The sequence below is a fragment of the Pinus tabuliformis genome, chromosome 5_2, assembly GCF_031772625.1.
Source record: "Pinus tabuliformis cultivar Carrire ecotype Pingquan chromosome 5_2, CPIR1, whole genome shotgun sequence".
Taxonomy (NCBI): domain Eukaryota; kingdom Viridiplantae; phylum Streptophyta; class Pinopsida; order Pinales; family Pinaceae; genus Pinus; species Pinus tabuliformis.
In genome coordinates this window covers 40,586,837-40,658,925 of record NC_142306.1, presented here as the reverse complement: position 1 = coordinate 40,658,925, position 72,089 = coordinate 40,586,837, and the positions used below count along the sequence as shown (strand labels likewise).

Genomic DNA, 72,089 nt, shown 5'->3' with positions numbered 1-72,089 from the left:
GCCTGCATGGCTTTAATGGACATATTAAAGACCAAATTGTTTAATTCCTAGACCAAACGACCAAAAATGACCTTTGTCCGTTGAAGGACCATAACTTGACTGTCATGGACGTTTTGATTATTTGACATAAAGACATAAGCCAGCAGGAGCCAGACATGAGGGGAAATGACTAGCATGGCTTTCTCCGTCAGATCATGGCATGCCCCTAGCGGAATGCAGCTGAATGAGTGGAGCAGGACACGTAAAAATGAAATGCATAAAGAATTTTGATCTCTGACGGAGGACTGACTAGACCGAATCTAACACATACAACGCCTAGAAATAGAGGCGAGCGATCTTCAGGAGTAGTATGATAATGTAAGTCGAATTGTATAGATAGGAATCCTCACGCAATGGCTGACAAAGATGAAGCAAGCAAGGGCACTGAAAGAGCAGGTGGATGGCGCAAGACAGAAAGAGGCACTTCTAAAAGCGCGCATCCAACAATGGTTTAATGAGGCCTTCACCATTACAGCAGATATTGAGGGCAAGCTCACATAGATGCAAGGACTCTATGTGCTAAGGTAGGCAGTTGAACCTCACAAGGAAGCATCAGAAGAGCGCATGTAGTAGGTCCAACAAACTGTAGAACAGTGTGCCGCAAACCTTCGAGCAGTACAAAACTAGTTGGAGGGGCTCTGTGCCAAGATTGCCACACTAACGTAGTGACTCGAGATGAGTCACGATGATTGTGTTGGGGGCTTGTTGGGCATGGAATCCCCCCACAACATGTTTTGGTGCTCAAAGCCCAAGTTTTGGTCAAATGTATTGTAAGAATCCGTGAACTACGGGTGCGAAGCACGAAGTATAAGAAGTGTCATAGGGCTGTCTGCCCTAAAGTATTGTAATGTAATGTAAAGTCATGTTGGCCTACTGGACCATGGGATTGTATAAATAGAGCAAGGCTCTAACTTGTAAAGAGAGCGACGAATGAACAGAGAATAATACGAATGGTTCAAGCATAGAATAAGAGTATAAGTGTATTGGGTCATAGTAGTAGGAAGAGGCTCTGCAGCTAAGTGCGCAGAGGCCTAGTAGAGTCTATAGCTAAGTGTGTGAACCCCTACAGCTGAGTGCGCAAAGCAGTGTTGAGTCTGTAATATTGATCGAATAATAATAAAGAGAAGTTGATTCCTATTTCTATATGTATCTGCTTATGCATTGCCTTTATTACATTTATACTGTTTTATTTATTGCACGCACTAACATGATTGTTAAATATGTTGTAATAATCATTAGTCTAACACCAATAAGTTAAGTAATCGGGTAATAATAGATCAAATAGCAAGGGAGTTGGGTATTATATGGGTTGCGCCTCAGGTAGGGTTGCGCGGAAGCAGCATCACAGGTTGTGAAGGAATAACAAGTGGGTGTAGCAACGTGCATGTAGGGTCAAACCACAGACCTCCAGAAGCTCATCAGACATCTCGAGGGTGCAGAAACCTGGTTCTGGCACCCACCCATACTACTTCAGGTGAGACCTCAGTCAGCGCTCCGTGGACTATTGCCGAAAGGGCCAGTAGTACCAAGATTTTCTTGGCTAAACCTCAGAACTCTTATAACATGGTCATTTTTCAAATACATGCCAATAGAGGATGACATCAAAGCTCTCACATATGATGTTAGTCCTACTGTCAGTGAAGAGGAAGTGAAGCAGGAAGAGGAAGATACAAAAGGAGATGACGATGAGATGGATGAAGAAGGAGATGACAGAAAAGAAAATGATGAAGAAGAAGAAGAAGAGGGGGATGAGAAGGAGGATGTTAAGGAGGAAACTGATAGAGATGATGAAGGTCTACAAGGAGAAGAAGACAAGAAAGACATAGAGATAGAAGGCAATGGAAAATAGGGGATAGAAAACAAGGATGAGTCACTTAGGGTGTCCCCAGAAGCCACTGAGAGAGAGGTAGTAGCTGCCCTCATTGCTCTTAGCACCCCAATCAAGCAAAAAGGAAAAAGGCAGAGGCATACCCCATTATATTTCAGGACAAGAAAAAGCAGAAGAATAAAATAGGGGAAACCCCAAACATCAACGAAAATTCCTATTGTGATTAAAGACTCCCCTACACAAAAAGAGAAAATTCCTTCCCCTAAGTCCCCTATCACCTATGTAAAAAGGCCTACTACTACATCAACTTCCTCCAAGGGAAAGGCAATCCTATAGGATACACAAAAAAATCTACAGGAAGTGAAAATAGTCCTACAGGATACTCTGTTGAATCTACAGGAGGCACAAAAAGAGGAAAGGAAGGTAGGGGAGCAACCAGAAACTAAATAAGAGGACCCAGAGACAAAATCCAGCCACCAACTCAACCTAGACTCCTATTATTGGTTTATTGAAGGAGGCAAGTTCATACCTCAACAATTTTCCATCCCACTGTTCTTCGAGCTTCAGAAGTAGAGGGCCAGAACTCACCGATGGATGTAGATGGCAAAATCAAAGGGGGTGGAAGACATTAGGAACATGGAAGAGAAACTCAAGGAGATGGGCATAGAGCTAAGTGGCTTGATGGATAGAGAAGCTATAATGAGAAATCAACTAGAGACAGAAAATGCATGGTTGAGGGGACAACTACAGGAAAGAGAGAATCAATTAGCATGTATGGTCAGTCTCTCTTTGGAAATAATCCAGTGTAGGATTCCAGCTAAATCCTATGCTCTCTACCTCAGAGAACAATGGCTGCAATTTTAGATCAAGACCCTAGCACAGAGAGGAACCATGACATTTCCGGACTACAGGCAGCTTATTGATCTTTGTGATCAAAGTACACTAGAAGATAGGGCCAAAATGGATGAGTTTTATTTGCACAACATGGCCATCACATAGAAGAATGTATGGGACCCTAATGCCAAGCTATGAGATTTACAATTAATGGCTTTGGCATCATGGATGAACCATGACGAGTCAAAGGTTGCAGAGATGAAAAGGATATTGGCAAGGGAGAAAATTGAACCTCTTGTGATCAAAGCTGAACAGTCAAATCCCATGGCCCTCATCAGTACCCATGATTTGATTGCAAATGATCCTTAGTTGGCACTTAGATATCTTGCTACCCAATAGCAAGCAATTTCACATTTTGAGGACATGTTCAGGTTGCTAGGAGATGATAGTATACATGCTTGCCTAAGGAGATGGAACACACTGGCATACAACTTAAATATAAGAGAGTATCACTCTCCTCAAAGGTTGAGAGAGGCACTCAACAGGACACTTATGTATAAGAAATCTATGAAAATGTTGAAGGTCAATTCGATTGGCCTAAAATTCAGTCCATCAATACTCTTAGGGATTCTAGAAGGGAGAAAAGAAGAAGAAGAAAAGAGGTAGTGTGAGGAGGTAGAAAAGAAAGTAGGCTTCTATGAACAAGAAGAGGAGACCACATGTTGTTGGGAAAAGTATCTATTCAGAATGCCCCTATCCCACTCTAAGGTGTGACAGTGCCTTAGCAACAAGCAAGGAAAAACTACTTGAGTATTCTTCTTTATGAAATGTAGACGAAGAGGAAGGATAAACTAACCTGTGTCTTGCGCTAGTTTGTTGATCCAATCGCTCCTCTCTTCAATAGCTCCCAACTCCCTGCTCCCTTACCGGCCCAGCTTCACTGAATTCCTGCAAGATCACAGAAGAGAGAAACTACACGAAGATATAGATTTACATTCATAAAAAGCTTAGGATCAGATTAAGCTAAACATGCAAACATAACAAAACATCATTGATACACAGCATGTAGGAGAAACTGAAATAGTTTTATTGATATGATAAGAAAGTCCAAGAGGAGATACAACCAAGTGAGTGCCGATCCAGCATCTACCTCCAAGCAAAGGAATCCCTTCCTCACCTCCAACAAAGCATAAGTCACCCAATGCACTAATCTCAATCTCAAACCAACAGCAATTCTCTGCAAAGTACAAAATTCCAGCCTCCGGATCTCTGGGATGAGGGATCCATATATAGATGTAAGCAGAGAGGATGAGTCAGCTTATGTTTTGACTTGTGGCTTCTCTCTGTTAGTTCTTGATTCCACTTGGAGACTGAGAGCCTCTTACTCATCACTGGTCGAATTCAGTGAGGCAAGTGTCATTGGAGAAGATTCTGGAAGCTTCCATTGTCTCTCCACCTCGTTGAATGACTCTTCCACTTGTCATTTCCTCCTCAACGCACTTGGATAGTGCATTCAAGTGCATTGCAATGCACCTAGCCAGTGTATTTGGGTGCTTTGCAACGCAGGCAGCTAGTGGAGCATCTGAATTGATCCTGATTTGACTAGTTCTGAGTGGTTTTTGGTGGAGAAATTCTGGGAGAAGCTGTCATTGGTTGAACTTGTTCATTTATGGGCAGGAATAACACTTTTAGGGACTTTGGATCCCTTGGATTATGGACTTTTCATGCTCAAAGCTGTAAGGCACAAAAATGTCTATAACAGTTGCCCCCTAAAGTATGAGGCCGTTTATCGGGTGAAATGCTTTATTGGGAGGATCCGAAGTTCTTTCAATGCCGGGAGGAGACCTGTAATAAGATACAATACAATACATTATTTTTCATACTGTTTTCATGATCTAGCTGGGGCAGGCATTCCCATGCTCAGCTTTATAAATTCATTTATATGTACATAGGACAGATAATCGTCTGATGGTAGACTGATGACTCTGATGAAATCATCATCCTTTTGGTAGGATGATTATCTGTTCTGCAATGCTGTACATGTCAATTTATTTATTTTTCCTGAATATGTATCGCAGCCCGGATGGATGAAAGTAGATCTGGGGTCTTCAATCTCGTCTGATCTTCACTCTAAGTACAAGTCGATCCATGTGAAAAATGTTTTGAAGTCGAACATGGAAAGACATCGCTTGATTACCAGTCAATGATGTAAAATGTTAACAAGCGCAAGAGGAATCACCGATAAGTATGATGACCCTCAAGGTACTGCAGTACAATTCACGTGGTGTGAATAAAGGACTTGGCGTCGAACACCACGCAAAATCTTTCGGTCGAAGGTCATTGATGTATACCTGTCGCCAGAAGTGAGAAACTTGCCATTGAGGCATGCAAGCTTCAAAGTATTGAAGGGGGTGTTCCTAGATCAACTTCTTGGATAATGAGCTGATGTCGACAAGAAGTGATCCGTCAAAGGAGGGCCTTGATGTATCCCACATCAATCACACGGAATGGAGCAAATGATTTTGATGGAGGTGAAAACGATCTGATGATATATGGTTCAGGGTGGCGGTCATGAAAGAATGAAGTATAATGTATGGCAGTGGATGGGACACGGGTGACTTCTCTGGATGACTTCTCTTGAACATATCGGCGACACTTATATGATGGACTGGTAGCATTTACCCCAAAGGTGGATGGTATGGCGAGACCATGGTGATGTGACCGGTGAATGAAACAACCCAACCCGACTCAGGCACGGAGTGGAAGTGTCATGTTCAAGAGCGACTTGCTACCAATAAAGGTTCTTTGAGTTTCTTCCCAATTTTTCCCCAGTCATTGCTGACCAGTACCTCTTTATTTTTGTCAAGCTTGAGGAGGATAACATATGCTTGTTCTATAATTTGCCCTTCGGGAAAACCCATCACTATGTTTTAACGAGCCTAGCGATAGTGAAACTCGTCCTCGTCTAAAGACAAGTTTGTAGCTATTAATATTTTTAACGAGTCTAACGACAAAGATAACTCGATCCTTTTCATTTTTAGAGAGTCTGAAAAGGTACGTAAAGTTAACTCCGGAATTCCTTTTTCGTCATCTAATCCCTTAAGTCCGAAAAAGTATAAAACAATATAGAAGGGATGAATTTTCGATAGTTTTAACGAGCCGAACAAAACAAGCGCTCGATCGTTTTGTGCAATAATCCCTCAGGTCCAAAAAGATTAAAATCTAGAGGAGGGATAGCTCTTCCTGTCGCTTTAACGAGCTGGAAGGCCAAAACTCGGCAATCTTTTCATATTTTACGAGTCAGATGAAAAGAGCTTAAAGAAGACTCGTCTTTTGAGGAACGAGTGATAAAATGGGTAGCAGCTGATTCCAGGTAAGGGTTGGAATTTTCCAATCACGGTAGTGTCACAAGGATGGCTAGTGAAATCACTCTTGGCAGATGTTCCCCAAAATGGGTAAACAATCATATGGAGGTGAATGATCAGCCAATGGAAAAGTGGAGGTGACGGTGCAAACACGACCAAGGCTTTAATGGCTGATAATGTTACATTCACGGTGGTTATTTACCGGAAGATAGTTCATTTTTTAATGAGCTTAAACGCGGATTGAAACACTTGCTCGATCTTGTGTTTATTTTTTAACGAGCATGAACTATGTGCTAAAACTGCTCGATAATCCAGTCATATGATAAGAATGTCTCATATAAAACGGCAACATTTAGATTTTTTCCCCACTTCCTTTCTTTATGCAAGTTAGGAAACGGCTAATCCAAAAAAAAGATAAATAATCGCTCTTTGCTTGCACTCCAAAAGGTTTGCATGCCCCCAGGTATAAAACAGAGTTTCGAGGTCTCCCTCTATTCGAGCTGACAAAACATTCGTTTTATCAGGAAGGGTCACCCTTTATTCAAGCTGACAAAACATTTTTTTTATCAGGAAGGGTACTACCTCTTACAGGCTACCCAAAGATTGTTCTATTTACAGTGTAAACAAAACACTTCTCTGGCGGTGTCTACCGAGATAAACAAAGGTGAGCGACAACGAGCGCCACACACGTAACTTTGACAAGAGAATCTTATTCTAGAATAACCCCTCTTCCAATCACGGACGGGGTACAGATTAGTCATATTCTCCCACGGAAACCTACCCTATACCTGAAGTTTTCCTGCCAAAGCAGACCAGGACGCATGCCCCCTGGGTTCCAATCATATCCCTCCAAATTACTCGCGCTCATCGGGAGGACGGACCATGGGTTGAGACATTTCTTGCGTGAAGAGACCATTTAGGGATGGTATATGACTATTTGCGATGCATGATCCAGGAAATGAAAGCTAGTCCACGAGCTTGACCACTCTTCCTTTTTGTGGAAAACACATTACTCTAAAGAGTGAGGAGACGATGGCTCCCATGCAATAAATATAGTCTCGTCCAAGGAGTAGGTTATAATCCAAGGGTCCTTGAACGACCATCACATTCATTTGAACGATCTTCCCTTTCAATGTTATGGGCACATTGGGGAGGATCCCTAAAGGTCGACTGGTTCCTTTATAAAAGCCTGTCAGATTTCTCATCTCAGGCAAAAGCGATGGCGAACTAAGCGCTTTCCAAGCAGTAGAGGAAAGGATACTCACAGAAGCCCCCTCATCTATGATGGTACCAGCCATGACCATTCTATATATTTGGACGATAATTCTGAATGGTATGCTTGCTGGTAAACGGGGTCTGCCTAGTTGATTCCAGTCGAAGGAGACAACTAGGTTGCTTGGAGGTGGGACCGAGTAGACGGCCGGGTACGGCTCTGATGAAATTCCTTCCTACGATAAAGGAATGGGTAGGTTGCCCCCATGTTCGTCGGAGTCTGTGTTGATGAAGAGAATTTGGATGGTGTCATCCTTATTCTCCTCAGTGACTGTATCATTCAAAGATAAAACCTCTGAAGGTAAGACCGGGTCAACTGCCGCCTCGACCTTTTGACTTTCGTCGGGTATGGATTCAGCTGGTTCATCTTCAATGACCGGCGCTTCAGCTGACCACTTGAGCGGGCCAGCTAGATTTTCAACTAACGAAGGACTCGGCAAGAGTTTTTTATATCCAGGAGGAAGTCGTAACGGTGAAACCGGACGATCATCCAAAACTCTTTTAGCTTCGTCTAAGAAGGGACAATGGTGGATGGCGTGGTTGCCTTCGCACAGTCTACAGGAAGATCTAGCTCTCCCTTTTTGTCCTGGGACTTCACTTTCGCTAGTTGACGCTGTGCTTTCAACATGGCTACCAGAGGTTGACGCCACCAGATTGTGCAAATGGGGAGACCAGTCCCTTAGTATCCGAGGGATGCAGGGACAATCTCTGTGAAAGTGGTCTCCCTTGCAAATGACACATGGCGATTTAGGCCTGGTCAGTGCAGTGTGTGGATTTTCGTCAGACGACACTCGTTTGGCCCCAGTCGCTTTTGGCTCCTTCTTCTTCTTCTCTTTCTTCTTCTTTTCCTTCTTCTTCTTAGGAACTTGACTTTTGGCTTTGCCAGCCCCATCAAGCGAAGAGGAAGGAGGAGAGGAAGAATTAGAGGAAGTAGAAGGTTGGTGGGTAACTCTGGACTGGTCTAACTGCTGATTCGATTGTTCAGGAATAGTGGTGTTTTGAACGACATTGGTTGAAAAGAGCCAGACCGGCAAGCCAATTGTCAGTCCTGGAAGTGACAATGTGGCCATATGGGGCGCACCAACATCTCCCCAAGAGGAGAAGGGACTAGGATTTCCACCAAGGGGAATTCCTTGGTTGGTAGGCTCCATTTTCTCAACCTAAAGATCAGCGCAAGAAAAAGGGTATGAATATTCCGTTTAAAATAAATTTTAACGACGCCTGGACACAACTTTCTTTTTCAATTTTAAAGAGTCGAGAAAAAGCAAAAGATGACTCTAGTCTCCTTCGATTTTTAATGAGCCTGAAGTGACAAGTTCTCAGATGGACCTTTTCCGTTAAGGAGTCTGAAAAGGAACGAAAGGGACTGCTCTGGAGTTCTAGGTAGAGGGTGTGCCAAACCAATCGCAAAATCGCAGAATACTTTTTAAGGTACGGGCGGTCAATCTTCCCGAATGCTGTGTTCAGTGCATTGCGATCAGTAGGGTGACCGACACGGCTTCCTATGGATAAAGGTTTTATGCCTATAGGGGTCTCCCAATATATACTCGACGGTACGTGGGAGCTCAATCCGTACTGGCACTTATTGTCTCACAGTGGAGGAATCACCCAACCATCAGTGAGGACAACAGTTACCAGGCTTTACGACGCCGGAACACGTCTCTAGCCTAGACCTCTATGTTGTGCGTTAAGTTCCAATGCGTTGTTAAGTTCATTCAATTTATTTTAGGTTGATCTTTCTTAGAAGTTTTCCTTTTTGGATCACCACGAGATGTAGATACAATTCCTAAATGTAGTCTAAAGATGATAAACAAGCTTTTATCTCTTTTCAACGATGGAAATCCTAGCTACAAGGGGAAAAGAAAGACACAATATTTTCTCAAAGAGCATAGAACACACTGTAAATGCACTTTTCCTAAATCAAACCATACAAACTATCAAAATGCAAATGCACTTGTGCATGTATTTGGTTTCACTTTCTTAATATTGATGCCTAAAAAGAAAGTTGTTGTACAAATTTGAATTCGATTTTAAGTGAAAAATACAAACAAGCTTCTTTTTGAAATCAAAAAGACGATTACGACACTTTATGATTTTGAAGTAAACACTTGTTTCGACACTAGAAATTCACAAATTCAAACCAAAAGACAGAAGTAAAAGCGCAACCAACTGTCAACAACAAATAAACTTTCTCCTAAGATCAAAAAGACACTTACGACAGGTCTAGATCTAAGGGTGACAGTATGACTAGTTTACTTTTGTAATGGGAAACTGCAAATGATGTAACAAATACACAAAAACAAATACAGTTTCTTTTATACAACTGAGGCGGAATTAAGGCAAAGAAAAGGGGTTTTCAGATAGGTACACAGACTGATAACAGGCTGCAAAAATCAGAGACAAAACTGAACAAAATGAAGCAAAGAACCACAGCTGCACAGGGCAAAGGCTAATCAGCGCACCTGTTGCACAGAGAAACTGAATTGTAGCGCAGGTAGCCCTCTTGGGACTTGCGTTGAAATGCAGAACCTCTTCACAGAGCCTGCGCTGAAGCAGAAACGAGAATTTTCTCTGGGTTCTAGGTCACGGTTTGCAGTTTAATCTATGGTTTTTGGCCAGATAAAAGCTATCAGTAAGGTACAGTTAGAGGGATGATTTAAAGGAAGACTAAGAGCTATCACAAAGGGCAGTTAGAGCATTTGTGGATCAGCTGTTCAGATCATAAACAGGCCCAGTGAATGGACTAGAGTGGCAGATCTCTACTTTGCATTTGTAAATGGCAAATGCAGTTTGATTCGCCACTCTTAAGTTTATGAGAATAACAACAATAGAAACACAAATAAAATAACTAGATACGTTCCCCAGCGGAGTCGCCATTCTATTGTTGGGAAAAGTATCTATTCAGAACGCCCCTATCCCACTCTAAGGTGTGACAGTGCCTTAGCAATAAACAAGGAAAAACTACTTGAGTATTCTTCTTTATGAAATGTAGACGAAGAGGAAGGATAAACTAACCTGTGTCTTGCGCTAGTTTGTTGATCCAATCGCTCCTCTCTTCAATAGCTCCCAGCTCCCTGCTCCCTTACCGGCCCAGCTTCACCGAATTCCTGCAAGATCACAGAAGAGAGAAACTACACGAAGATATAGATTTACATTCATAAAAAGCTTAGGATCAGATTAATCTAAACATGCAAACATAACAAAACATCAGTGATACACAGCATGTAGGAGAAACTGAAATAGTTTTATTGATATGATAAGAAAGTCCAAGAGGAGATACAACCAAGTGAGTCCCGATCCAGCATCTACCTCCTAGCAAAGGAATCCCTTCCTCACCTCCAACAAAGCATAAGTCACCCAATGCACTAATCTCAATCTCAAACCAACAACAATTCTCTGCAAAGTACAAAATTCCAGCCTCTGGATCTCTGGGATGAGGGATCCATATATAGATGTAAGAAGAGAGGATGAGTTAGCTTATGTTTTGACTTGTGGCTTCTCTCTGTCAGTTCTTGCTTCCACTTGGAGACTGAGAGCCTCTTACTCATCACTGGTCGAATTCAGTGAGGCAAGTGTCATTGGAGAAGATTCTGGAAGCTTCCATTGTCTCTCCACCTCGTTGAATGACTCTGCCACTTGTCATTTCCCACTCAATGCACCTGGATAGTGCATTCAAGTGCGTTGCAACGCACCCAGCCAGTGTATTTTGGTGCTTTGCAACGCAGGCAGCTAGTGGAGCATCTGAATTGATCCTGATTTGACTAGTTCTGAGTGGTTTTTGGTGCAGAACTTCTGGGAGAAGCTGTCATTGGTTGACCTTGTTCCTTTAGGGGCAGGAACAACACTTTTAGGGACTTTGGATCCCTTGGATTATGGAATTTTCATGCTCAAAGTTGTAAGGCACAAAAATGTCTATAACACCACAACAGAGGCATGGGATGGCATAGAGGCCACTAGAGCCATGCAGGATATGGATATTCATTAAATTGCTCAAAGGATGAGCAACACTTTCAGTAGTGGGTGATGATGAGCCTCATCATTGGGTATTTATATGGGCCTTAATTCACCTCCTAGATTAGTGAAACTAACTTTTCTCATAAATTATTACATTTTTTAATTATATTTTGTTTATGAGGTGAGTTATAGTTGGATAATATGCTTTGTGGACTAATATGCATTGAATGCGGGATTAAAGGAGAAAATCAAGGAATTTTGGTAAATACTAAGGTCAAAAATCGAATGGGACAAGGGAGAGGGCTTGTAGGAGGTAAATACTCCTCATTTACTACTCCATTTGGATATTCCTCCATTCATCACATCAGCGCAGAGTGAAAACAACCAAATCATGAGGACTAGAAGGCAGTCAGGAAAGTGAGAGACAAAGCACCATTTTATCTCAAGTTTGGGAGCTGAGCCTCCCTAATTTTAAGGAAGTCATTGGGGACATCAGATGTATAAATAGGGAGGCCTAGGAACTTAGTAGGATTCATATTTTTATTGAAAACTCTAATCTATTTTCGAGCTACAAGACTTGTGAACGTTCTATTGATGTAATTCGTTGTCTTGGTAAAAAGAATGAGTTTTGCTTTGAGCCATCACTGAGTTAACTCAGAGGGATGAATCTCTTAGGTTAGGGCCCAACCCTAGCAGCCAAGGTCCCTCTTTATTATACATGTATGTTTAGTGTAGATTCATAGCTTCACTATTAATTTTCTCTTTATATGCATTTCCATTACAAGTAGTGTAGATTAAATTGGTTGCTTAATAGTTTTATTCCATTTGTGCCTTATTTCAAGTAGAATATTAATAGGGATAAAAACGATCACCACAAGTTGTCAGCAGGATTCTCAACCTCACTTCCTCCCTTTGGGATCATGACTTGAGGAAGGGACCCTTAAGTAGCACCAAAAGCACCGATTTCTACTTGTTTTATGAGCTTTGGAGTTTGTTGTCTTTAATTAGTGTTTGGTTGGTTTTGCAAGGTAGATTTCCATTATCATGTTTTTCATCTCCATTTATGCAATAGATCTGATTCATTCTTTCATTCCTTCTAGCAACTTTCTTCATGCATAGTATAGGCAGTGGATTCATTAATTCTTCTTTTCTAGTTTATGAAAATGTATCTTGTTGCATAGATTTTTGGAAGACACACATGTTTTATGCAAAGCAGGTGCTTCAAGAGGAAACTAAGACTGCATAGCCAGTAGCCACCTTCCAGTCCATCCACCTTAGCCATCCCTTGTTTTCACCATCACCTTCACTAGTTTTTCATCATTTTTCATAGAAATTCTTCCAAGCACATTGAGCGAATCTAGCCATCTATTATCTTGGATATTGACTCTTGAGTGATCCGAGACCTTCTCCCACTACATTCCACCCATCACAAACCTCTCCTAGGCCTCCCATAACCTCCAACATCTCACATTTATCTCTCGGTTGTATCATGTAGGTTTCGTGTAATTCTTATAGGATCATCCTATAGGTTTCTACTACATCCTGTATGTTTTCCTGAAATGGCCTATTTTGAGGCTGAATTGATGGAAAACCTCTAAGAAGTCACCAAAAGCCTCCCAGGGGTCCTACACACCATCCAACCATTTCATAACCCTTCCGTCCATCTTCAAACATCCTTAATTCACTTGCCACATCCACAAGAACAATTAGTTTGCATACTTGATTTTGCATAAAAAGACCAAAAATGAAAAAACAAATTTAGTTTACTCTCTTTACTTGCACATTAGTGTTGTTTTATGTTTCTTACTTCTACAAATTATATATAGTAGCCTTTGTTTCATGTTGATTTAGCATTTCTACCTGGCATAGATTCTTAAATGGTTAATTAGGGAATGGTGTGATTTAGCATTACATGTCGACCTTCTCCATTATTGTAGTAGAGTAACTCTGTTAGAAGTAGATTCACCCTTTTTCCATCAAATAATCAAGCTTCTTCTGACTTCGTAGAAGTCTGGCTTGGAACCCTAGTGGTCTCTCACCAGTTGAATAGTGACAACAGGTAGGACCATCAATTTTACTTGTGCATACAACACTGTCACCTCCAAGTTTGTATGAACCCCAGGTTGATAAGTAAAGCTGGTAGCCCAGGAGTTGCAGTATTCTTGCTGCAATACTAGTTCTCATCACACCGATCATGAATAAAAAAGTTTTGCTGGAAGGGAACATGGGTAAAATTACCGAAATGATGCCAATTGATATTTCCATCAAACCTGGTGTCGTTCAAAATGTCCATACCGGGGTAAATTATTCTCCAGAAGAGACCAAGATCTATACTTGTCTGTTCCAAGAATGCTGGGATGTTTTCACGTGGTCATATGAAGAAATGTCAGACATTGGACCAAGTATAGTCATGCACGAGATCCCAAATTATCCTCATGCAAAACCCATTCACCAATGACTTCATCCAATGCACCCTAGAAAAGCGGCTGCCATTAAGGGTGAAGTTGAAAAAATTCTGAAAGCTGGATTTATTTATCTGATTCCTCTTATAGATTGGGTGTCGAATATTGTACTGGTGACAAAGAAGCAAGGCACTATTCACGTTTGAGTCAATTACCGTGATCTCAATTGTGCCTATCATAAAATAACTACCCCACTCCCTTCATTGACCAGATCATTGACGAATGTGTCGGGAGTGAATTCTTTTCCTTTATGGATAATTTTTTTGGATACAAATAGATAGACATTGTGCCAGCTAATCAAGATAAGGCAACCTTCATCTGTCCATGGGGGAATTTTGCATACAAAAATCTCCCTTTTGTTCTTAAGAATGTTGGGGCCACATTTCAGAGAGCGATGTCTTATGCATTCCACGACATTTGAAACATCGTTCAACCTTACTTGGATGATCTCCCTGCTCATTCTCGTAACTGCCATGATCACCTAATCATCTCTGACAATTTTTTCTTCACTATAGACACTACAACATCTGGTTGAATCCACATAAATGAATCTTCTACATCGAATCCAGATGACTCCTTAGCTTTATCATTTCGAAGGAAGGCATTCACCTTGATCCTCTTAAAGTCGAGGCCATAGTTAATTTATCCCCTCCATCTTCATTGCATCAACTATAGAGTCTGCATGGAAAATAAAATTTCCTCTATCATTTTGTACCAAACTATGTTGAACTAGCTTCAAGGTTCACCCAGCTGCTCAAGGAAGGAACCCTATTTGTCTGGGATGAGGTTTCTCAAAAGTCTTTCAATGACCTAAAGATTGTCCTCATTAATGCTCCTTTGTTGCATCCCCCGAACTATCATCATGATTACTTACTTTATCTAGCTGCAACCTCTAGTACTATGGCCATGGTGTTGGTACAGGATGATGACGAATGCAATTAGCATGTTATTTAATAGCTTAGTTACAATCTCCTCGACACCAAGACGCGTTATGCGCATGTCGATAAGTTGGCTTTGGCTTCTGTACAGGTTGTTTAGCGCTTTCAGAATTACATTCTCCTCTGCATTACCACTGTGATTTCGGAGTATAACCCCATGACCTACATCCTGGCTCATTAGTTGCTCGGGGAATATTTGAAATGGATTGTTATTCTCCAAGGATTTGATTTGGTGTTTACTACTGCCAAATCTAAGAAATCATTGTTCTTTGCTAAGTTGATTTTCTCCCTTCCCTCTGCTTCTCTCCCTGCTAGTGTCGATGAGCAGCTCTTGGATGAGAGTCTTTTCTTAATTAGCACTCTTGACCCCTGGTATGGTGATATCATCTTATATCTCCAGACATACACCTTTTGACTTGCATTGACCAAGGATGATCACTGACACATTCGACATCAATCTCAACCTTACTGTATCATTGGAGATACCTTATACCACATCAGTGTCGATTCAATTCTTCGTCGCTGTCTCACTCTCGAGGATGTTGAGAGAGTCATGAATGACTGCTATTCTGGCGCATGTGGTGGTCACTTGTCTGGATATGCCATTTCTCAAAAAATCCTTTGCGTTGGTTATTTTTGGCTTTCTATATTCAACGATTGAATCCTTGCCATTGGCAAGTGCCATGAGTGCCAAATTTATCACGTAAGATGTTCGCCCCACTCTCTCACCAACACCTCGTTATTACTGTCTATCATTTTGCCAAATGGGGCATCAACTATATGACCTATAACCCTCGTTCGACCGGGGGGTATGGGTATATTACCATTGTTGTGGACTATATCACCAAATGGGCCGAAGCAATGCTTACATACTCTGTTGACAGTAAAATGGCAGGTCAATTTCTATTCAATCATGTTATTTCTAGGTTTTGAGTGCTTCAAGCCATTGTCACCAACCATGGCTCCCCTTTTCAAGATTACATGATGGCTGAGCTAAAATCTATGTTGGGCTTGTGCCATGATGGCTCAACCGATACTAACCTCAGGCCAATGGATAAGTTGAAGCTGTGAACAAAGTACTGGTCATGATGCTTCAGCACACCATTGGGATGCACAAGTCAAATTGGCATCTCATGCTCTTTCCAGCTTTGTGGGCTTACCGAACTTGGATGAAGGATGCAACTGGATTCACACCATTCCAACTAGTTTACATTCTGGAAGCAACTTTATCGATTGAGTACGAAATTCCATCCCTCAAGCTGGTTGTCGAACTTCTCCCCGAGACCTCACCCCAGGAAGAGCGTCTGTTGTACCTAGAATGACTTGATAAGACTCGCCATCTTGTTGCTTTGGTTATTAAAGCACAGAAAAAGTGGGTCAAATCCCACTTTGATCAGTCCGTCTCTCCTCGAGCCTTTTCTGAGGGCGATTTGGTTATTCTGTATGATTAGGCTAATGATAATCTGGGGCCTATGAGCTGATTGACTATGAGAGAAATCCCTTAGACAAGCCCCGTAATGGGCTTTATCTCAAAAAGTACTATGCTTAGGCCATCTTGCATGGTTACTTTTGTACAATAATGTGTCATTCATTTTTGTATAGTGTGGTTTGGTGTGTTATTTGCAAGAAACTTCCCTCCTTATTATATTTTTTCCCGCTTTGCAGATGCCGATGACTCCTCACATCGGTTTCATTGATGGTGCTTTCCCTAGTACCCAAAATCTATCATCGTGGCATGGGCCATTTACTACCACCATGGTGAGTTGATTGATCTTCAAGGTATATGTCTAAGCCGAACAACTAATAACATTGCTGAGTATAGCGCAGTTATCAAATTATTGTCAGAAGTTATTGCTCTTGGCATCCGAGAATTGGTTGTCAACCTTGATTCATAGTTTGTTGTTCTTCAACTTAATGGGCAATATTCCATCAGAAACCCTTAGATATTGAGAATGCATCTACGTATTCGTCTCCTAGAGATAAATTTTGATTACATTACATATCGTCATATTCCTATACACATGAATACATTAACATATGCATTAGCTAATTATGTGCTAGATAGACATTTGTGAAACATATAACAACTCAAAAACAAAAACATTTGTACCATAGTAAGCAAGGAAATACAACATATATGTGTGTGTGTGTGTGTGTGCCCGTAATGTTTGTCATACATCAAAACCTCAAAAAATAATATGTGTTCGAAATACATCGGTGGCTTGCAAGCCCTATACATCTGTGGCTTGCAGGCCTAGAAAATATGCAATGCTAGACCTATCCACTAAACAACGTGATGCTCATGATAGCATTTAACTGCTCAAACTACATGAATCAGTAGTTGGTGGATCCAATCTGACACCCCTACCGTATGCCTCTAGTACTGGCATGGGACATCACCCATCCGAGCATACTTTGGGATCCCATGGGTCAGGCCCTCGAGATTCCGCGCAATCTCCTCCTCGTTGTTGCTTTCCTCCTAATAAGGAGCAACGTCGAACTACCAAGTGATGCACTTGGCGATCAGGGACATCTCAGCAGGGCATTCCGATCCAACATATGCACTCATAAAATAGAAGTGTCATGGACACATATATTTCAAAAAATAGTAAAAAACATTAAAAATAACAAAATAAATAAAATTAAAATTGTTTTTACCTCCATCATCAAAATCTTTCCCTTCTAGGAGCAGCATATCCCAATCTCCACGGAAGTCTATACCTCTATAAGGCCAATCCTTCAGTATGATCAGCTGTCATCGTAGCCACAAGAAAAAGGTGGGCTTATAGGACATCTGTTGACCCTCCATAACCATGGGCATCAACTCGCTCCAACGAACCATCCGTGGGTCTCGTGGCATTGGTGGATCTACCTCAGTCAACTGGTATTGGAACAACGACACCCGTTCCAAGAAGAAGATCACCAGCATAGATTTGAAGCAAAAATTCTTTAGGTGTCCCATGTTATCTTTTGATAGCTGGCACTTCATGTTGATTTTCATAGCTTCTGCCTAGTTAAACATGGTGGGCGTCGAGCAGTCGATAGCGTACTAAAACTTCGACTTGTTGGTCTCATGCAGTGCTTGGAAACCAACCACTCTATTGATGGTCAATAGTAGAACTCTCAACAAAAGATCCTTAATAGTCATAATCTCGATCTTGCCACTTTTGGATTTGATAGCTTCTGGACAATGTTTGGCAAGTATCATAGTCACACTTGCCCCAATCGACCTCGACCCATGTAGGTTGACTGGTTCCCCTCTCCGGGACAGTCCTGTGATGAAATAAATGTCTGAAGTCTCCAACTCCATCTCTTGGTCATCAATGATGAAAATTTCCCAATTTATGTCCCAGAGACTGATCAGGTACCGTAGAAAATCATGTTGGGCCCGTATACCTGGTGTAAGAAAGAGTTTGAGGAGCCCACAGTTCCTCAAAGCCTCCAAGCAATTTGGATAAGCTATTTCTTTCCAATCCACCATTTTCATGATTTCTTCTTGCAAAAACCATGTAATCAAGTCAATGATCATCCTTGGCTGGAACAAATTGGGTTCAAATGGCCAAATTGAGTAAAAAACATGCAAATTTTTTCTCATAGCGTCAGCGCGACTATTTTAAAAACAGTGGTGCCAATGGTGCAGTTGACAGTTTTAGCCACCCCCGATCTCTTGCAACCCAAATTTTCCTTTTGCCAAAAAGCTCCCCATGAAACCCAAAAAATGGATAAAAACAAGAAAAATCAATATGAAAATGGAGCTTAAGGTCTTAGCTCTTACCTTCAACTGACGCTGGATGAATGACCTCCCGGATGTCCTATAATCTGCTCTGGAAAAATTAGGGCACAAGTGGGTAGAAAGATCTTCACACAAAGGTAAAATGGTAAGTGGTAAAAAATAATTACGTTTGCCCCATTTTATTCATTTTTCGTGAAATATTAGGGTTTTTGAGTATTTTTTGACCTATTTTGCCTCAAAACTGGATAATGCATTTACCTTTCTTGTGCAATGACATGTGATGGAATGTTGATGATGGTACTGGAGTCGTGTTTCAGCTCTTTTCTGGACTCGTAAATCTCCAATGAAAAGATTGCCGAGTATTTTTCCCTTTTTGACTCGTAAAAGAGAATAAAATGGGGGGTCTAATTTCAAGCTCTTTTCTGACTATTTAAATACAAAAAGATTGCCGAGCTCTTGATATTTTGAACTCGCAAAAGGATGTGAAACGTCATGCACCCAGTATATGTTTACCCCTTTTCTCGAGCTCGAATGCACTATTTACAAAAAAGGTACTCCTTGACTAAATTGGTCAATCAGTTCTCACAATCATCGTTTTATACCTTTCCAGGCTCGAAAGACACAAATGTACAAAAAGGGACCATGTGGAGTTTTCTTTTCCATGTCTTTTTCAAACTCTATAAACATAAAAAATATACTGAGTTACACCTTTTTCAGACTCATTAAAACATTAAATGACATTGGATCCGTAGCCATGAAAAATGTGAGCTTCTCCTTCCTAGGGCTCATTAAACTTACTAGGTCGGATTCGTCCGGTGGGGGAAAATTTGGAAATTCAATCAGTTGTGTTGGCAGCTCACTCTTGAATATGACATGTTCTTCTTCGTGTTGGGTTGGGATATCTTCCTTTTCATTTGACCTTCCCAGGTTGGGCCACTCATTTTTTCCTTCCATTTTATCTCTGCCACATCAGCATGACCACCTATCCTATGGATCCAACAACTGCCAAACTCTAGAATTGTTTCGCCGATATGTTCAAGAGTCATTCCTTTTGCAATTACACTTACTCTTGATTCTCTTTATCATCTGGAATCATTTGCATCCCTTTGTCTCATCTTGATGATGTGGGATACATCATGGCCCTCCTTCGACATGATTATTTCCTATAGACTTCAACTCATTATCTAGGACGCTAGCCGAGATACTCCCTTCTAGTACCTTAGAGTTTTCATGCCCTAATGGCAAGTTCTTTGAACTCAAAGACAAGTTCACATCATTGGCTTTCGATCGGCATCAGTTTCTTTATTCACATTTTGTGAACTGTGTTGCCAATACCTTGAGAACCATTGTCATTATTAGTCGTTTCTCTCGTGCTTGTTAATAGTTCACATCAGTGACCGGTAATCAAGAAACTTCCTAGAATGTTTGACTTCAACACATTCATTCACATTTTAGGATTTATACTTTGATTGGGTCATTTGGAGCGCAAGACCGTAGGCTAAGATTACACAAGTCCAGGTTGCGAGGCGATGTGACATGGTCATGTTGATATACATTTCTCTTTCAAATGGATGGTTGTGACTATACCATGAGTTGTTATATGTGATCCTTCTCATTATTGGGTGGCTGCAACCATACCTAGGTTTCATTATGATCCTTTCTGCTGGACGGTTGTGCCCATACCTTGGATCCATTTACATGATCATTATATGGATGGTTGCGTCCATACCATGATTCATGTATCATTATTTAGAGTTTTTAGTGATATATATGTATATATGCTTGCTTGCAGGTTTTCCGATGACGAACTCTGGTTCCCCACTTCCACTTATAAATCATTTCACCCGTCACTCTAGTTCGACCTTCACACTTTAGGGGGCATCTGTTACACAAAATTTTGTCACTGTCCCTGTACTCCCTATATACAATCCTGGAGGACCCATACAATTTACTTGACATGATTTCCTGTCATGAAGAAACTCCCAGTATGTCCCTCTTCATGAGTAAAATAATTCACCTTTGCATCATTTCCAAAAAATATTCCTTCTATCCAAGTTTACAAGACCGGTGCTACTGACCAGTTTTCTCTTTAAACCAATTTACAAACGTTAAAACTAACCATTGCACCGATCGGATCGACTGAGCTCTTTTCCAGTTGCACTGATCCTATTTTGGAAGGTTTTATAAATAAGGAGTCCAAGCTTCCATGTCTAGAAGCTTTGTAATGGAAGTCTAATAGATGGTTGGGCTAGATAGATCTGGGGAAACTGGTTTGGGCTTCTTTCCCCCATTAGGATGGAACAAACTCAAGAAATAAGACCTCCTCCCATGATGAGAGGAACCATCTCCCATCCATCCAAGCTATATAAGCCTCTCTTTTTCCTAAGCAAAAGCTAGTTGGAGTTTTAGAGCAAGTGTGAATAACCAGCAAGTCATTTATAGCTTATAGCTTTCTAGTGTGTGTTTGAGGGAGAATAATGTAATTTTGGTTTGGCTTGAGATTAGATGGAAAGATGCCTTAAACTTCCATTTGTTGGGGCTATCCATGAAGTGCTAGCAGAAGCTAGCTAGAGTGAGGAAGTAGGATGATCACCAAGCAGAATAGAGTTCTAAGAGGTAGGCCCTCTTAGTTGATTCTAGCTTAAGGAGATTTTCCATAGATTGTTTTTTTGTGGCTAGACCCACTCTCTTGGATTAGAGGACTTGTTTGTGTCTGCACTGAGAATTTACCTGCACCACAGGGGGGGAGGACCAGGGAATACACCCAACAAGGTGGAATATTTTTAGAATCTAGGTAAAACACTAGTGAGAGGAGTGGCAGACTACTTGTTGGACATTGATGGGATAATGGGCTCAGGGGAGGTCAAGGATGACAACTCGTAGTACTTCAAATTATCATAGTGACAATCTTCCTTTCATGGGGGAAGCACATGTTGCAGAAAACCATAGGCATGACGTCTGACATGGAAGAAGTGTAACTACGACCCAATATAATGTTGTAATCTAGAGGGGAATTGATAACATAAATGTCTACAGAAAAATTATTTCTTACAAGAGTCACTGGAAAATTGTGATACATGCTGAGAGTCTGGGAGGGCTGACCTTCCCAAGCACGGATGATGGTAATGGAGGATGTTCTGATGCACCAACAGGAAAGAAAATAAAATGATCATATGAAGGATTACTGCACCCAAAGTAATTAGTAGAGAGTTATTCTGAGATGGGCATGACTGGAGGACCTCTAGCATCGACATGGTGGCAGGTGATTGCGCCAAGTCATCTACTATGTTGTATGTGTGGGTAGCTCGATTAGAAGCCACATTACCGTGCAATGGCCCTTTGGGGATATTGCGAATTGACTCAACATTGGGTTGAGGGATCTGTAAAGACCTATTTGATGTCATAAGAGAATCAATACACTCTTTGGTTTTGGGATCGGTTGTGGACGACGTTGTTGTCTTGTCTTATTGATGTGACCGAGTTTTCATGTTGACATAGAAGGTACTGACCCCGTCAAAATTCATCATGAGAATCTGGTAGTCACTAGGACTAGAAGGTTGGGGAGGGTGGGCTACTTGACCTTGATGAGGTTGAGAAACAAAAAATCCTTATTGAGGGAAAGGATTCATAAGCACGACTGGTTGAGATGGAACAAGATTCTGAGGTGGTTGCTGCATGGGCAGTTGACCTCTAGAAGCTCCTCGGGCTTCCCACATTTGGTGCATCTAAGGTAAGAGGGGACACTCATGAGTATAATGGCCATGTACAGCACAACATGCACAAGGCTTTTTTGTAAACACATCATTTTTCTTCTTGGACTGATTGTCTTATTGCTGGTTGTTGGTGTTATGCTGGTTCCCCTGGGGTTGATTAGGTTGATTAGCTTGCTTACCCTGGTTATCCTTGTTACCCTTCCCTTTATTCTTTTTCTATGAATTTTTGGGATTAGTTACACTCTTTTGTGCATACACTTGACCCTAAGGGGGCAGTGCTTGCTGGGGTAGAGGATGCATGAGAGGCTGCAGCGCTAATTCCTAAGGGGCTAGAGTGCTTGGCAGTGCATAAGTGTAAGATGGTGAAGGGGAAATAGTCTAGTAGATTGGTTGAGCACTAGCTGGCCCTGACATATGTTGATGTGTTTGGGTGAATGCATAAGATGTTCTTTTTCCTAAATAAATATTGCTGGTAGGAGGGGGATAAGTGTTGGAGGAACTGGTGCCTTGTTTCAGGGAAAACTAGTGTTGATTCAAACTGCTAGTCCCACTAAGATGGGTAGCTATCTTAGAAACAAACAATCAAAGCAATTTGAGATTTCCTTTAAGTGTAATAGATAAAAGGGAAGAAAAGAGGACCAACCTGGATCTTCCGCTTTGATCCTAGCTTGATTTCTCTTTGCCTTGATAGAATTTTCCACTCCTCTCCTACTTGTCTCGCTTCAAAGAGTATCTGTAGAGTCAAAGTAACATAAAACCATCAAAACATCTCTATCTAAAACATCATAAACAATGCATAATCAGAAACACATTGACCATACAATTGCATTCATAAATAATAGGATTCACAAATACACGATTATATGGAGGAAAACTCAAAGAAATTTATTAATAGTAGAAGAGAGGATTACAACACAACTGTCTGATCCAACATCATCCTCCCAACATAGAAGCCCTCTTCACCTCATGAAAAGTAAGATCACCCAACAATACAGTGTCTCTTCTTACATATAAACCAACAATACTTCCTTACAAATTACAAAAATCCAGCCCCTAGATCTCTCAGATGAGGGATCCATTTATAGATGTCTTGAAAGGGTGTGAGTTAGCTCTAGGTTTTTGAATAGTGTCATTACACTGATAGTTATTGGTTCCACTTGGAGATTTCGTTGATCTCTTACTCATCCCTGGGCGAATTTAGAGAGGCAAGTGTCACAGGAGAAGTTTCTGGAAGATTCCATGATCATCCACTTAGCAAACTATCTCTGCCATTTGTCTATTCTCGCTCATCGCACCCCACAGAAGGCCATTTCAGTATGCATCATACCTGGATAGTGTGGCAGCCAGTATGCATCGCACCTTGACCATGGAGCAGTCAGTATGGTCTAGTTTTGGCTAGTTCTGAGTAGTTTTTCAGGTGGAACTTCTGGGAAATGATGTAATCAATTGACCATGATAATTTAGGGTATGAAATAACACTTTTAGGGACTAAAAAGCCCTTATTTTATGGACATATGAGTTTGGGTTTGTAGTGCCCAAATATTTCTATAACAGCAGCCCCCTAAAGCATGAGGTCTTAAATCTTCTGATGTCGGGTGAAATGCTTTATCATGAGGATCCAAGGTATTCGAACTGGAAGGTGAGCTGTATAAGATATAATACAATACATCATCATCACATTGTTTTCATGATCTAGCTGAGACAGGCATTCCCATGCTTAGCTTTATAAATTCATTTTCATGTACATAGGACAGACAATCGTCTGCTATTGCAGACTAGTGATTCTTCGCATGAAGAGTCATCTTTTTTCTTAGATGGCTATTTGTGTAGATTTTGTGCACATTTGATGTCTTTATGTTCCTAAATATATCGCAGCCCGGATGGATGAAACTAGATCTGGGGTCTTCAAAACTCGTTCAATCTTCACCCGATGTACAAGTCGATCCATGTGGAAAGATGTTCTGAGGTTGAACATGGAAAGACATCGCCTGATTACGAGCCAATAATGTAAGCTATTAACAGACGCAAGAGGAGTCACCGATAATGATGATGACCCTCAAGGTACTACAGTACAATTCACAGTGTGTGAATATATGAGCCGATGTTGAACACCACGCAAAATATTTTGGTCGAAGGTCATTGATGTAAACATGTCGCCGAAAGTGAGAAACTTGCCATTGAGGCATGTAAGCTTCAAAGTACTGAAAGGGTTGTTTCTAAGTCAAATTCTTGGATAATGAGCTGATGTCGACAAGAAGGGACCTGTCGTAGGAGGGCCTTGATGTATCCCACATCTACGACACGAAATGGAGCAAATTATTTTTCTGGAGGTGAAAACGATCTGATGATATAAGTTTCAAGAATGGTGGTCATGGAAAATGAAGAGTGGAGGTATCGCAGTGGATGAGGCGGTTGCTGGATGGTGAATTCTCTGAATGACTTCTCTTGAACATGTTGGCGACATTGATATGGACTGGTATCATTAACCCCATGGATGGTATGGAGGACCAATGGTGATAGTGAATGGAAAAACCCAACCCAACTCAATTATGGTGATGGAGTGAAAGTGTCATGTTCAAGAGCGACCTGCTACCAATAAAATTCTTCAAGTTTTCTTCCCTTTTTCCCCAGTCATTGCTGACTAGTACCTCTTTATTTTTGTCAAGATTGAGGAGGATAACATATGCTTGGCCTATAATTTTCCCTTCGGGCAAACCTGTCGCTTTGTTTTAGTGAGCCTAGCGTCAGTCAGACTCATTCTTGTCTAGGTGGACAAGTTTGTCGCTATTGTTTTAACGAGTTTAACGACAAAGATAACTCGGTCCTTTTCATGTTTAGAGAGTTTGAAAATGGACGAAAAGGAAACTCCAATAGTCCTTTTTCGTGGCATAATCCCTTAAGTATGAAAAAGTATAAAATAATACGAAAGGGATGACTTTTCGATAGTTTTAATGAGCCGAAAAAAGATAAGCGCTCGATCTTTTTGTTTGATAATCCCTCAGGTCCAAAAAGATTAAAATATATGGGAGAGATGGCGTTCCCCTTACTTTATCGAGTGGAAAGGCCAATGGATCAACAATATTTTTATATTTAATGAGTCTAAAAAGAGTTTAAAAGGGAATTTTTTTTTAGGAATGAGTGATATTTTCGGGTAGCAACCAGTTCCAGGTAATTTTGGAACCTCTCAAAACATGGCAGTGTGAAGATGGTGGAAATCAGAATCACTCATCACAGCTATTCCTCAAAAGGGTAAACAATCAAGTGGAAGCGTATGGTCGGCCAAATGAATGGAGGTGACGGTAGGAACAAAACCAAGGTTCAGAAGGGCTGATAGCAAGGTGATCACAAAGGTTATTTACCATAGGTGGTTTCATCTTTTAATGAGCTTGAATCAGGAGAAACTATGCTCAGTGGCAGGTTTATTTTTTAATGAGCTTGAACCTTACAGGAACATTGCTCTTACCAGTCTTTTGAAGATGTCCCTTGGTAGATTTATTTTTTAATGACCTTGAACACTACTATAACATGTGCTCATTGCCTTTTTATGTAGACTAGAAATGACCGAGTTACGAGGTTAAAGGGTTGAGAACCTACAAACTAAAAAAATCAAAGGTTGTTTTTTCGCTTACATATAAAGATTTTCATGCCCCCAGGTGTTTCAGAAAAGGAGAGTTTCCAGGTTACCAAATGTAAGTCCCTGCAGTTAGGAAGGATTTTTTTTGTCGGCAGACAAAAAATCTTCCTTTTCTTTGTCCATCGAAATAGATGAAGGTGAATGGTGTGAGCTTCCAATAACATAATGTACAAGGAAATGTTTGTTTCATACTGATCACATAACCTACACAGGAATGTCTCTTAGTCCAATCATTATGACCTCTCAAGAAAGTCTCTCTTTTACTCTGGGTTCGCCTGTCGAGGTAGACCAGGGTGCATGACCCTTAAACTTCATTACATTCACCGAACTACTCACAGTAATTAGGTGGATGGAATGAAGGTTGAAGAGACATCGTTGATGTGAAGAGACCATTTAGGGATGATGGTTGATTCATAGTTGTGTTTGAACCAGGAAATGAAAGCTGGTCGACAAATTACACCAGTTTGCCTTGATGTGGAAAACACATCACTCGAAAGAATGTGGAAACAATAGCTTCCATGCTATATATATAGTCACGTCCAAGGAGTATATTGTAATCTAGAGGCCCTTGAACCACCATCATGTTCAAATGAATGGCTTTTTTTCTCAAAGTTATCGGTAACTTTGGAAGGATCCCTAACGGTTGACTAGTTCCTTTGTTGAAGCTTGACAAATTTTGTCTTTTAGGCAAAAGCGATGGTGAACCAAGTGCTTTCCAAGCAGTTGAGGAAAGGATACTCACTGAAGCCCCTTCATTTATGATAGTGTTAGACACGATCATTTTGTAAACTTGTACTATGATTCATAATGGTACATTATATGGAAGGAGGGGTTTTGCTAGTTGATTCCAATCAAAGAAAATGACTAGACTGCTCGGAGGAGGTACCAAATAGATGGATGGATAAATCTCATGAACCGGGGGAGTCTCTTCTTGTTTTAAAGGAATGGGTGGATTGCTCCCAAGTTCATTAGACTCTGTTTCGACAAAAAGAATTTGAACAATGTCATTCTCATTCTCTTTGGAAATTGTATCATCCGAAGGTGGGCCTTCTGAAGGCAATATTGGGCCGAATGCCATTTCGACCAGTTTAAATTGGTCTGGTATGGACTCAGAATATTCACTTTCAATGATAGGCGATTTGATCGACAATTGAGTTATGTCAATCAGGTTTTCAACTAGCAAAGGACTTGGCAAGAGTTTCCTGTCTCCAGGTGGAAGTCACTGCGGTGAAGCAGAATGGTTATCCAAAATGCTTTTGGCTTCATCCAGAAAGGGAAAATGGTGAAGAGTATGATTACCTTCACATAACCTACATGGAAATCTGACTTTTCCATTAACTTTGTTTTCACTAGCTGAGGGTATGCTGTCAACATGACTGCTAAAGGTTGATGACACCAAATGGTGCAAACGGGGAGACCATTCTCTCAAGATCTGTGGAATGCAAGGGAAATGTCGATGGTGGTGGTCTCCCTTGAAAATGGCACATGGAGACTTTGGTTTGGAAAGTTTAGTGTGTGAATTTTCCCCGGATGATGCATGTTTGTTCCCTTGTTTAGCTGGCTTCTTCTTCTTTTCCTTCCCTTTCTTTTTCTTCTCAGCTACTTGGTTTTTAGTGTCACTAGTTTCACCAAGTGAAGAGTAAGAAGGGGAAGGAAAAACAAAGGAAGTAGAAGGTGAAGGGGTAACTTCAGTATCATCTGGTTGCTGATTAGATTGTTGAGGAATTACGGTGTTTTGAATGACAGAGGTCGAGGAAAGCCATACCAATAGGCCGATTGTGATTCCTGGAAGGGACTATGTAGCCATATATGGAGAACCAATATATCCCCAAGAGGAGAAAGGACTAGGATTCACTCCAAGAGGGATTCCTTGATTGGTGGACTCCATTATCTCAATCTCAAATCAATGAAGGAGGAGGGATGTTATTCCGATTTAAATAAATTTCAAGACACTTTGACACAACTTGCTTTTTCAATTTTTAGGAGTCGAGAAAAAGCTAAAGGTGACTCTAGTCGCCTTCGATTTTTAATGAGCCTGAAGTGACAAGTGCTCAGATGGAGATTTTATTTTAAGTAGTTGAAAAGGAATGAAAGTGACTACTATGGAAATCTAGACAGAGGGATTACCAAACCAATCGCAAAACTACAAAATACACCTTGGTGATAAATGATAGAGAAATTACCAAGGACTGATGTACGACAGTTAATCTTCCTGAATGTTGTGTTCAGTGCATTGCGATCGATAGGGCGGTAGACATGGCTTCCTAAGGATAAAGGATGTTAGCCTGTTTTGGTCTCCCAATATATACTGGATGGTACGGTGAGCACAAGTCTGTACTGGCACTTGTTGTATCAAAGAGGAGGAATCACCCAACCTTCGATGAAAATCATAGTTACCAGGTTTTACGATGCCAGAACACATCTCTAGCCTAGACTTCTGGATGTGTTGCATTAGGTTCCAAAGTGTTTTTATGTTCATTGAGATTTATTTTTGAGTTGATCTTTCTTAGAAGTTTGTCTTTCAAGGTTCACCGCATGATGTAGATGTAAAATTCCTAAATATGCAATCAAAAATGATAAACAATCGTTTATTTTCTTTTAGCAATGAAAATCCTAGCTACAAAGGAAAGAAGATTATGATTTTTCTTTCAACAGAGAGCATAAAGCACACACTAAATGCAATTTCCTAAATCAAATTCAGCATGCAGTCAAAATGCAAATGCACATGCATGTATTTTTTTTCTGATTCCTTAATGTGTGAATGCCAAAAAGTAAAGCTAAGCACAGATCTGAACTATTTTATTTTAAAGCGACATTTCTAACAATTTCTTTTCAAAACGAAAGGAAGACTAAGACGACACTTTTCGATTTCGAATTGAAAACTATTTTCGACACTTCAAATACTAATAACTCAAATCAAGTACAATGACAAAAGTACAATCAACTATCTAGAAGAGGAAGACTTTACGACACTCTTCTTTTGATTCAAAATGACAATTACGACACTTGCATAAAAAATGACAATTCGATTAAGCTACTTTCGACAAAGGAAGACTGTAAATGATTCACAAATACACAAAAACATTTACAATTCCTAACTAATGGAGGCTGAAATATGTGAAGGAGGAAGGTTTCAGCAAGAAGATACTGATCATGAATAGCAAAACTACTGAATAAAGCTGAAAATAAGGAGAAAAAAACCAAATTTCAATGAGAGAAACAATATCACTCAATCATCGCACCTACAACACAGGGAAATGGGGATGCATCTCATTTTCAACACATGGGAGGTGTGATGCATACAGGTTGCCCAATTACAGACAGTGTGATGGACCAGAGAGCAAAACTGATCTTGGTTTTTGCTCAAAATTTATAGCTAAGTTCAGTGAATTAGGCTGAGTTATGATGGAAAGTAAAAACAAAGTATAGGGGTATGATCTTATGAGGTTATGAGCTACCACAAGGGCACTTAGAATGCTTGTAAATCAGATGTTCAGTTCGCAAATACATAGCAAAGGCGTTTCGAAGGCTAGTTGGCTAACTTCAGGCTCCGTCTGTAGTTTATAAAGCAAACAATAAACAAACAAAACAAACTATTTGCTCCCTAGTGGAGTCACCATTTTGTTTCAGGAAAACTAGTGTTGATTCGAACTGCTAGTCCCACTAAGATGGGTAGCTATCTTAGAAACAAACAATCAAAGCAATTAGAGATTTCTTTTAAGTGTAATAGATAAGAGGGAAGAAAAGAGGACTAACCTAGATCTTCCACTTTGATCCTAGCTTGATTTCTCTTTCCCTTGATAGAATTTGCCACTCCTCTCCTACTTGTCCCACTTCAAAGAGTACCTGTAGAGTCAAAGTAACAGAAAACCATCAAAGCATCTCTATCTAAAACATCATAAACAATGCAGAATTAGAAACACATTGACCATACAATTGCATTCATAAACAATAGGATTCACAAATACATGATTATATGGAGGAAAACTCAAAGAACTTTATTAATAGTAGATGAGAGGATTACAACCCAGTTGTCTGATCCAGCATCATCTGCCTAGCATAGAAGCCCTCTTCACCTCATGAAAAGCAAGATCACCAAACAATACAATGTCTCATCTTATAGATAAACCAACAACACTTCCTTACAAATTACAAAATTCCAGACTCCAGATCTCTCATATGAGGGATCCATTTATAGATGTCTTGCAAGGGTGTGAGTCAGCTCTGGGTTTTGATTAGTATCATTCCACTGATAGTTCTTGGTTCCACTTGGATATTTCATTGATCTCTTACTCATCCCTGGGCGAATTCAGAGAGGCAAGTGTCACAGGAGAAGTTTCTGGACGATTCCATGATCATCCACTTAGCAAACTGTCTCTGCCATTTGTCTATTCTCACTCATTGCACCCCACAGAAGGAAATTTCAGTATCCAATGCACTTGGCTAGTGTCGCAGCCAATATGCATCATACCTTGACCATGGAGCAGTCAGTATGGTCCAATTTTGGCAGTTCTGAGTAATTTTTCAGGTGGAACTTTTGGGAAATAATGTAATCAGTTGACCATGATCCTTTAGGGTATGAAACAACACTTTTAGGGATTAAAATACCCTTAGTTTATGGACATATGAGTTTGGGGTTGTAGTGACCAAATATGTCTATAACATGCCCCCATGTGGATAGATATAACTCTGTTGAGTATACGACGAAGGATGTGAAATAACTCCAACTATACCTTCAGAGGTGTGAGATGCCCCCAGTGCATTGGCACCACTAGGATAAGGGAGGTTTGGTGTAATGGTATATACATAACCAGATTGAGCATAAATCAAGTCGTATCTCAGAGCAGTCTGGAGACCCTCCTCCCCTATATTAGGAAAGTGAGATGTGAAATCTTTGGCAATGAGCACTAAAAGAGTCCTAAGAAACCAATCAAGGTAGACATGGTCTTCAAATGAATGAGCATGGCACATTCTCTTCCTTCTATGCAATTCTTGGACATGGTCAGAAAGACGGGTGGTAGAGGACTAACGAAATATGGTTAAGAGATCCATACCAGTGTCGTATTGGAGAGGTAACTAAAAAAATGAAAGGAACGCTTTAGAAAGCATCACAAAAGTGGAATAAGAAGTGGAGCACTAGTCAATGTACCACTTCACAGCATCTCCACTGAGTGTGCATTCGAAAAACCAAAGAATAATGGAGTCATCAGTGCTGGAATTAGACGAACACTGCATATGAAAGGTGTGGACACGATTAGTGGGGTCCTCTCTAGAATCACCCTCAAACTTGGGTAAGCATGAGGGAAGCTTCGCCGGCATAGTTGGCCAACCAACATCATGGTGTATGGGGTCGTTAATCAACTGGCTAAAATCCAGGAGACTTAACCCAGCCATGAAGGGTAAAAAAGGAGCTATCGGGATGGTTCCTATAATGGCTCTGCTAGATGTGACTACCGGGATAGAATCAGAGCCACTATTAGGTTGGTTTCCTGCACCTACAGTGGGTCCTAACATGATGACAGTATGTGGTGAAGGAGGCTCAGAATCAGATGAGGAATCAAATGAACTAGAAGAAGAGTCAGTTTGGGGACTCAAGGGAGGACTAACTCAAACCCTGTGGGGAGGAGTAATACATCCAAGTGGAAACTAGGGATGAAGACCTAAATGTCTCCTGCAACAAACGCCTTGGTGATGTACTAATTGCAAGACACAAGTGACACATAAATGGCAAAGGGAGATAAACAAAATGTCTCTATTTCCAGTGGGGACGGGTTCTTGGCTATCCTCAATGTCTTCAGCTCTGTAAAGTCTCTCTTCTCTACAATGTGTAAACCCAACAAAAAATGTTTGAGCTCAATGGTAACTCAAATGGAAAAAGAAAATGGTAAGCGAAAGTGATTATAATCAAAGTTACAAGTGAGTGCAACAATGAAAATGATCCAAAGTGAAGAATGGACATAAAACCCTCCAAATTATAACAAAATATTGGGTTATTCTCGAATAATGGAAAATAATATATTTTTATTAACCAAAATCTAAAATTAATTGTTTGGAATATTTTATTATATTTAGTTGGAGGCAAAAAGTATTTAAATTGGTTAAATACTTTTATTTAGCAATAATAAATAAATAAATGATGTATTTATCATCTCAAGGAATGTGGTTAAGGAATAATAAACAAATAATCATTTGCTTAAGTATTCCTAGAGGATTTAGTCAAACTTGACAAAAAAAATAACTAAATTATGATTAATTAATTATTCCTAGAGAAAAATAAGAAAAATAATTATTTATCTAATTATTTATCATGATTGGGTCAAATATGCTAGGGAATATTTGTTAAACAATGGTTTAATTAATTATTCCTAGAAGATAATTAAATAAATAATGATTATTTAATTATTCCTCATGGGTTTAACCAGAAACAACTTAACAAATGTGGTTTATTAAGTAATTTCTTATAGTGAAAGCATTTTTACAATGATAAAATTGGCCCTACATGGTGTACTTCAATCCATCTAGTAGGTTATGGCTATATGATCAATTTTTGGTGATAACAATGACCTCACTAAATCATGCAAAAATTACTTCCTAATGATCGATATACCTAGCTGAAATAGCTATAGGGTGATGTAGCAAGTCGATTCAAGCCCTAATCTCATTGAGGTATAGTATATTTCCCTCTCCGTAATGTCTATAAATAATTTGGGTTCCCAATTGATTGAAAACAATCCACATTTGAACTAGTCCATCATTGAATATTTAGGTTTACCTATAAATGAAAGGCTTGGGATGACTTCAAAAAAGGAATAATTGTAAGGTTATGTTGAAGGAATGGTCTTCAAGATTGACCATTCACTCTCTCATCTCTACCATTCATTACCCTCATGCTCTCTTGTGTTCTTTTCTTAAGGAACCTATTGTTATTTTCCATACCTTTTTGTATGGGTGTCGAAAGGTTTCATTTGAAATCCTTGGTAAAAACATGGGTAGATCAATTTATATTAGCCAAAGTGGACAGAATTTTGGTGTTGACAGTACATTGAAGGTCTTAAGCAAGAGGTCACATCAGGAAAATATCTCCCTAAGTGGTCACAACAGTGGAACAGGTGAATAATAAAGGGGAATGGTCTTTTGTTAAAGATCGAGAAGATCCCAAGTGGATTCTCGTTCATCTTTTCCCATCTGACCCATAGAGGAACTTTGGGGAGGAACTTATGTGACTAATAGATGGGCACGACCACCCAGAGTTGAAAATTCAATACATTAGGATGATTCGATCAATAACCCAGATTACCTCCGGGGGGTATCAGCTTGATCTAGACTCCCACTCCCTCAATTCTGTAGGTTTTAACCCTGTACAAAAATTACTTTCATACAAATTCTAAAAAACAAAAAATAAACAATGCGAGAGAATAACACATAAAACACATATACACATAGATTTTCCCTTGGATCGCAAATCTGGGACCACCAGATTGATTTTTCATTATGTTCCTTTCATATGTTACAATGCATATATATACATGCCAAATCATCCAATGCCATGGAGCGAAAACCATCGTGCCCAAAACCACGTGTGAAAACCATGCACAAAACCATAGGTATGTTTGCCCCACCTAATATAGGGTTGAAAATAAATTTCACTCGGGTGCTACCTTAGACCCCGTAGAGGGGGGCCACCTACCCCCCTCAAACCCCCTAAGACCACCTTGTTGAACAATCGGCACAACGAATAGGGGGCTCCACCTACTTGGTTAAATAGGAGAGCTAGTTGTGGAAGGAATATAACACAACCCAACATTCTCCCACTTGTTGTTTTCTTTCCACAGGGGGCCACAGGAGAGCTTAGTCATTTATCTAGCCCTCCAATGCCCATTATTTCTCTACACCAAGAGAACTTCTCGAAGCTCACAGATTTTGTCAATGCATCTACAATATTGTTCGAAGTGTCCACCTTTACTAGCAACACCTTTATGTCTTCTATCATATCCATCACAAAGTGATACTAAACATCAAAGTGCTTTGTCTTTCAATGGTAAGCATGGTTCTTTTCCAAGAAAATTTCACTTTGGTTGTCACAGTATATCCTTATAGCTCCTTGTACTATCCACATACTTGAACACAATCTCTGCAACCAAACTGCTTCCTTGCTTACATGAGTGGCTACCATGTATTCTGCCTCTGTAGTTGATAGTTCCACTACAAATTTTTTCTTACTCATCCAACTAACCGCACCTCCAAATAGGTTAAACACATACCCACCTGTAAATATTCTTCGATCCAGATCTCAAGCCTAGTCTGCATCAACAAGGCCACGAATATCCAAAACTTTATCCAATCCTGGTCTTCCTTGGTAGTACAAACCAGAATCACTAGTGCCACACAAATACATAAAAACCCGCTTCCCAGTTGTCCAATGTTCCTTCCCTAGTTTTGACATAAACCTGCTCAATACTCCCACTGCATGTGCAATGTCTAGTCTAGCACACATCATCTCATACATCAAGCTACCAACTACACTTCCATATGGAACACGACACATGTCCTCTTCCTCTTCTTGTGTCTTGGGACATTGTTCAAAAAATAAATTTACACCTACAGGAATAGGAACCTTCATTGGTTTACTATCCTACATATTAAACCTCTACAATATCGTCTCGACATACTTCCTCTAGTGTAAACAAAGCTTCCTCTTTGCCTAATATCTTTTAATTTTGATGCCAAAAATATAGTTTGCAGCACCAAGTTCTTTCATGTCGAATTGGGAGGACAATTGGGTCTTCAAATCTTGGATAATTTCTTTGTCATTTCCAACCAGCAACATGTCATCCACGTACAAGACTAGATACATAATACAGTCAACAATTAATTGAAAATACACAATTTGATACCACATCCTTGGTGACTATTTTAGCCCATACAAAGACTTATTTAACTTGCATACTAGTTCCTTCTTACCCTTCATTGCAAAGTGTTCAGGTTTCTTCATGTAGATCTCCTATTCCAGATCCTTGTGGAGAAACATTGTCTTCACATCCATCTGTTCTACCTCAAAATCAAAAGTGGCAGCAATAGATAAAAGTAATCTAATAGAATCTACCTTAGAAACACAAGAAAAAATATCACCAAAATCAATTCTCAACACCTGGGAATAACCTTTTGCTACCAACTGATATTTGTATTTCTCCACCTTTCCTTCTACATTTGTCTTCTTCTTGAACACTCATTTTCTGCCAATGGGTTTCCTTCTAGTTGACAACTCCATTAGATCCCAAGCCTTATTTTTGTACAAAGATGTCATTTCATCAACCATGGCCTCTTTCCAGAGTTTTCCATCCTCTGAATCTACTTATTCCTTCACAGTTCTGGGACCATCATTAGTAATAGATAAAGAAAAATTTTAATAGAAATCAGATGGACTATACCTTTCTAGCTACCTTCTTTCTCGAACTGATCTTCTCACAACCAGAGTTTGTAGCTTTTCATCTTCTGATTCCTCTTCTGCTGTAGAGTTTGATTCTTCCTCCTTTAGCTCAAACGCTATCTTCTCAGGTTCCTTTGATGGGAATTCATGTTTAATAACATTTTTAACCTCTCTGAACGCCACATCTCAGTTGTACACAACCTTCCTTGTTACTAGGTTCCAAATCTTATAACCCTTTAAACCATCCTTATACCCAATAAAGATGCACTTTTCATATTTACTATCCAACTTTGTTCTTTTCTCCTTTGGAACATGTACATATGCATCACATCCAAATACCCTGAGAGGTGAAAGATAGGGTTTCTTACCAGTCCATACCACTTGTGGAGTCTTTAATATCCTCCAACGCTAACAAAGGTGATCTGTTGACCAGGTAACATGTTGTCTCCACCGCCTCTACCCATAATTCTTGTCTTAACCTGGCACCACTGAGCATGCTTCTTTCCCTTTCCATCAATGTCTTGTTCATTCCTTTCGCAACTCAATTTTTCTCAACTATGTATGGAGTAGTCTTATGTCATGCTATACCACTCTTCTTATAGAATTATTCAAATTCCTTGGAGCAAAACTCTCCACCGTTATCTATCCTCAACACATTTATCTTCTTCTTTGTCTAGTTTTTCACTAGAGCCTTAAATTATTTAAACCTGTCAAAACCTTCAGATTTCTTCTTAAGGAAATATATCCATGTATTCCTTGAGAAGTCATCTATAAATGATACATAGTACATAGACTTACCCAGTGATGGAACCTTCATAGGTCCACACACATCACTGTGCACAAGCTCTAATATATGTTTCACCCTCTTACCACCAGAGGGGAAACTCACCCGATTCTTCTTCCCATATACACAATTTTCAAAGAAATCAAAATCTAGAGATCTATTACTCATACCTTCTACCATACCTTTACCATGAAGTATTTGAAGGCCCCTCTTTCCAATATGTCCAAGCCTTTGATGTCATAGCATGGTCTTTTCTCTAGAGACCACTAGATTTCTTGCTCCACTTTCAGGAACCAGAGAATTGTTTCACCCATTAATAATAGTGTTACCTTGCAGCTTGTACAGAGTTCCAATCCAAAATCTCCACATGAATACTAGTGCTCCCCGAACCATATTACAGGTATCTTTCTCAAACATTGTTTTTACACTTGCATCATCTAGCTTGCTTATAGAAATCTAATTTCTGGCTAATGCATGAATATGCAGAGCACCCAGAAGTGTTCTAACCCTTCCACCTTGCAAATTCAATTTGACTTTTCCATGACCAATGATTCTAGCCTTCTTGCCGTCCCCCAAGAAGACATCACCACCATTATATTTCTCATACTCGCAGAACCACTCTTTATGCGAAGTGAAGTGAACGGATGCACCTGATTCAATAAACTGTGCCTCATGATCTACATGTGTACTTAAAGAAGCCAGGTACACATCTCCACCTTCATCTGAGGTGGTTTTTACCCCTGTAGAAGGAGCATCATATGATCCCTTTCCTTTATCAGGAGATTCAAATTTACAGTCCCTTTTGTAGTGCCCTTCCTTTCCGTAATTCCAACACACCACCTTTACAATTTTTCCTCGAGATTTAGATCTCTGCCTAGATTTAGATCTCCCACTTTATGACTTATTTTTTTTTTCTGTTCTGGGGCCATCCTCATACAAACAAGGCATAACCATTCTGTCTCTCCATATTTTTCATCTCATCTCCTCTGTCAGCAAGGATGAGAATATTTCATCAAACTACAAGGCAGTTGCATCGCTGCCTATTACAATAACCAGACTATCCCATGAATCTGGTAGAGAACACAACAAACTAATGTACTTATCTTCATCTTAAATTTTAATATCAATAGACAATAACTGACTTACCAAAGTATTAAATGCATTCAAATTCTCTGTCACCGAGTCTCCATCTTTCATCCTTAGGTTATACTACTTTTTCCATAGGAATAGTTTATTCACCAGAGATTTAGATTGGTACAAAGTCCCTAACTTGTCCCACAAAGCCTTCACCATAACTTCCCCTGATACATTTAGAAATACTGAATCTGAGACACACAATCGTATTTTTCTCTTTTCCATCTGATCCAACTTCTTCCATTCTTCATCGGACACTCCCTTTGGTTTAGTACCTAGATCTACTGCAATCCTCTGATCTTTATCCACCAACAAATCCTCCATCTTGAGTTTCCATAACTAAAAACTCTGACCATTAAATTTCTCGATCTCTATCTTTCCACTGCTCACCATCTTCTTTCACCACCAGAATCGATCCCACAGATCTCCCACTGAACAGGGTCTACCACAAGCCCGACCGAAACCCCTCAGCAACAAAGGTGTCCCCTTGAAGCAAAAACAACTCCAATACCAAATGTAGGTTTTAACCTCTTACATAAATTACCTACATACGAATTCTGAAACATAGAAAATAAAAAATGTGAGAGCATAACACATAAAACACATATACATAGAGATTTTCTCCTAGATCCCAGAACCGGGACTACCAGATCGTTTTTTCATTATGTTCCTTTCATATTTTACAATACATATATATACATGCCAAAGCATCCAATACCATGGACCGAAAAGCATCGCTCCCAAAACCATGTGTGAAAACCATGCACAAAAGCATAGGTAGGTTTGCCCCACTTAATATAGGGTCCAAAAAGCATTTCCTCGGGGCACTCCCCTAGACCTCGTAGAGGAGGGCTACCCACCCCCCTCAAACCCCCTGTGACCCCCCCGCTTCATAATTGTCTCAATGAAGGGAGCGCTCCACCCCCCCTCTAACCCCCTGGTTAACTAGGAGGGCTAGTGGTGAAAAGAATATACAACAACCCATCAGAGAGAGGTGGGCACCACGCCTTCCATGCATCCAATCACCGACAATGCCATAAAGCTAGTGATGAAGTTAAAGGTAAAATACCCCCTCCCACTCATCAACTTGTCACCTCTCCTATCATCTTCTACCATGTGTCTCCCCTTGATGACCTCATATGATGTTAGATGATTGTTTCCCTTTACCTACAAAATATCCTCTCATTTTGCCATTTTAATTTAAATTTGTTCTTTCTGTAACTGTGTTCTCCCATCGTTCGACTGGTCCATGACAGTGTTCATTCAATGGACTACTCCAGAGCTCTCACCAACGTCATTTTCCAACTCTCACCTAATTAACCAAGTAACCTTCTAGCTTCCCACCTAAAAATTTTGTCTCCTTGCTAAAAATGATGAAACTGACCCTCAAAACCCGTGAAGCCCGAGATGCAAACCCTCATCCTATGTTGAGCCACTAATAAACACGGAGGCACAAATCTTCAACCCATCCTATCCTTACCACCTTTCAGACCTCTGATTCGACCTGTATGGTCACCACGTGAGGGGGCAAGACCCTTTCAGAGTAGTTGACTTAGGGCTCTATTAGGAAATTGCACCTTTTTTCTATAATTTCCCTGAGTTTATTTCATGGCTGGTTGCGTCTTATGTTTAGAAGATGAATTGTTTCATATCTTCTACTATAGCCAAAATCTTGGAGGTGACCCCAGAGCTGATTAAAAAAGGTTTAGTATACCTAGTGTCTCTACTAAGCCAATAAAATTCATTGAAACCACCTTATTTTATAGTTATGCCACCCTCTCATCTAGGAACAACATTCCTTCTTACAAATGATTTTGTCCCCTGGCCACCAATCCTTTCCAAATATCTACATTTACAGAGGCATTGCAACCCATTCTCATTGTAATTTCCCATTTATTTGGGGAATATAATTCCAATGTTGCTACTAAAGCCACCATAATGTTTCTGAGAGAGATGATGTAACTAGGCCATCTATTTGACATACCTTCCTTCCTCGCTAAGTCCATCAAATTCCAACTACACCATTTTTTTGTCTCCTCATTCTTCAGATACTATTCCATAATATTGTATTTGTTCCTATACACTCATGTTCATGAATTTGAGTGCCTAGGTGGTCTTAGTCTAATGGATTGAAACAAGTAGAGAGATTTTTTCTTTGATTGGGATGTTGCTATAAGGAAAAAACCCAACAATGAGTGCTACTATCAATTCATATCCTCTTATATGGATATTTCATATAAAATCATTCATAATGTTTCCCCACCAAGAATCCTTCCTCAGCAAAAAGAGATCCTCCACCTTAGTAAGGACATTAGGGTGGGTGATTGGTATTTGTTTGAGAATTACACTAAAATCATGGTTTATGGGTGTGAGATCCCTCCTTATTGTCTACCTATGTTCATGCCAATGAGAATATTTTCCCTATAGTTTATCAGAAAAAGCCTACATGTGGATCAAATCCACTTTTTCCAGGTTAATAAATGCTATACGTTCAAATTGGGCAAGCCTAGAGGCCCTTTCATTGTCAATACCAGGCAAGCCTTTCAGCTAGATGAGAATTTGTTGAAAGAAATTAATTTTAAAATAGGAGATATTTAGCATTATGACCCACATGGTGTCATTGCAAAGAAAATAAAAGGAATTAATGCTTCAACCTATGATCATGAATACAAGCCAAATATTGAGTGGAAAGTTAGCTTTGATTCATGGCCTATTAACACAAAAATGGAGATTGAGACTCCAATAGTAAAGTAAAAGACACAAAAAAGGAGTGTGGATGAGACATGAGATGTGGATATTGAGGATGTTCACACTAGAAAAAGGGCCAAGACCCAAGAAGAAGAGGAAGTGGAGATTGAATCCAAGTTGATGGAGATAAAGCCAAACCATCCAGGCCTCTAGGTGACCCTAGAAGACGCACAACAGGCTCTGCTTCCTCATTTACAGAGGTAGCCCTTATGAGTGTTGGAGTGACTTTAACAATGACCGAATATAGTTGGCCTACAGGGAAGAAAATAAAGGAAAGTAACAAGAAAGTGAGGGAAGAGATGCAACAATAGTTGGCATCGCATTTGGTTCCCTACTAGACTAGAATCTTGGCTTCCATGAGTATGTAGAGGAATTAGATGATTTTTTCACTACACCACCCCTTGGCATAGTCCCTACAATTAGGTTCACAATTTAAGGCTTTGGATGTGTCTTTGGACCTGAAAAGTGTCCCTCTGCTTGATAAAATCAAATTTCATAGACAAGTGTGAGAAATGTTGTATACTGAGCTAGCTATGAATTCCATGACCATTAGTAAAATTGAAAATATGCTAGAGAAGGCTGCAATGAAGTTGAAATAAGAGAAGGCTATCTCTATATCCTTACACATGAAAAATGAGAACTTTAAAGAACTGATTGTGAAGCTGGGAGTGAATCCAGAAGACAAAGATGTCTTAGAAACTCTTATCCAGTGCGTTATCCCCTACAATGTCACATGATGAGGAGGATATTGAAAGAGGTAACCTCAAAACAACTTTCAGTTCAGTAGCTAGCCCTACTGAGCCAAAGAGGGATCTCTAGGAGGATTTGTCAATGAATAACTAAAAAGAAATGGATTTCAGGCTAGATGTATAAGTATTCTTTGAGTATTTGAGAATTTAGGGTTTTTAGTTTGCTGGGTTAGGGATGAGAGCAGGTAATTAGGTCAAGGTATCAAGTGTGCAGTAACATGCATAAAGAGGAGATAGATAACAATGTGTTGTGGTGAGCTTAAGATTTAGTCAGTCTAGTATAGGTCTGAGAGTTTAAGAAAACATAATGAGCATGTATTAGCATGAATTCATTAATATTAGAAGAAGAGAAACACAAACATGATTTTCCACATAAACAAAACCTAGAATCTAAGAATTCTCCCTATATGACTGTAAGGAAAACCATAAGAAGAAATAAAAACATGTAAAGAGAGATGATTTCATCAATTATAAACTGATAGGAAAGGAAAATAACACCACAGACTCACTGAACAAGTATTCTTGAAAAATAGAAAGGTAACAGGATGGAAGGAGGAAAAAATTGGGAAGAGGAAACAAAAAGTAACAAGGAGAAGGAGAAGGATGGCACAAAGGGCAAAGAGGAAAATGACAAAAAATAGGGAACAAAAGACAGGAAACAACAGGGACCGTGCAAGCCCAAAGATGAAGTCACTCCCAGAGTAATCTTAAATAACCCTGAGCTACAAGCCCACAGGGAGCACATGCAGACTTATGAAATCATATGAAAATTCACGGGACTATGGCCCACCGGAAAGGCTTTACAAACATGGATCAGATACCATTGGAAGCCTAAAGGAAGCATTGATCTTCATCTAGGATCCAAGGGTTTTTTCACTGTGTTGTTTGCGAACATTGAGGACAAAGACAAAGTTTTTGAAGGTGGGCCCTACTTCTATGCAGCAACAGGGCTTTACATGCGGCCATGGATGATGAACTTCGTGCCGGAGCGGGAAACCTTTACCTCAGTCTTGGTTTGTGTAAGACTCTATTTGCTACCTCTGGATTATTGGCAAATAGAATAACTAACAGCCATAGGAAATAAATTAGGGAGGTATGTCAAAACTTCTGAAGCCACAAGAAGAAGAAAATATACCTCCTTTGCCAGGATTTGTGTAGAGATGGACCTATCTAGAGCACTTCTGGATGAGGTAATATTGGAGGTTTATGATGAGGAATGGGTATATATGATTGACTACGAGCATATTCGATTTAGATGTCGAAAATGTCATGAACACAGGCACCTTCTTAGAGACTGTCCTCTCAGTAAGGCAGAGAACAAAAGAAAACCTAACACAATGAAATAAACAAAAGGCTTTCACAAAGTATCTCACAAAGGTAAAAACGGAAAAAAGGGCCAAAACATCACCAAAGTGGAGAACAAAAAGTGAGGCCAAATCAATTCCATGTTCTTGAAGAGGAGGAAGATGCAACAGTTGAAAAGCAAGTTATGAAGGATGGAGATGATAAGCAAGAAAAGGAAGAAGAACAAGATCAGGAACACGTAAAGGAAAAATAGAAAGGGATCATGATGAGTGAATCAGAGATGGATATGGATCAGGAAATGACCCAGAGTGAGATGGAAATGGAAGACAATGAGTCACAAGAGATTCTCGATAGAGAAAACCTATATCTAGAAGTGTTCTTGAGTAAGGGAACAACAGGTGGAGTAAAATCTCTACCACAAGAGGAATTCAATCGAATAAAGTAGTTATTCTTATGGAAAACTTAGACAAAGGGCCTAGGAGAAGATAACAACATTGAAAGACAGGGAAAGCAGTGAATGAAAGCGTTAAAATCAACTCCTGGAATGGCTCCAAGAAACCTGGGGAAAATAAGGGGCAGAAAAAAGCAGAACGAGCTGTTAATGGAATGTGGAAAGCTCATGACAGACTCAGGTAAGATGAAAGACCTAACCAGTTACTCTTTTACCAATCAGTAATTATGAAGTTTACAACTTGTAATATCAGAGGCCTAGGAAGCAAAAGAAAACAGAGAATGCTGAATAATAGAATGAAACAGGTAGCTCGGATATAATTTTTGTCCAAGAAACGAAATGCTCTGTTAAAAAGATAAGACAAATCCATAGTAAGTGGCTCAGCGGATATGCGTTTATAGAAGTCAAAGTAGAAAATATAGCAGGGGGTATCCTCATCCTTTGGAATCCCCAAAAAATAGGTATTATTGATGCAAAGGCATAAAGGAATTATTTATCAGTTGTTAAACAGCCAGTAGGAGATAGGGACACTTATCTTGTAACAAATGTTTATGGCCCTCAAAGGTTAGATGACAAAATCAAGTTTATTGAGTCCTTAGTGGACCTTCAAAATAGATTTTCAAGGTGACTGTGGGTTATAGGAGGATATTTCAACATGATTAGATCTCTCTCAGAGAAAAAAGGGTGCACAAGAGAACTAAACAAAGATTCCCCAACTTTCCAATGTTTTTCAGAAAACATGAAGTTGGTATACATTGAGACAAATAATGGTCTTTGCACTTGGAACAATAAAAGAGGAGAGGATTCCTAGGTAGCTTCCAAGCTAGATAGATTCATGATCTCTGAAGAGCTCATGCTTCTAGACAAGGAAATAATAATATATATTCTTCCTTTTGGCGGCTCAGATCACTGGCTGATTCAAATGGAGATCAAGGGCATTGGCACCCCAAGAAACAAATCGTTTAGGTTTCAATATATTTTGTTTTCACACCTAGATTTCATTAGCAACATTGGAAAATGATGGGCTGAAGACCTATAGATTTAGGGAACATCCATGTTCCTACTACATAAGAGATTAAAATACATCAAGAAGAAGCTAAAGGAATGGAACCAGAAGGAATTTGGCAATATTTTCACAAGTAAAAAAATTATGGAAAAAAAAATCCTAGAGCTCAACCAAGCTCTGATCAAGAATGGCTTTAATAAAGACAGAAATGATCAAGTAGAGAAATATCGCCAAGAATGGGAAATGCTGTGTAAACAAGAAGATTTTTTTTGGGAGCAAAAATCTATGGTTCTATGGCTAAAAGAAGGAGAACGAAATACTAAATTTTTCCACAGATCTACCATTGCGAACAGAAACTCACAACAGAATCTCTTCGATCAAGGATGAGAATGGCCAAATTATTCAATCCCATGAGGAGATAGATGCAGTGTTAGTAAAGAATTTTCAGGACATTTCCAAGGAAAACTTTTCAGGAAGAGAACCTTTCATTAAGAACATAATTAAACACATACCTAAACTGGTATCCAGAGAGGATAATTGTAATCTCAACAGACCTGTGACTGAACAGGAGATTAGTGAGGTCCTCAAGGAAATGCTAAATGGAAAAGCACCAGGTTTGGATGGATTTAATGTGGATTTCTTCAAAGCCTGCTGGAATATTGTTAAAAGGGATATTGTCGAGATTGTCGAAGACTCTAGGCAGAACAAGACCATTTTGAAAGCTCTCAATACCTCTATTTCCCTTGTCCCAAAACAGGATAATGCTCAAACACCAGAGAGATATAGGCCCATCGCCTTATGCAATGTTGTCTACAAGATAATTTCCAAGGTTGTGGCTAACAGACTCAAACCCTTGCTACCCACGCTCATCTCCGGCGAACAAACAAGGTACATAGAAGGAAGACAAATTCTGGACAACATAATTCAAGTTCACAAGGTGGTTCACTCATTAACTTGCAACAAGAGAGTGGGCATGATCATGCAACTGGACATAGCCAAACCATATGACAAAGTAAATTGGATGTACATCAAAAAAGTGCTCACAGCATTTGGTTTCGATCATAATTGGGTTAGATGGGTCATGGCCCTTGTGACTTCTTCCAGCTTTTCAATTTTAGTGAATGACTCTCCTTCTGAACTTTTTCTCCCTTCTAGGGGTCTTAGACAGGGAGATCCGATTTCTCCTTTTCTCTTCATCCTCATGATGGAAGGGCTAGGGTGGTCCATCAAGCATGCAAGAGTAATGGGAAAAATTCAAGGACTCCAACTTTCAGAGAATGGGAAAGTTCTGACTCATCAATAGTTTGTAGATGATACCATGTTACAGGGAATTCCCACAGTTAAAGAAGCACTTGCTTACAAACAAATTTTGAATGACTTCACGAAGGCTACAAGTATGGAAGTAAACCTTTCCAAATCAAAAGTCTTTTTCATTAACACTCATATTTCCATCCAGAGAAATGTCTCCAGAATTTTAGGCTTTCAAAGACAATCCCTTCCCTCTAAGTATTTGTGAGTTCCTCTTAAGGCTAAACCCCAACACAAGAGTATATGGGATCCTCTAGTAACTAAAATGCAAGACAAAGTAAGGAAATGGACAAATAGATCTTTAAATTTAGCTGGTAGATTAGTTCTTACTAAAGTAGTTCTCCAAGCAATCCCAATCCTTATGCTATCAACCCTCCCAGCTCCAATAGGAGTCTTACAGCAATTTTAGGATATTCAACGAGATTTTATTTGGGTCAAAGAGGAAACAAGGAAAAAATTGGCTTTAGTCTCATGGGAAAAGCTCTGCAAACCCAAGAACCAAGGAGGCCTGGGTTTAGACAATCCTGAGATTCTCAACAAGGCTCTTGGAGCCAAACTTTGGTGGAGGTGGGTTAAGGATCCTAAAGCTCAATGGGCAAGCATCTGGAAGGAAAAATATGCCAATGCCTAGCCGGCTTCTGAAATCATACGTATGACTGGAACAGTGAAAGGCTCCCCCATATGGAACAAGGCCTGGGAGAATAGAGAAGTGGTTCAAAAAAATAGTTTCTGGGAAATCAGAGAGGGAGATCTGGCACTTTTCTGGGAGGAAAAATGGCAACAAGAACCTAATCTACTGAAGGAATAATTTTTAGGCCTCAAGCATGAGACTGACAATCAAGGTTTAGTAAAGGTGAAAGACTTTTGGGAGAATCCACATAATGTTGGAAAATGGAGAATTTGGAAAAAAATAGAGGGTAGAGAGGATAGGATCCTCAACAGTAAAGTAGAGTCCCTTAAGAGAATGTTGGATTAGAGAATAATTTTAGTAATGGAAGGGCAAGACCAACTGAGATGGGGTAACAACAAAGAGGGCAATTTTGATATTAAGGAAGCTAAAGGTTTTCTCCTTGATTAGGAACCCCAAGCTCCAAATAAAACTTGGCAGAAGCTTTGGAGACACAAAGATTGGATGAAAATCAAACTCTTCATGTGGTTAGTTCACCACAAGAAAATTGTAATCTAGGACAACCTTAAAAAAAGGGGAATGTTGGGACCCTCCAAATGTCATCTCTCTGAGACCCATGAGGAGACTATCGAGCATCTTCTCAACAATTGTATTTTCACCAACAGGATATGGGATTTTTTTACCAACATCTTCAAACAATCTGATAGAGACAAAGAAAGTACTGCTAAGACTCTTAAAAATTAGAGGAATAATTTTTCTGATAATGAAGTTCTCAATACAGCCTGGGATCTCTTGCCGAGCTTCATTATTTGGAATGTGTGGAAATAAAGGAACAAAAGAATATTCAAAGAGGTAAAAACTGACTCACTTAGCCTGGTGAAGTTGATCGTAAAACAATGTAAGGAGAAAGTTGGCACCACGGTTAGGAATCTCCCCAAAAATCCTCCCTCAGTAGAAGATTTAAGAATCCTCCAGATGTTAGACATGCAGGGGCTTATTCCTCAAGGTCTAGACAGGAAAGCAAGCATGAGAGATAAGGTGGAGGAATTCTGGCATCCTCCCCCTGAAGGTTTTTTAAAGTACAACATTGATGGAGATTCCAAAGGAAACCCTAGGGTGGCTAGCTTTGGGGGAGTTCTAAGGGATGATACAGGTAGCATAATCTCCCTCTTCCATGGACACTTAGGAAAAGCCACCAACAACATGGAAGAACTAATGGCCTTGGAACAATGCTTAGAATTTTTGATACAGAACAATTGCCAAAATGTCATAATAGAAGCAGATTCAGAGTTAGAAATAAATGCAGCCAAGAGAATCACTAATGGAACAGTGCCAGAAAAGGTCACAAAACACTGGAGGTTAACTCACATTCTACATAGGATTCAAGTACATCTACAGGAACTTCATACTCTCATATTTATTCATGTGAGGAGTAAGGCCAAAAATTGGTGGACATTCTAGCCAATCAAGGTATCAGCTGCAAGGACAACACAACTTTAAGGAGGTGGAGCACAATGGTGCAGAGTGATCTGAAAAAACTCTGTCATAACCAGGCGGAGGAGGAAAAAGAAGAGTATAGAAGTAAAAAGATAGAATCCAACTAGTTTTGGATAGCGGTCAGAGGGCTTCACAAGGTTGGATTGAAAGGTACACGATGGAAGGTAAGACAAAGTTGGCGGCATTTTTGACCACGATCAGGAATATTCTTTGCAACAGGTGACAGAGTTTCCCTAACCAAAGAAAGCAACATCTAAACTTCCAGATCACCCAACGTTTTCATTGGCTAATGTCAATACAGCCCAGGGAGCGGTTTCATAGTAATCGCACCACTTTTATGTCAAAAGTGGTTTTAATTTTTTGGCAGCGATTCCATAGAGAGTTGGACACGTGGTGGAGGGCCCGGTCCAAAAACCACTTTCCCCACTCCCTAAAGGGTGACGACTTCGGGTGCGCGATTTTCAGCTCAGCCGTCCGATGGAGCGAGGGAAATCAACGCTCGGGATCAAACGAGCAGTTTGGTGGGGCCCCATCGCACGCTAATGTCTGGCATTCTTGGTGGGTGCGATATGTCCCTTGACCGTCAGATCCAATTTTACAAATCAACGGCGGCGATAGGTCGAGTAGGTTGGAGGCGATGCCAGTTAAGCGGCGTGCTTCTCTCCTTTGCGATTTTGTTTGGAGCCATTGGATAGGGCCCGACGGTTCTTCACTGCAGATTCTGATGAAAGATTTGTTTTTCGGTGGGTTTAGCGTGGGCCCCTCTTTATTGTATGGTTTCTGTGGGGCTTGATTCTCTCCAGGTCTTGGAAGACCAGTGGGGCCCTTTTCTCTTTTTCTCTGGTTCATCCACTACTTAGGTTCATTTTTTGCTTTTTCCTGTTTAGCTTTGATGTGTTGAAAGGTAATTTTTTTGTGCCGAGTCTTCTACCTAGGCCCGTTCATGGTTCCTTTGGGAGGCTGATCTCCTTCGCCACTTTTAAGAGTGGGATTTTGTAAATTTTGTATATTATTAACGGTAAACAAGGTCCTACTCTTCTTCAGCTAAAAAAAAAAGTTATTCTTGAAAAATAGCTGCAACTGCTCCTTGATTAGCTATATGAAAACATAAGTTACAAGTCTCTCCACAAAATTCCAACCCTTCTCAATGAATGAGAAATCATACATATAGACTGAAAACAACCTGTTAGGACTCAGTATTGAACCTCAAGGCTCAGAAGAGGCAATCTCAAGGTAACCATAGACCAAGCTTTCGATTTGGCATCTAACCCTGCCAGACTAAAGAGGGCTCTCTCTTTACCAATAAAATTTGGCTGTAATAAGTGAATCTTAGGCTAGCTATGAATTACAAGAATTTTATTGAAAGTTTTGGCTCAAAAACAGCAAGATAAAGGACCATAGGGCTATGGAGTCAATGCCAGTTTTTCTGGAAAACTTGGGGCAAAGTATGCGTAATGCTCAACCAGATAGAAGATGTAAATGAGAGAAAAAAAGAGGAGAAATCCCGCTACCCTACAGGCATCAATTAGGGGATGGATCTACAGTGGCATCGTTATAAGAAAAAGAAACACAGGGTTACTCAGCAAGGCATCTAACAGAGGATGGATTCTGCAAAGATAACCACTACATTTAACAACAAAATCATTGCGAAAGGAGCATTGTTCATGGATGGATTCCTAACACTTCTCTTAGATAATGTTGTAATAAGAATTAACAGAAAAAGAAAAGTATGTAAGTGAATTTACAAGAAAAACATGCTGGACATTAAACACCGTGATGGATCCAAATCTAAAGGGAAAAATTGCTCCATTAAAAATAATATTTAGAAAAAGCTTTACATAGTCCAAAGTAGCCTCACTCCTCTACAAAATCAAACCCTTACATCTTCAAAAATCAGCCTATATATACCCTATTACATCTTAATTTTGATTTCCTAAACATAGGAATCAAAATAATTAAAATAAAAATCAACTAAATATGTGTTGCAGTCAAATAACACAAATTAAAATTATAACTAAATAATCTAATTAAATCTCAACAAAATGAACAATTGATTTGCTGCCACAAGTTGAATTGCCTGCCGAAGTTTGTTTTGGAACCATCACTGGAAATCTGGGATAATTTGGGATGCTGATCAAATCATCCCCCACATGTGCTCTGTAGTTGCCTTGGATGCCCAAATTTTTTTCCATCTGTTCATTGAATGATTTATAATAATGCCACATCCCTTATGAGCTTGATTTGCTAATAGAAGTCCTTTAATTTCCCATGAGATCTTTTTTTATTAGCTAAAATCTCTACCCATCCACTGTCATAGCAGTCCATCCATCTGGCCACATTTTTTCATGCCCTCCTCCTGCATTGATCATGGGCTCAATGGTGAATGTTTGTCCAACTTTCATGATACCCACAGCTTTATTTCGGCCATAGTGAGGTATATTTGGTGCACAATGGAAGAGCTCACCAATACCATGCCCACAATAGGATTTCACCACAAAAACCCCTGACATTGAAGCATGTCGACTGATAACCTCTCCCACTTCACAAAATCTTACTCCCGGTTTCACTATAGCTATCACTTTCTCCAAACACTCATATGTAGACCAAACAAGATGTTGAGAAGCATCATAAACTTTTCCAACGAAAAAAGGTCTCATTCAGAACGCCATGGACACCATTGTAATAGACAGTTACATAAAATATCCTCTGAATACAACCAATTTACTTCAGAGAAACCCCTTTCACAATAAAATGTTAAAACAAAAAATGGGGTTTTAATAAAAACGAAAATAGATAATATGCTTGACATCCTATCAATATGCTCGACCTATAGATGCAACTATGTGTGCCTGAGGATAGATGATTTGAAGAGGATTATTTCAAAGAAAATGGCAACAAATTATGATAATTTTTGACATCGCTAGGGTTGCAAACATGCACATAGTTGTCATTGTCTATTGTAGCCTAATTTGGGCAAGCATTTGCAAAATGCGAAGGATATCCACAAACAAAGCACCTCCTTACAACCTCTTCATGATAGCACTTACAAAATTTCCATCTCCTTTTCCTCGCCTATCACTTCTGTTGTTTGTTTGAATCACCCTTCCTCTTCCATTGGGCCCTCACCATTAATGCCACAATGGTCTCTTCCAACACTTGCATTAGAAACTTGAATTGAATCCTCCCATTTGAAGAAGTTATGACTTCGTGTCTGGCAAGTATAGAATTGTCTTCTCTTGTTATTTCAGTGTTGGCAATTCGCAAAGGACAAGGCATTTAGTAGCTCTCGCAAAGTGCTTCTTGTGTTCAAGTAGAACCTGCTCTATGCCTTTGAGGCTGCTGAGGTAGCTCATTCGAACTATGAGTAACCTGATGCCCTTGAGGTTGGGGAGCATGCTGTAAACATTCATTGGAACTATGACCTGGTTATCTACAATGTAGAGATATACTCTGCCTAGAATTTCTCATCCTGCTATTCCTAGGAGTTTGATTTCTGTTGTTTTGTGGAGTTTGTGCAGGTTGTTGTCCTCTTGCCGAACCAGTGAAAGAATTGTGAGAACCTATCCGACATATGTCAAACAACTCTATGGGGATCCTGTCACAACCACCAATGCATCCCAAGTGTTCCATGCTATACTGAACATGTATTTCCATTCGCCAAAACTTGAACTGGATTTTGAAAATAGGACCTAGTATACAAGTATTGCATAAGTGATTGGTTACAGATGCGTCAAATATTGATCCAGGCAACCACAGAGTATTTCTGCAGTGTGAAATTTTTGACAGCCAACCAGGAAATTTCCATCTGGCTTCTTCTCTAGTTCCACATCAAACTCTTGGCAAACTTGATAGCGTAAAACAATATCGCAAATAGTTCGATGATCATCCCCTCCTGCTGTCTGGGACCTTTCAAAGAAAAGTTCCATTGCCTCAAAAAGATTCTCCTTGTTTGACTTTGTATCTAGAAAGAAAGCTTTCATCTGCTGCAAGCAAGTCTCCAAAACCTTTGCTTTACCCTTTGAACCTATACCCATGTCACATTCCATCATGGCATGAAGGTATGGCTTCCACAGTTCATATCCCATAGCATCATAGCCCATAACAATTGCCTCGCCCAAGTTTGTTGGACAAAACCGTGTATTTGCATCTTTAGTAGCATACCACCAATCTATTAGCTTTTTAATATGATCATGTATAGTTACATCAGTGCTAATTTCTGTCTTATCCATGCAACTTAGCAAGTTAGCTTCACTCAAAAGAGGGGGTGGTCTTGTGATATTTGCATCAAGTGTCAATCCTGTTGGGACAAACTGTTGTTGAGTCATAAACACTGGAATAGTTGAACGTCCCCAAGATTCATACCTATAAATCTCCAAGTAACTCCTCTCTATAACCATGATACCAGAAGCTGTAAATTTTTCACCAACAATATCAATGTCAACTATTGTTCTAGCCCCAAGGGTAGGTTGTGAGACACAAGCTAGGAAATGACGAAAAACCAACTCATAAATCCTCTTGTGATCTTGACTGCAGCCAGATTCCCCAGCTGAAAACTTTGTTGGATGTATAGGTGGATTTGTGTTTGTCATTATGACCACCATTACTAGGATTTTGCCAAATATTTACTAGGAGCTATGCCCTGTGTTGCTCTCACACAATGGCCTGTAAATATATTTTCTGAGAACCTATTAGTTTCAGTATGTGGGTAACTTATAAAACCTGACTAGGATAGCTCCTCTACTACAAATATTCCAGATTGACCCTTTTGTTTTCGCAAGATCACCAACAAAACTATAATTCTGACTCAGGAATTCTTACAGGTGCTTTTCTTTAATGTTCTTCGACAATTTTTCCCTTGTGAGATTGTTATACTTCTCTTTTATTCACTATGTGCAAGGGTGCTATGAGCTGAAGCGAAGTTCTGATAACAACAATATCTTGATTAAATAAGACCATTTCATATTCCCTTGAATTAAAATTTTGTCAAATGCTGGGAGAGCATCAGTTCTAGTGCCATCATTCAGACCAAAACATTAATGGTTGCCTGCTACAATATTTTCAACATCTGAACATACTGATGCCATAATAGAAGTCTCTGAATTTGCAACTTTATCTTGTTCTAGTATCATGGATTTCATAGAAGAATGATTTTTAGGGTTTCAATAAGCATAGATCAATCTTGCCAAAGGCTTTTGAAAGTATCCATGTTAGAAGAAAGGGGCAGTGACATCATCCCAAACAAGCCTTCCTAGGTAGGCCCAACAACATCCTTATCTAATGTAGGCTCAGAATTCTGTTTCCTCTTGGCCTTCTTTGCCTTTTATCCATTCAATGAATTTTTCATAAACAAGAGTCAATAGTTCATTTGATCATATCTTCTGATCCGAGAGCCTGTTTTGGGAGTGTGTTGGTACCATTCCATGACCTTCTTTTTCCTCTTGAAACACATCATTTGTCTACCTTTTTCCTCCATAGATCCCTTATATTCCTTGAAATTGATTAGTTAACAGTATTATAGTTGTTAGTTTGCATTAAAGTTAGTTTATGAGTTTTTATGTTAGAAATTAGGAGTTTTTAATAAAAAGGTTACAGGAAGTTACAACATCTTGTAAATGGTTCATCATCTAACACGTGGCATGACAGGTAAGCTAAAGCAAGGGATATGAACAAAAACTAGAATGTACAAGCATGGAGAAACATCGATCCTACAGCGAATCCAACACTCCTTGTTATGCGGTCAACGCTGGTCAAAGCCCCAGCCTTTTGGTGACAAACGCAGCAACAGCCATAGGTTTCCAAACCGGTTTCATTTTGTTTCTTTTTGGAAATCGGTTTTGAATGGAAATGACCCAAAAATCATTCCATAGTAAAAGCGGCAACAACTGCATAGGTAATGTACATTCAATCCAAATGTAAACTGTGTATTAGTCGTTTTTAAAAACATGGATGTAGATACAGTTACAGGGTTGTTGTTGATCTCTATATATCGTTTGGAGAACAGAGCTTTTGTATACTCTTCAGAACTTAATACCAGAACTCGATTATAGTCACGGTTTCATTATAACCTTGTTCATGTGTTAAATACCTTAGTTTCTTGTGCGCATTCCAGTATACCATTGAAACGTGGACGGGGCCTACGTGGACGGGTATACTGTCATTTTCATTTCATTAGCAGCTTTTGAATATTGAATAGCATGCACAGTCATTAGAGTTATGCTTATGATTTCGTTGATTTAATTAGCAATCCTTATGAATGATGTTTATGATGATAGCTTAAAGGATTTATCGTTAAGATCATTGAACTGTATCTCGTAAGAGATCTGATCCTTCATTATATTTTTAAAGCATCCTCATAGACCCTGTTTTCCATGCATTTGAATTTTAGTGTGCTTTTGATTTCAGTATGCTTTTAATCTTTCATGAACGTGAGTGTTAAATGCTGAGTGTTCACTAGACAGAGTTTTTATGCACAGTGTCCTTGTAAGGGGACTAAAATCTCAGTTTAGTAATACACAGTGTCTTTAGGACAGTTAAATGAGTTGAGTGACCTGAGTGTCAAGGTGATAGGGAGCATATCTTAACCTTCTGTAAAGAAGTATTGTAACCTACCACAATGAACACTTAGTTAGGAATCCGTTATGTCTATAGATTTTAGACACATGCCTCGAAGTTTACTTACCCTGGTCGATAATAAATATAGCCTAATCTAGCACCCTAGGTTTGTCACTACATTTTGGCACCGTTTCCGGGGAGATGTAGTTAGAGGATTTTGAAAAAAATTTAATAAACAAAAACAAGCAAAAACATAGATTTAGAAGTCATGATTACTTATGCCTAGATCTAGAGATAATAAAGCTAGATTCACAAAAACCCCCAATCCAAAAACTAACCTACCATCAGGAGCAGACCCTTTAGGAAACATTGAACACAGAACACCAGCTGAGGAAGTCACCATACAAGAATTAGAGGATAAAAAAAAATCAGGGCAAAGACTCACACTCATTGAGAGGGAAATTCTATTAGCACACAAATCACAGAAGAAACACTTCCCTGGATCCTCTATACAAGGAGAAAGTAGCACAGTGACTCAACAATCTTTCTTTAATCTTCTCTTTGAAACAAGTGACATTGAACAAGAAACAGAGGAACCTATCAAAATGGCTGAGGAAGGAGATGGATCAGTACCAAATCAAGGTCAAAGAGACGAGGAAGAGTCAACCTTCAAATTTCCTATTCAAGAACCACAAGAAGATGATGAAATAAAAATGAAAAACATACCTCCATCTGTGCTACCAAACTTTTATGGCATGGCTTCAGAAGACCCAGATTCATTCTTGTTTGAGTTTGACATTGTATGTCGAACATATGGTTACACAGATGATGCCCATAGGCTTAGACTCTTCCCAGCAACATTAAAAGCATCAGCATTAAGATGGTTCATGGGGCTTGGTGAACATGCGATAACTGATTGGGATGGCATGAGAAAAATATTCCTAAGGAAATACCAACCTTATTGTAGATCAAAAGATTCCAAAGATGATATCTTTAGGATGAACCAACAAGAGGATGAAAATTTAGAGGAATACCTAGAATGGTTTGTTTACAATTTACAAAAATCCAAACACCGAACCATGCCTCTTGATTTGATTCGAACAATATTCTTGAAAGGCATTCTAGAGGAATACTTAGATGATCTTAACTTGATGGGCAAAGGTGATATTTCCACTTTACCTTTTGAAGAAATTGCTGAGCTATGTGAAAAATATTCTAGGAGAAAAGCCAAAATTGGAAAAGGAACCATATCATCCAAAGCCACAAAATCTGCTTCACCAAGTGTCACAAGGGCTGAAATAGGGAACCTGTTAGAGGAATTCAAAACAGATCTGTTAAGTACCTTAGGAACCCAAATTGACACTCTAAAAGCTAAGAAGAGACAAGAAAAGGAAGATCAGATGATGGCTATCTTTTGCCCAAAATGCCGGAAGAAACATGCCTTAAAAGATTGCCCATTAGAAAACATTCAAATTTGTGCCTTTTGTACTGAAAATCATGATGTATTTCACTGTTCTAAAGTCAAGGTTTTGCAGAATTGTAATGTGGAAGCTAATGCAGATATGGAAAATGTGTATTACATGGGCACAAAGAGACCATGGCAGTCAAAACCAACACCTCAAGGTATGTTCCCAATTCAGAATTTTCAATTTCCTGTACATGATCAGATGTATGCTCAGAATTCATGGAATGTGCCCATGCCATGGCAGCACCAAAATTACCCCCAACAACAATGGAGACCATCTCAACAATACTCTCAACAATATCATTCATATCCTCAATCATACCAACCATACTCATAGCCATATCAACAATATCATCAGCCATACTCGCCATATCCTCAATCATATCAACAATATCCTCAGCAGCAAGTTGTTTACCCACATCAACCTCAACCCACTTAACAAGCATTGCCTGCTCCTCCACCAATAAATCCACCACAATTACAACTTCCATCTAACTCACAACCTCCCAGACTTACTCAAATCCCTGCTCAACCTGTACCAAATCCAAATAACAAAGCAGAGAGGCCAGCCTACAATGTAGATGAGGGAACCTCATATCCCACATTACCCTTGTAAAATATCAATTTTAGGTCTGGTAAGGTACTTCACAAAGAATCTCCAACAGCTGATAAACAAGAAGAAAATGAATCAAATGAAAATGAAACTGCAAATCAAAGAAAACAAAACGATGACACCAAAAATGAACAAATGCAACCATTGCATCCACCACCTTTTCCAGACCGATTGGTCCAAACACAACTTCCAATGTCTATACCACAGTTTGATGTTTTAGATGAGCTCAAGAATGTCTATATAAAAAATCTGCTACTACAAGCCATAAAAGACATTCCCATATATACTAAAGAAATCAAAGAACTGTGCCTTAAGAAGCCCACTAGGAAAAGGGTTGATCCACAAACCATTCATGTTATTGGACATTTAGCTGGCCTTATGACAAATACCATCTGAATGGAAAAGTATGTTGATCTTGGTATTCCCAAAGTCACTACAATCATTAACAACATACATATTCCAAACACCTTAATAGATCTTGGGGCCGCAATAAATGTCATGACTCTTGAAACCATGAAAACACTCCAGCTCACAAATTTGAAACACACAACAATTGTTCTAGAACTTACTGATAGGTCTAAAGTGATTCCTGAAGGGATTTTGGAGGACATAATCGTTTCACTGGACTTTTGGGAGTATCTAGTGGACTTTTTAGTTCTTCAACCCAAATCCAATTTAGGAGGGCACCCTATCATCCTGGGTAGACCATGGTTAGCAACTGCTGATGCATTCATAGGATGTCGGTCAGGTAATATGATCATTTCACGAGGAACTGAAAGAAAACAACTCACTCTTTACCCATCAGCACAATCACCAGCAGTAGCACACAATTTATGGCTTGGCGATAAATACAATGACAAAGAAGAAGTACAATCTGCTTTTAGCATCAACCAAATCTATGATTTCCAAGAACATAATAATGATGATTTGGTAGAATTGTTCCTTTCTCAACCTGATATTTTTGAAAATTTGAGAAATGACCAATATCATGTTGCAGATGAACTTTTAGCCCAAAATTTTCAGGAAACATGCACCATTCAATCTTTGCAAACAACATTCCACGATATTTTTCCCATTCAAACCATCATAGACACACAGACTCAGACCATAGAGATTAGTCCAGGAAAAACTCTGAATATTGGCACTCACCTAGACTCATCTCAGCAAGAGAAATTGATTCAATTATTGAGAAAACACCAGAAAGCATTTTCTTGGGATTACACCGATATGCACGGGATTCACCCTGAAACATGCACTCACCATATTTATACCGATACTACTATCAAACCAGTGAGGCAACTGCAGAGACGAATGAACCCCATGCTCCAGGATATTGTTAGAGAGGAATTACAAAAACTGTTGAAAGTTAATTTTATCTATCCTATCTTTGACAGTCAGTGGGTATCCCCATTGGTAGGAGTGCCCAAGAAAAATGGTAAGTAGCGGATTTGTGTCGATTACAAACAATTGAACAAAGCAATGCTCAAAGATTATTGCCCACTACCATTTATCGACCATGTGCTAGACACATTAGCTGGGAAATCATCATTCTCTTTTCTTGATGGTTTCAGTGGCTACAACCAGATCAGGATAGCCTTAGAGGACTAGGAGAAAACCACTTTTACTTTTCCCTGGGGCACTTATGCCTATAATGTTTTGCCATTTGGACTTTACAATGATCCAACTACATTTCAGAGAGCTGTGTTAGCTATTTTTGCTGATTTAGTTCATGATTGCGTTGAAGTTTACATGGATGATTTTTCAGTGTATGGTGATTCATTTGAGCATGTATTAATAAATCTTGAAAAAGTTTTGAAGAGATGTATTGAAGCTAATCTGTCCCTGAAGAATGAAAAGTGCTTTATGATGTTAAACGAGGGGATAGTATTAGGCCACTATATTTCTTTTCAAGGTATTACATCGAAAATCCATATCATTGTCAATTTGCCAATTCCGAAGACTCAAAAAGAGGTAAGAAGTTTCCTTGGGTATGCAAGCTATTACAGAAGGTTTATTGAACATTTTAGTAAAATAGCTTCACCTTTGTTCAAGCTTCTAGCCAAAGATGTACTTTTCAACTGGAATGAGAATTGCCAGCAAGCATTTGAAACACTCAAAAAGAATTTGTCAACCACACCAATCTTGAAAGGACCTAACTAGAACCTACCATTTCACATCTTTACAGATGCATCTGATACTATAGTAGGCGCCTCATTAGGCCAAAAAGAGGAATATTGTCATTATGCCATCTATTTCATTAGCAAAAATCTAACACCTGCAGAATTAAACTACACAGTCACAGAAAAAGAAATGCTTGCCATCATATATGCTGTGAATAAATTCCGACATTATATAACTGGTTATGAAGTTTTTGTACATACTGACCATTCTGCCATTAGGCATTTAATGAACAAACCAGTAACTAGTGGCAGAGTTACCATATGGTTATTATTGTTACAGGAATTTAACATCACAGTGTTAGATAGACCAGGTAAGGAAAATCAGGTGGCAGATTTTCTTTCTAGACTGCAAAATCAAGGTGAGGTTTTTCCCGTTGAAGATTCTTTTCCAGATGAAAATCTATTTGCAATTTCAATAGTGAATCCTTGGTATGCTGACTTGGCCAATTATTTGTCTACAGGAAGAACACCTCCATACTTTACTCCAAAGGAAAAGAAGAGGCTAGTCAAACAAAGTGCTCGATACTCATGGATTAATGGCGATTTATTTTACACTGGTTATGATATGATTATTAGATGATGTGTCAGAAATGATGAGATAATTGATATTTTAAAATCTTGCCATGATGAACCATGTGGTGGGCATTTTGCAGCTAAGCGAACAGCATTCAATATTCTTAGTCTTGGATACTACTGGCCATCCATTTTTAAGGATTCCAAGAAGTACGTGAAGAGTTGTGATAGCTGCCAAAGAATGGGCAGGCCAACAACTATAGATGAGATGCCACTTCAGCCCCAAGTGCACCTAGAGCCATTTGAAAAATGGGCTCTAGATTTCATAGGACCCATTAATCCAACTTCCAATGGTAAGAAGTACATCTTAGTATGTACCGATTACGTAACAAAATGGGCCGAAGTAAAAGCACTAGTTAGAGAAACTGAACAAACAGTGGTAAACTTCCTTTTTGAAGAGATTTTTGTAAGGTATGGAGTACCAAGGGAGATAGTGACTGATCAAGGTACTCAGTTTACTTCAAAGTTAGTTAAGGACATCACAGAAAAATATCAAATCAAGCACAGAAGAAGTACACCTTACCATCCACAGGCCAATGGCCAAGTAGAATCCACAAATAAAACTTTGGAAGGAATTATCACTAAGACGGTGGCAATGAACAGAAAGAATTGGGAAGAGAAGCTCAAAGATGCACTCTGGGCTTATCGAATCACGTGGAAGAATACTACAAGATTTAGACCATATAAGTTGGTGTATGGAAAAGAGGTAATTCTTCCTATTGAGTTTCAAATACATACTTTTAAGATGGCTGCAGATTTGGGAATTGATCTGAATGAAGCACAACAAGAAAGAATTCAGTAGTTGAACCAGCTGGTGAAATGAGGCAGAAAGCAGAGGAAACAACAATCCTCATGCAAAAACAAAGGAAGCAGTGGCATGATGCACATATCAAGAAGAAGCAGTTCAAGGAATGAGACTGGGCTTTACTCTTTGATTCTAAATTCAGAGATCATAAAGCCAAGTTTACTACACATCGGATGGGCCCATACGAAATCATTCAAGTCTATGACAATGGATCAGTCAAGCTCATCAATATTGATGGAGAAGGCCACTCCTTTACTGGCAATGGTCATCGCTTGAAACTTTATAATAAGCCCATCATCAAGCAAAATTTTCTTCGAACTGCATCTCAACAGAGAGAGGTTGAGATATTGCAGCCTTTAACTGTAGTATCTCTGCCTTAATTCATTTCATTTCAATTTAGAAATTCAAAAGAATTTAAATATATATATATATATATATATATATATATATATATATATATATATATATATATATATATATATATATATATATATATAGATATATATCTATATAAAAAAATGGGTTAGATGTGAAAACCAGATTCTGGCACACTCTAACCCAGAATTCTTACCTGAAAACCAATTCGTTGGCTGGTAAGAATTCCTTTTCTTTTTGTTTCCTGTTTGATTCATCAATTGAATAATGACTTGAGGACAAGTCAACGCTTTAGTGGGGGAGAAGCGTCAGCATTTTGTTTTTTTTTTCTTATCTTATCTCCTCATTGTAAATTCTCAAAGATTTCTTATCTCATCTCCTCACTGTAAATTTCCAAAGAGTTTGTTTCAGCACTCCAAATTTCAATAAAGAAGTTGTTTTTGTATTTGTTTTAATCAGAGGGACCTGTTTAAAAACACTATGCAGTGGGACCTGTTCTGTCCAGAAGACCATGTTACCAGCACCAACAGTAGTGGGACCTGTTCAACATACATAAAAGGGACCTGTTAAGAGACTGTTATCTCAAGTTACTTCAGCAAAGCTTCATCAAGTTTCAACAGAGATTCAAAGGTTGCTTGTCACCTAGGCTTCATCAAACACCAAAGATCAAGGAACCTGCACACATATAGTTCTTTTCCAGACTTCAAAGAAGTTGCACAAACATTTTCCAGATCTCAGAGGGACCTGTTGCATTCAAGTTTATCTCAGAGGGACCTGTCATGAACAGCAAAGATTAGTCAAGAAAGACTAGTCCTACCTAGCATGCCAATTCAACGATTGATCAACCAATAAAAGTGTAATGTATTCTTTATTTTTAACATTTAAATTCTTAGATTAATTTTTAATGTTAAATGTGATGACTATGACTGCTACGATCAATTCAAAAACACCTGCATACCTATCACCCATTATCATATTCTCATATTCTTAATCCCTATCATCTCCCAACACTCTAGCCTATCTCATATTTATACGATTTTTAAAATCCCCATACTCTCCATACAATTTCTCAATCCCCTCCTATATCACCCTTCCAGCCTTTGTTATTAACCCTTTATCAGCCAACCAAACCCTACTGTCGGTCCAACATCTCTATTTGGCCAGGTACCAATTAACGGGGGACATGTGGTGAATTGTTAGAAAGCCAAATGTTATACGGTTTGTTCATTATGTTTGAATCGGCTGAATTATGACATAACCACCCGACGAAGTCGAATGATGCAAACGACTATCTGATATCATGCTCCAGTACTCCATATATCCTTCCAGCGTTCTCATGATGGTGTTTATACGACCCGGTACAGCTACTCCCCCATCATAAAATATGAATATGCTATGAATTTAGTCGGGTCGGTTATTAAAAAAATTTCATTTCATTCTCAGTGTTCTATATTAGCAATTTGACTTCTGTGATTTCAACAGCAAAGACTGAGAGTAGCAAGTGCTACAAAAGGAAAACACAGTCATCTGGGTTTACAAGTTTCGACCTCCACCATAATTACAAGACAGTCATCTAGGCATCGCTTAAGTCACTGAAGGAGCTAGTTTCGAAGAACAAAGGGCGCCACCAGGTCAGCAGTGTGGAGCAAAAGACAAAGGTAACAAAACGAAATACCTTTGTTGAATTTGTAGGCATAAACAAAGAGGGTTAGAGCAAAATTTCTCTGTCTGAATGACTAATAGGGTAGAGCCAAGCACATTCGACAGTTTCCAGTACCAAGATGACTGCATTGCAATTCTAAAAGAAAAACAATGGCTACCCTTCTTGGAGAAGTTTCATGGAAACAATGACGAAGTCACTAAACAATTTGCCTTTACATTCAATGGGGAAAAAGCCTTGATAGGTAATTTTTCATTCAGGGTTTCAGAAGACACCATAGCACAGTCCTTAGGGATCATCCTAGAAGGGGAGAAATACTTCAGGACAAAACAGTTCAAAGAAAAATCATGGACCCAATTCATGTCCAGATCAAGGGTCTCATTCGTTAACTGGAAGAAAGGTGTCCCTAGGAGCTGGCTGATGCATCCATGGGACGAAATGGTGTATATCATCCAAAACTTTGTAACTTGTGAGGGCCGCTACAACATCTTTTACTTATACCACATCAAAATACTATTACATTTGAAAGGGCAGTGCACTATTAGCTTACCATAATTCCTCTTGCAGAGCCTAACCAAAATGTCGAAAACCATCCAAAAGCAAAAAGGTAACGAGGACAAGAGCTTATATCATTTTGAGCTAATTAAAATTCTTATTGAGTATGACTTACAGAGAAGAGGAAGAACGTGGAAGGAGTTCTTGGCTGCCAACCAAATCAAAGATGAAGAGGATGAGCAAGAACAACAAGAGCATTCAGGATTTATGCATGACATTGATGAAGAGATTCCTGCGCACAAATCAAACAATGTACCTCCACCCATTAGTAGTGTGAGGACGAGGAAAATGAGAAAAGAGGATGCCCAGAAAGCAGAGCAAGATAAAAATTTTACTACCTATACAAGAAGATCCAGGAGGGCACAAAAGACTCAGCTACAAGAAGACCAACCAGAATCTAATGCACCTACACCAATGGATATTGAGAGTAGTGCTCACTCACAACCTGGACCAGAAGCTGAGATGGAGGTTGAGAGCAACAATAGGCAAGAAAAAGAGTCACCACCTGCCATTAAGAAACAAAGAAAGCTGGAAAAGCAAATTGAAAAGTTAAAGGAAGAACTGATGGAGGCCAACATGCTGGAAAAAGTCATCAAGAAAGAAAATGAAATGCTAAGAGCACAGAGTAAAGAGACTCAACAGAAAAATGAGAAGTTGAGGGAGCAGATCAAGGAACTTGAGGCTGAACAAACTGACATTTTCAAGTGGGCAACCAAATGGTATAACGAAAAGAAAGCCCTCAAAGAGAAGTAAAAGAGTTTAAAGCATGAGCTCCACAGTCAAAAAGATGCCCAGGCTAAGAAGAACATGGATGCATTGCTGAAAGCAGCAGAGGTGCAGGCAGGGACAGAGTTTAGAGGCAGCACATTAGGATTAGCATGAGGACATGCTAATTCATTAAGCTTGGGGGAGATGCTGGTACCATTCCATGACCTTCTTTTTCCTCTTGAAACACATCATTTTTCTACCTTTTCCCTCCATAGATCCCTTATATTCCTTGAAATTGATTAGTTAACAGTATTATAGTTGTTAGTTTGCATTAAAGTTAGTTTATGAGTTTTTATGTTAGAAATTAGGAGTTTTTAATAAAAAGGTTACAGGAAGTTACAACATCCTGTAAATGGTTCATCATCTGACACGTGGCATGACAGGTAAGCTAAAGCAAGGGATAGGAACGAAAACTAGAATGTACAAGCATGGAGAAACATCGATCCTACAGCGAATCCAACACTCCTTGTTATGCGGTCAACCCTAGTCAAAGCCCCAGCCTTTTGGTGACAAACGTAGCAACAGCCATAGGTTTCCAAACCGGTTTCGTTTTGTTTCTTTTTGGAAATCGGTTTTGAATGGAAATGACCCAAAAATCATTCCATAGTAAAAGCGGCAACAACTGCATAGTGAATGTACATTCAATCCAAATGTAAACCGTGTATTAGTTGTTTTTAAAAACACGGATGTAGATACAGTTACAGGGTTGTTGTTGATCTCTGTATATCGTTTGGAGAACAGAGCTTTTGTATACTCTTCAAAACTTAATACCAGAACTCGATTACAGTCACGGTTTCATTATAACCTTGTTCATGCGTTAAATACCTTAGTTTCTTGCGCGCATTCCAGTATACCGTTGAAACGCGGACGGGCCCTGCGTGGACGGGTATACTGTCATTTTCATTTCATTAGCAGCTTTTGAATATTGAATAGCATGCACAGTCATTAGAGTTATGCTTATGATTTCGTTGATTTAATTAGCAATCCTTATGAAAGATGTTTACGACGATAGCTTAAAGGATTTATCATTAAGATCATTGAACTGTATCTCATAAGAGATCTGATCCTCTTAGACCCTGTTTCCCATGCATTTGAATTTTAGTGTGCTTTTTATTTCAGTATGCTTTTAATCTTTCATGAACGTGAGTGTTAAATGCTGAGTGTTCACTAGACATAGTTTTTATGCACAGTGTCCTTGTAAGGGGACTAAAATCTCAGTTTAGTAATACACAGTGTCTTTAGGACAGTTAAATGAGTTGAGTGACCTGAGTGTCAAGGTGATAGGGAGCATATCTTAACCTTCCGTAAAGAAGTATTGTAACCTACCACAATGAACACTTAGTTAGGAATCCTTTATGTCTATAGATTTTAGACGCATGCCTCGAAGTTTACTTACCCTGGTCGATAATAAATATAGCCTAATCTAGCACCCTAGGTTTGTCACTACAGAGTGTGATATACCGTTGGAAATCTTTTTCCGTGTTGCCACTGATGGATGCACTTATGACATGTTTTTCACTAAAGATAATGTGAAAAACATCTAACAAAACTAGACATAGTAAAAGCCCATTTTGATCACTAGGGACAGCCTGTGAAGACTGGAACTAACAAAACCATTTCCGCACCTTCAAGGGTTGAATCCCTAAGTGGTGGAATAGTTAGCAAGAATCTCTCAACCAACAAGAGAGAGTAAGAAGGTCAAACACAAACTCCTCTTAGACTTTGATTTGAGTTTCGCTACCTTTATGAGGCATAATTAAAGCAAAAAAAAGCCCATTATGTTAATTAACTGAATAATTACATCATCAAGTCTTTAAAATATCCAAATAACATCATAAAACCGAGATCTGGTGAAAATGAAGTGAAAAAGACAGCTACAGGTATAAGCATAGTGCATTTGGCTATAAATGTAGTGCATTCAACTATAAGCGTAGCAACACATTGCAAGCTGATTTTGGAAGCCTTTTGGGAGTCAAATTTGAAACATGAGAGAACAGTGAACTAGCATTTTCTGTCTAGTTTCTAGATAAACTTCAATTTTTGGAAATGGACCATGGAAAGGCATTCAAAAATCGATTCTCCCGAGGTGACTCTATAAGCGCAGCGCCTACTACAAAACAATGGAAGAAAGTGACTTTTTCAACTCTTTTTTGACTTTTTCTCCTCTCCAGTTTGTTGACATGCTTCAAAAGGTGGATATCTGAGATCCTTAGGGAAAAATATATCCAGGGATATAAAGTTTTTTGTATTTGGAGCTTTGATATGAAATCTTAGTGCCAAGGCATTGCGCTTAAAGATTTTCCTGTGTCTTTAAAAGAGTAAAAAAATCACCAAAATTTTGAAAATGACAAAATTTTCTCCAAATCTTCTCAAAATTGATGACTGATGGTATAATAGGATATGCTATTCCATGAGGGAAGCCTCAACATGTAAATCAAGCTTCTCCTTTTCCTTTTGTTTCGAGTTTGCCCTTCAAATGTTTGACTCTGGCTTGAGATACCTTGTTTATTGTGTAGTAGTGCATAGCCATATGCCTCTATAAGTTGTTGTACTTGTTTGCCTTCTTTTCAAGCTTCTCCAGGTGTCCATTTACCTTATCAAGCCAATAAACCCTATCTTCATTGATTTCTCTAGTGATTAGGTCATATACCATAAACTATTCTTTTAGTGGAGAAACATCTCATTGTAGTTCAAGGGCTCCCTTAGCTGCTCTAGTTCTTGGTCTCCCTGACCTTTGACACTTTCATTTCAGCCACTACTTTTCCCTTTACATCTTCTTTCCTTCAAGTAGCTGCTTGTTTGTACTAAATCATTTGGTTCACCTTTAGTTGCATCTTCTCTTATTGCAGGCATGCTATTAGAGCATTTGTCTCTATCAATTTTCCTTCCAATCTCTTGATATCAGCCTCCTCATCCCTTATGATATGATCTTCAATTCTACCCTCATATCCTTTCTCCATAGCTGACACATTTGTACTCGGATGAGAGGAATCCTCATGCTGTGAGAAAACTATCTGTTTACCTGTTGTAGGCTTGGCCTTTTCAATAATCCCTTGTGGTAACACAAGCCTATCACCTCTGGAATATGTCTGCGACACTTCTTCCATATCTTTCCTCTTCGTTGGTCTTCTTGAAGAAGCAACCTCTTGCTGCAATAGTGAGCTTGAAGGTGTTGTTTCATCACTACACCTAGTTGAAGAATATGGAGGAAAATTTGAACTTGCAAAATGATCCCAAGACATATTTGATTGTGATAATTGATGGAAAACTAGCACTTCCACTAAACCATGTGAAACAAACTAGTATAGTGATTCTGACCTTGATTTTGTACCTTATTTTCCATTTTAACTGGACTTTTGTACAAGTAATAAAACAAATTGATTTGATGTACACGGGTGAAATGCATCAAAATTTTCAGGTGATACTTATATATCCTTGAATACCTACCTTCAAATGTGAAATAATTCATGATCATTTTCGTGAGAGGGATATACCTTTCCAACCAATGTCTGAATGGAAAAACATATGTTGGAGCTGCCTTATATTATTTTTTTAGGTACATCTTGTAGTTTTGAAGGTCAAGGTCTTCTCTTTTGAACCAGATTTCTCCAATGTTTGGAATCCCTGTAGATGTGGAGATAAGTTGCCTTGAAACAATGAACTGAAACCCTACTATGGTCACTTTGTCCCTTTTAAGATTGGTGGCAAAAACACTAGTCAATTGGTCACGATACTTCAATTCTTAAACCCTCTGATAAATTGTAAGGCAACCTGCATCTTCAAATGATTTCCTAATGAATGGAGATGAGAAGACCTCATGGGTTGATGTAGGTTCATGTCTTATGACATCTCCTCCTCTATGTGTCCTTTTTTCTGAGGTTTCAGATTCCATCTTAGCACTTAGCTGTTAGGACAGAAACTAGGGTTTTGACTGTGGGAAAACAGGGGATTTTCAATAGTTGTGAGGGAGTTTGGGGAAAATGAGGGGAATAGGGATATGAGAAAATTCCATGAAAATTTAGGGTGATAGTGAGGGAGTTTAGGAATCTAGGGAAATTTGAATTATAGGATTTGAGTGAGTGGAAGGTTTCTAAACAAGGAAAACACAGTCCTATAGTTAAAAAGGTGTAGTTTGTGTAGGGTTTAGGTATAATTGAGGAATGTTTTAAGTGGGTTTGGTGGAGGATGTTTAGGATGGTGTATTTATGATAAATTATGGTGTGGAAACAAATGGATATGAGTTTTAGCAGCAAAGTTAATAAGAGAAGGATGAAAACCTTGTTAACTGCATTCAAAACCCTAGGAGGTAGACATGAGACATAATAAGCATACATGAGAGAAATGAAAGAAGTTTGAACCTTAAGATAGATCAAAAACCTATATTAGCAATATAAAAATGTCACCATGATGGAGGAACCCACTGCAAAGGACTCACAATCTTTGAGAGATGATGAAATAACTACCTGGGTTATATGCGTAGTAAAAACAGGGTTATTTGTGTAGCACAATTTCAGAACTCGAGTTCTAGTTGAAACAAACTCTCTTGGCATGAAAGAATCACCTTGATTGGATGATATGGAGTGTTTTAAAGTGAAATGGAAAAATTGGGAGTGAATGAGAGTGAGTGATGAGCCTTTATAAGTGGAGAAAATTGTTTTTGCCTTTGCAAGATGATAGTGGACCCAACATAACCATTATACTTGGACTTGTCACTTTAGTTTTATGCTATTATGATGATATTTAATTTGAGAGAATGAAATAAAAAACATGAAGTTTAAACCTTAGTTACCAAATTATTCTCTATTATTCGTCATAAAATGAAATTAAATGTAAAAAGACCAATTTTCAGGAATTACATCTAGTGACCTAGTGGTGACCTAATGATGACCTAATGATGACCTAATATAGGCTTATTAGGTGGATTATGAGAAAGATGAATATGGACGTCTACTAATAATGATTTTACTTGACTAAGATAGTTTCCTTGACCATGAGACTGAAAGGAATAGTAGATACTGACCTTCCTAACTGGTGATCAAATATTTATTGAATTTTTTTTTTAAACTAAAAAATTGACCTGAAACCTTAAAAATAACTATGTAAAAGCAAATTTGATCACTAGTCACTAACATGACTAATAGGCACTAACATTGGCTCCTGCTTGGGATGGAAACTCCTTTCATGTTTCAAGAACATAGTAGAGCAGGTAGCCTTATTCATTAGGCAATGGAGTCAAAATGCCATAGAATTGACTTAAACTGAAAATTGACTGACCTACTAACTTTGAAAAAGCGAACTGAATTGACTCTAAAATAAAAATAAAATTAGTAACTAATAAAATAAGCCTTATGGCCTTCTTTTTGTGCTTCAAGCTCCTATGATAGCCACTTGACACTTGAACATAAAAAATAAACTAGTATATACAATGACTGTGAGAATTCGCAGAAATCTCTTGAAGTATGGTAGTGCCTGAGAATCATACAATTCATCGCTCCTCCTCAATATTCTTCTCCATTCATCTCCTCCAATAGAAAATCATTCTTTCCTCTGAAAGCTGAGATTCAGTATGGTCCTTTCCATAAATTTTCAAACTTTCCATGTTTTCCTTTTTCTTTATTCCTCACATCCCAACGAAGAACCACATCTCCCAAATTGAAATTGTCTTATTTTATCTTGCGACCATAGATATTCTTGATTCTTTCCTGAAGTTTAGAAGTGTTTTGAAAAACTTCCTCCCTATTTTGTTGTAAATGGATCATATGATTTATCCTTCGTTGCATATCATTTGTTTTGCTATCGAATTCTTGCATAATTTTCATGACCGAAAAAGCAAGAGATGAAGGAAAAACTATTTCAACCCCATATACCAACTGAAAAGGAGGCATACCTATTGATTTCTTAGTACTGACTCTGTACTCCCATAAATAATTAGTGATATTTCTATGCCATTTCTTCTTATTGACTTCTAAAACTTTCTTGATGATGTTGATCAAGGATTTGTTCTCTGATTCAGTCAGACCATTCACTTGTGGAAGATAAGTAGCAGAATGTCCCAATACAATATGATACTTTGCACAAAACTCCACCATCCTCTTTGACTTGAAATTAGTAGCATTATCAATGATTATCTTCTGCGGGTAGCCAAATTTAGACAAGATATTAGATTCAATAAAATAAATGATAACAGAATCAATAGCTTTCCTGGTTGGGATTTCTTCAATCAATTTTGTAAAATAGTCAGTGGTTGTTAGGATCCATGTTTTTTGTGTTGATGATGAAGGATGGATCTCACCAATTAAATCAAGACCCCATTGTTGGAAAGGGGCTATGATTGAAATGGGTTGCAAGGTTAATGGCAAAAGTTTTCTTTTTCCTTGAAAAATCTGACATTCATGACAACTCATCATTGTTTTATATACATTAGAAAAAAGAGTGGGCCAATAGAAACCGACTCCCAAAATTTTGTTTTTCGTAGTCTTCCAGAAGTGATGAATAGCACAATGTCCTTTATGAAAATCTCTTATTACATCCTTTGCTTCGTTTTCTACCAAACAATTCAGAAAAACACCACTAGGGTATTTCCAAAATAAAACACCATCAAGAATACAATATTTTGAAGCTTTAAACTTTAAAGATCTAGTTTTACATTTGGGTACTTCTGGTGGAGGATTTAAATTTTGCAACACATAAACAATGTCAGAATACTATGGAGATGAAATGAACATATCAGACACTTGTAAGTGTGAGTCTTCATCTTCCTCTTCAGAAAGTGCAACAATCAAATTGATATTTTATGCACGCAAATTAGATTTAGCCATGAGATTAGCCAAACCCTGTCCCTTGATGAGATTTCTGGGCTTTATCTCCAAATCATACTCTAGCATCGTTGCGATCCATTTTCCTCGCTTGCCTTCTGGATCTGTCTACATAAGATTTTCTTTTACAATTGTTGTGGGAACATAAGCAATGGTATTAGAATGTAGAATATAAACTCAAAAATCTTTAAGAGCTTTCACCAATGCCAAAGCCTGCTTCTCAATTATGTTGCATTTCAGTGTTGCATCCCTTATTGTTGGACTGTAAAATGCTATGGGCTGTTCATTTTTCTGATATTTCTTTTTGCATTAGGATGAATTCTAATGTATGCTTAGAGGCGAATGAAAATACGATGAAATATGAAGTATAATCTAGACTAATCAGAGTAGGAGGAGTATATAATGCAAATTTGATTGCATGGAAAGATTTCTTGGCATCTAAATACCATTTTACCTCTCTATCCTTTTTTATCTTGTCTATCATATCTTTCAAATGTTCAACGAGGTTGGGGATGAATCTTCTCAAAAAATTGATTTTCCCATTAAAATACTAAACTTCTTTTTTAATCCTTAGGAAATCTAATTGTTGAATGGCTTCAACTCTTGCAGGGTCAATGTGAATGCCATCCTTGGAGATAATATGTCCGAGCAACTTACCTTCTTCCATGGAAAATAAGCTCTTCCTTGGATTAAGTGATATATCAAATTTACTGCATTTCTGAAAGACAATTCTTAAATGATGTAAATGGTCTTCATAAAATGAAGAAAAAATTGTGAGATCATCTAAATAAATAACCAAAAATACATCTTTTTCATTAGTGAAAGCTATGTCCATGGCCTGCTGAAAAGTCTCTCCTATATTCTTTAATCCAAATGGCATCTTGGTGTACATGAATGTGCCCCATGGTGTTGTGAAGGTTGTTTTCAGTTGATCATCCTTATGTACCAAAATTTGATTATACCCAAAATATCCATCAAGCAATGACATCCTGGAAGACCCAACTACCCTCTGAAGAATATGATCCATCTTTGGAAAGGGATAATTGTCCTTCAAGGACACTTTTTTTAGATTTCTAAAATCAATGCAAAGACGAATCTCCTTAGTGTTCTTTCTTACCGGCACTAGATTTGACATCCATTCAAAAAATTGAATAGGAACTATGATACCAGACTTATAAAGCCTATTTACCTCTTTTTAAATTGATGGGAGAAGCTTAAGATTAATTCTCCTCAGTTTCTAGCAAAATGGCTTTTGATCAAGTTTGACCGGAATAGTGTGCTGAATGATATTCTTGTCATAGACCTTGAAATCTAAATAGTCCCAAGAAAATACATCAGAAAATTATGTCATTAAAGCTATGTACTTACTTTTCATCTCAGGAGGTAGAGTCTTTGACAATCTAACCATCTTAGGCTTGTGTGTTGTACGAATATTCACATCTTCGACACCTTTCTTTGTAGGGACCATGGTGGGATTTTTGGCAACATCGTCTTGATCAAATAAGTCTTCCAAAGGTACAAGACCTCTTGGAATATTATTTTCCTTCAGCTGGAGTATTTCAATCTCAGTTGCTTCAATTTCTAGATCATTCATATTAGATGAATCATCAATGCAGGAATTCTAGAATTCACCTCCCATCTGCATAAAATCATTGATTTGTTTGTCATCCCAAAACACCTACCAAAATCTCATATTATAATGAACAACTAGGTGATGTTTAACATGAATTTAATACTTCTGATTGGAGTGAATGGGAATCTTCACCATACTAGTTGCAATAGGAAGAGAATCAACTATAACATTTTGAGTTCTAGGAATAAGAGACAAAGCATATTTTGAAAAAGTTCTGAGGATGTCAATGACAACATTACAATAATCTCTCATTCTTGGATGCTTGGCCCGGTATTCTGCTTTCACTTGTTTGATTACCAACTCTGAGTCACCATAAATAAAAAATTTCTTTGCTCCCAACTTTTTTTAGAGTTTTGAGGCCAACAATCAATGCTTCATATTTTGCCTCATTGTTTGAGAAATCAAAAGCTAACTTATAAAAACTCATTCTTACATTGCATGGAAGTTTACATGAATGATGCAATGGTCCATGAATCTAGACACCAATCCCAACTCCTTCTTTTCCCAATGCACCATCAAACTCCATAGTCAAAAGGCCATTTTCTTCATTCGAGAAAAGAACTTGTGAAGGGTGAAGTGTTTGATCTTTTGGAGGATGACTCACTCTCTCAACACACTCTATTTTCTACACTAACTCAGGAATATTTTCAAGAGAACTCACTGGCTGCAAACATTCTTCATTCTTTTTTTTTCATTTAGGAATCAAAACTTTCTGCATACTACTTATAACATCCAAAACTTCTAAAATTTCTACAAGTTGACTATCATCATCTACTGAATGCATATCACTATACATAATGAATGAATATAGATCAGTACGTAAAACATGTATGGAGTGATTTATTGGTTTTTCCTTGCTACTAATCATGAATTTCATCTTCTTCTCTTGATAGAGTTTTCTAAGTTGCCCAAACACTGGAATAGTAGCATATGAAAAGTTAAGTTGTAAAGTTATTTTCATATTTGCCCCCCAAGACCGTGAAAGCAACATACCAAAACAAGGAGGAATATCAGTGACCACTACATTCATCAAAATATTCTTGGCCGTAGTTTGGTCCAGGGACACTACTAAATCTTCGATAAGGCCAAGACATTTCATTCTTCCCAAATCAAATGAGTAAAGGTCATGAAAAGGTCAAGTGATACTCAGTCCTAGTTTGTCCATGATGACTTTTGGCATAAGATTATGTGAGGCAGCAGAGTCTATCATGGTGTTATGGAGGATGAAATCATGAAGTTTGAGACTAAGATAAAAAGGTGGAATTTCACTATCTTCAGGACTTCCC

At 38.9% G+C, this 72,089-nt stretch overlaps 1 pseudogene; it reads right to left on the bottom strand.

Annotated features, from left to right (window-relative positions):
* Positions 1-49,106: 49,106 nt before the first annotated feature.
* LOC149157508 (DNA topoisomerase 3-alpha-like) lies at positions 49,107-70,764 on the bottom strand (annotated as a pseudogene).
* Between the last annotated feature and the right edge of the window lie 1,325 nt (positions 70,765-72,089).